The 72,089-nt window shown below is 38.6% G+C and overlaps 1 protein-coding gene and 1 pseudogene across 1 annotated transcript; one reads left to right on the plus strand and one right to left on the minus strand.

Annotated features, from left to right (window-relative positions):
- The first annotated feature begins 28,976 nt into the window (after positions 1-28,976).
- On the plus strand, positions 28,977-60,156 carry LOC128094686 (interferon-induced very large GTPase 1-like). The gene is made up of 2 exons (XM_052713174.1): positions 28,977-29,126; positions 52,353-60,156. Exon 2 carries the CDS (start codon positions 52,357-52,359, stop codon positions 59,659-59,661), a length of 7,305 nt encoding a protein of 2,434 aa, XP_052569134.1. The 5' UTR covers positions 28,977-29,126; positions 52,353-52,356; the 3' UTR covers positions 59,662-60,156.
- A 6,206-nt stretch (positions 60,157-66,362) lies between these two features.
- LOC128123867 (interferon-induced very large GTPase 1-like) overlaps positions 66,363-72,089 on the minus strand; it is a 7,299-nt pseudogene continuing 1,572 nt past the window's right edge.

The following is a 72,089-nucleotide window of genomic DNA, read 5'->3' on the forward strand; positions in this document are numbered from 1 at the left end:
TGAAGCTCACTTCTTGCTTTATCAGCTAGATAAATCAATCCCTAGTCATCTATCAATACCTTCATCTACTGCCCCCTTTTTAGGCAAGTTTTCACTGTCTCCATTAAGCTAAGTTATTTTCTATTTATCAGCTTCTGATGGTTTTATACCTGCACTAATACATTTCTATTATATATGGTTAACTTCAAGTCACTGTTTTTTTCATTTTATGTGCCAAAATATGAGTGAAGTATAAAAGACACAACATTTACTGGACAATGGGATGCACCCTAGAATGACCAGCAGGAAAATTGAAAATGAGACATGCTTGTTTGGGTATGGTCACCTATTCTGAGTGGAAAACAAAGAAGCATTTCCCTATAATCAGTGTAGAGAACTGTGTCAAATATATTTATTGTGGCAAGGATGTCAGAACATATTGGATCTGACAGTAACAAAACCTCTCAAATGGACGTTGTCTCCATGACCTTTATGACAAGCCATTTTCTAGACACATGGATATTCAAAAACCAAAAATCCACAGTTGGCTTATGCCTCCTGTATACCAGAGATTGGAAAAGACAGGAATACACTAGTAAAGGTCTGGAGAATATCTAATAGGGTACAGTTGTAACATTATAAAGTCACTGTAAGAGACTATTAACCTAAAATATGATGGCAAATTTTTTGTAGGATATGATCCCTGCAGATGTCTAGAGGAGAACTTCTGCACTGTTGTGTGCAAGGAGGGAAGAGGGGAGAGAAGAGGTGGGGAGAGGAGGGAAGGGAAGAGGAGAGAAAGGGAGAAGAGGAGGAGAGGAGGAAGGAAGGAAAGAAAATGATGCTGGAGGGGAATGGCTAATTCCTCAAAGACTGGCAAAATCTCTTGATGAGGTGAACACATGAGGTCTTAATGAGGTGACAAACCCTGCTCTCACCTGGTGGACTAACTTGAAGAGTGTTCAGAGAGGCTGGGTCACTGGCAAGGAGACTATGGACTCAGTCATTGTGAAGGTCAGAATCTCACTAGGCATTTCTCTATATTTTTATTCCTAGTCACTCAGAGTGTTTCTCCATACTGACCCTTGTCCAACCACCTGTCTCAAAGATACACATCCAAATTCTCCCAGGAACTGAACAGAGGAATTTCCTAAGAGGAATTTATTTAAAATGAGGTCCTAAGGGTTGATGTAAACAACATTTTCCCTTGAGCTTTCTCTTTATTATGGGAACTTTTTGTATTATTCTTATAACACATATTGAAATCTCCAAATCTCTCCTGATTTCAAACTCTATTTAAAAGGTGAAAGCATAAATGAGTACATAGAATATAAACAAACTGTAATTCACCAGGAATATGTCCATTTTTCATATAATGAGACATTACTCTATCACTGTCACTGTTAATCCAATAATCAGAGAAAGATGAATCTTTTCTGTTTGTTAAGGAATTAGTATATGCTGATCAATACAGCAATACAGTATATGCTGATCAATACAAGACTTAACAGAAAAGAATCAAATTTTTTTTACATTTTAATTGAAATAGATTTATGTCACTTCCTCCTCCCTTTCCTCCTTCCAGCCCCTCCCAGTTGCCCTCCCTCAAACCCCTCCCATGTTACCCCATTCTCAAGATGATGGCCTGTTTTTCTTTGATTACATTTATTGCATGTATATGTGTGTATGCACAAATATATATATAAATAGAGCCTGCCAAGTCCATATTTGTTGTTTGTGTATGCAGAGTTTCAAGACTAGCATTCTGCAGCAGATGACCAGTAAGTTATTTTTAAGTCTAAATTAATTCCATCTTTTAATTCAAATTATTTGATATGTTAGGTGTGGTGGTACATGCTTATAACTATGGTGGTTGGGAAGCTAAGCCAGGAGAACTAAAAGCCCAAGGCCAGCCTGGCTACACAGCAAGACCCTGTCTCAATAGAAAATAAATAAAAAAGATGTGGTACACTTTAAGGGAATTATAAGTAAGTTTATAAGACTTATTCCTTGGCCAGATGGCCTTACAAACACTCCTCCTTCTAAAACTAAGAGTAGCTTCCTTATCTACTGTCAGTTGCCACACATTCAGATTCTTTGCCTTCTTCTAGTATTTTACTTCAGGTTTCAGCTTAAATGTGTCATGTTCAACATATATTCACATTGAATCATATAGATTTCACAACAGACCACACAGGAAGATCTATGTGGAATTGAAACAAGCCTTGCCCAACATTACTAAAACATGCTGAAAAAAAAGCTTTTAGATAATTCTGGCTCCCAGACAGACAACAAGAGAAAAGTACTTCTCTGACACTTGAGCAAACTTCAAACACATCAATGATATTCACTTTAATAAGTTGTGAAATTTGGGTATGCCTTGTAATATATCACTAATTCTTAAAACAGATAATTAAAAATTACAAGACACCTTCATACAGTAGAATCAAAAAATTAAATATACTAATAATATCTTATGTAAACCACATCATGGGACAATAGAAAAACACATTAACACTGCGGATGCCAAATTTATAAAAACAACTCTGAAAATCACTTTGGTAGCTTGCTATAAAGTTAAATATATATTTAGTACTCAGCTCAGCAACTCTACTGTTAGGTAGTAAAGAAATGAAAACTTCTGTCCATACAAAGACTTGCAAGACAATTATTCACATCAGCTTCATTTAAAGTAAACAAATTCTTGGAAAAATTATGCATCAACATATAATGTATCAACTGGTAGTGTTTCTTTCAAAGCCATCTAAGGAAATACTAAACAGAAAATAAAACATTGATAAATGTAACAACATTCTTTAATTAAAAAAAATAAATTTATGTATACATGTATATGCCTATTTATGTGACCCACATACATGTAAGTTCCTACAGAGGCCAAAGGGCATCAGGTCTTCCAGAATTGGAGTTATGGGCAGTTGTTAACCAACTGATGTGGGTTCTGGGAATAAAACTCAGGTTTTCCATGGTCTCCCATTCCCTGTTCTCCCTCTCTGTTGTTGATCCAGCTGGTATCTCCCGCTCCCCCAAGCTCTCCCTCCCTCCACCCTCGCCCTTCATTACCCCCACTCATGTCCAGGCTGTTCATGTAGATCTCATTCATTTCTCCGTCATTGGGTGATCCCCGTGTCTTTCTTGGGGTCCTGTTTTCCAGGTAGCCTCCCTGGTGATGTGAGTAGCAGTCCAGTCATCCTTGTTCCACATCTAGTATCCTCCTATGAGTGAGTTCATACCATGTTTGTCTTTCTGAGTTTGGGTTACCTCACTCAGGATGATTTTTTTCTAGATCCATCCATTTGCCTGCAAACCTCATGATGTCATTGTTTTTCTCTGCTGAGTAGTATTCCATTGTGTATATGTACCACATTTTGTTTATCCATTCTTCAGTTGAAGGGCATCTAGGTTGTTTCCATGTTCTGGCTATTACAAACAATGCTGATATGAACATAGATGACAATGGGAAGGGGCAAAGTGTTGGAGAGGCCCACAGAAATCCACAAAGATGCCCCCACAACAGACTGCTGGCAATGGTCCAGAAACAGTCAGAATTGACCTACTCTGGTGAAGGGATGGCCATACATCCTAATTGTCATGCTAGAAACCCCATCCAACTACTGAGGGATCTGGATGCAAAGATCCATGGCTAGGCCCCGGGTAGATCTCTGGGAGTCCAATTGGCGAGAATGAGGAGGGTTTATATGAGTGAGAATTGTTGAGACCAAGGTTGGATAAAGCACAGGGACAAATAGCCAAATGAATGGAAACACATGAACTATGAACCAATGGCTGAGGGGTCCCCAACTGGATCAGGCCCTCTAAATGGGTGAGACAGTTGATTGGCTTGATCTGTTTGGGAGGCATCCAGGCAGTGGGACCAGGTCCTGTGCTCATTGCATGAGTTGGCTGTTTGTAACCTGGGGCCTATGCAGGGTCGCTTGGCTCGGCCTGGGAGGAGGGGACTGGACCTGCCTGGACTGAGTCTACCAGGTTGATCTCAGTCTGCAGGAGAGGCTTTGCCCTGGAGGAGGTGGGAATGGGGGATGGGCTGGGGGGAGAGTGAGAGGGGCTGGAGTGGGGAGAACAGGGGAATCTGTGGCTGATATGTAGAACTGAATTGTATTGCAAAATAAAAAAATAAAAAAATAAAACCTCAGGTTTTCTGCAAGAATAGTAGATACTCTTATCACTGAGCCATCTCCTCAGTCCCAACATGCTTGAAATTTTAAAACATTGTTATAAACTAGACACAAGATTTCATATTGTATGATTTCATGTTCATAAACTTCTGGGGAATTTTATCAGAATATATGTAGAGATCTATATATGGGAATTGACAGCAAGGTCAGAAGAGAACCAAGTTATGTGAGCTCTTATATGTCTTATTTGCAGGGCTAGTCACTAGGCACACATGCATTAATTTTACTGTTTAACTTTCATGGATTTGTTTAATTTTATTTAAATTTTATCATGTAAACTGAACTTTCTAAATTTATATTATTCAAGTTAAAGAAAAGAAGATTCTGAATAAGGGTTTAGAAATAATAATGCATATGTAACTCATTCACTTATAAATTTATTGAAGCAAAGGTGTGAATGTCAGAAGGGCAGAGATGCCTATAATTAATTAAACCTATAATATATTATAGGACTTTTACAAGAATTTATAATGTGATAATAACTAACTTTATTTGAATAACAGAGTCATTGGTTACTTACTTGTGAATTACCAAACAAGTTAAACTTTCACATGTGAGAACTTTTGCTTTAGTAAAGGTACATGCTGAGAGTGTGGCACATGAACTTTCCTAACTAAACAAGCAGCACCAATTTCTCCAAGAAAAGAATGCTTGTTCTGGTCTTCTCATTCAGCTTCTCACACTGGTGTGTTCTGAGCCCTTCTGTTCTCTGGAAAGAGGATTTCTAAGGATGAATATGTCACTAAGTTCCTTGATGGCTAGCTTCCAATTGGCTGTGGACAATGGGAAACTCAAGGAAGGACTAAGAGAATGAGCAGAATCAGATGAAATGGTGTTGCTTTCTTCTTGGCTGACACTCTGGACTCTGTTTTCAGCCAGTGTTTGGCCTGTGTTTCTATAAATCATGCAAGAAAACCCTCTTTGAGACTACATCTGGTAATACAGGAGTATATACCTGCTCTTCCTCTATTTATATTAAGATAGTGATACCTTCATGTATTTAATAGTTTGCAGGTGTTTCAATACCCATTGATACTTTCCTTAACTCTCAGGATAGTAATTTCCTTCCCATTTATCAGTTCTGGTCTTCATAATTTTGCTATTTCCAATTAAAAAGTAGCAGGAATGGATATTTACCAGTTTTTTTTTTCTGCCCCCAACTTCAGGATATGTTATAAAGATTTCTGAATGATCTTTTTGCATGAAGGCTCTTTCCATAGACTTTAGTTGAAATACAATTTCAACCATTTATTCCTTCAGATGACACACATTAGGTAGAAGGAATATGAAAACTCATCAACAGTTTTCTTCTAACATGTCTTCTTCTTACTTCCAATTCAGGTTTTTCTATTTTTGGCTTTGGATTAAAATTTGGATACAGATCCAAACAGAGAATTCTCAATAGAGCAAACCCAAATGGCTGAGAAAAACTTAAGAACATACCACATCCTTAGCTATCAGGGAAATGAAAATCAAAATTACTTTGAGATTTAATCTTACACTTGTCAGAATGGTTATGATAGCAAAAAAAGTGACAGCTCATGCTTGTGAGGATGGGGAGTGAAAGGAACACGCATCCACTTATGGTGGCTGTGCAAACTCATAAGTCACTATGAAAATCAGTCTGGTGGTTTCTCAGGAAGCTGAGAATCAATACACCTCAAGATCCAGCTATACCACTCTTGGGCATATATCCAAAGGATGCTTTGTCCTAGGACAATGACACTTGCTCAGCCATGTTCACTGTTGCTCTATTCATAATATCTAGAAATTGGAAACAAACTAGATATCCCTCAACAGAAGAATGGATAAAGAAAATGTGGTACATTAACACAAAGGAATGTTACAAAGTTGTTTAAAAATGACATTATGAAATTTGCAGGCAAACAAATAGAACTAGAAAAAATCATCCTGAGTGAGGTATTCTAGACCCAGAAAGTCAAATAGGATATATATGGGCTTATAGGTGTATATTAGCTCTTAAGTCAATGATAACCAATCTGCAATCCACAGAACCACAGAAAGTATGGAATGGGAGTATTAAGTGGGGAGGGAGAGGGATGAGGTAATAGTGGGAGGGAATAACAGGAGAGACAGATAAATTTAAGACAAATTGGAGGAGTAGTATAGAAACCTAATATAATTGAAAACTCATAAAATATGTACTTATAGGAAGGTGTTCTAAATGAAATAGCCAAATAACAGGGCAGACAGAATCTCCATTGATCATCTCTTGTCATCAAACAAAGCTTCCAGTGGTTACTTCTAATTGAGTTGTGGGCCAAAGAGTGTACTACCTGCAAGGTATGCTAAGACAATGGTGGCACAAAGCTTGTGGGTGTAAACAACCAATTACTGATCTCACTTAATACCTGCTCCATGAGATTGAACCCACGCTCACATTGCTTGAGTGAGTAAGGACATGAGACTAGATAGTCCACGGAATCAAGGAAAAACTCAAATAATATTGGTCTCACAAACAAAAGAAAAATTTGTAATGACAAAATAACTCCTAATGATACTCAGTTATACTCATAGTTCAGTGCCTTGTTCATCCATCATCTGAGAAACTTCCTTCTGCAGCAGATGGGAACAAATATAGAGACCTATGGCTAGGCATTACACAGAGTGAGACTTTGGAACCCTTAGCCATAAATGGAATGCCTCCATCAAATCCCTCTCATCAGAGCTCAGGGAACTCTGTGGAAGTGGAGTTGGAAAAAAAAATGTAAGATCCACAATGGATGGAAGACACCAAGAACACAAGGCCCTCTAAATCAACTGAGCAAAGTTCACATGAACTCACAGAGACTGAGGCAGAATGCACAGGTCCTACACCAGGTCCTCTATACTTATATTGTGACTTTCATTTTGCTGCTTTAATCCTGAGTGTTCAAATGAGTGAATCTCTGGCTCTTGTGCCTTCTCTTGGGCTCTTTTCCTTCTGTTGGTTTGTCTTGACCTGTTTTGATGTAATAATTTCTGTTCATCTTATTATATTTCATTTTGTTATGTTTTTGAAATGAATGAATGTGAACTTAGCCACTAGGCTAAAGATTAACAACAGAACCATCATTTATACCTGCTGGGAGAGAGAAAAACCTTTTTTCTCAAATGGATTGACACTGGATATATAAACCACTCCAAGACAGGTCTCATGTTCAAGAGCATTTGACCAGCATATAATGTACTGCACAGTTTTTTGTGTGTGCTTTTGTTTGGTTATAGATTGGTCATTTATTTTTGCTGTTTTGTTTCCCTCTTTTTCCCCTGTTTTCCTCTTTTTGGGTACTATTTTGTTTTATTTTCTATGTCTTTTGGGGGGATTTTGGTGTGGGTATATCGGGGGGATTTTTTTTCTGTTTTTTTTTTGTTTGTTTGTTTTTTAAGAAAGAACTTAAAGTTAGGTGATAAGGAGGAGGAAAGGATCTGGAAGGACTTGGGGGAAGAGAAGATATAATAAAATATATCTAAATTTTAAAATTGTTTTAAATAATAAAAAAATAAATGGAACCCACTATTAACTCAATTCCTTCTGAATAGAGATGTTTGAGAAATGCATAGGGCATTACCATGCATTTGTAAACATGGGGTTTTTATATCAATTAAGAGGATACATTAAAAGAAACAGAAAGTATGAAAGAAGGGCAAAGAAGGAGAAACTCTTAATCAGGGAGTGCCTAATGAAATAAAGATATTAGATCAAAGAAACAAACAATTTAGCCAATTAAAATTGTATTTATTCAAAATTGTATTCACTACATGTTTTCTCCTTGTACTCTATGATTCAACTTTTTTTAATTTTTGTCAGTTTGATTTTATAATTTTATAATCTCTTGTGGAGTGGCTAATTCCAGTTCTTAAGAAAAATTTATTTTAATATTTATATTATTCTAATTTCTGATTTGCAGATAATATTTTCAGTGCTATTATACTGGTATTGTACCAGTTCTAGCTTGGGGGAAGTAAATAGATAGTCATATTACAGAAGTATAGTCAATTTTAAACTATATTAATAGCTTTTGTTTATGTAATAGGATAAATTTTATAAGTATATATGAGCACTTGTTCATGAAAATGAGTTCCAGCATCACTATTTAACTTAGTATGTATGCCCTAAGTAGGAATATTTTTTTTATTTAAAAGTTTTTTTTTTTTAATTTTATGTACCAACCATGGTTTCCCCCTCCCTCTCCTCCTTCTGCTTTTCCCCCTCCATCCCCTCACCCTGCCCCCGATCCACCCCCTCTCATGGGAGTCAACAAAGTCTGGTATATCAAGTTCAGACAGGGCCTAGCTCCTTCCCCCTACATCAAGACTGAGCAAGGTATCCCACTATAGGGAATGAGCTCCAAAAAGTCATGCACCTGGAGTAAGTCTTGGTCCCAGCCCCACAAACTGCCCAAGCCACACAACTGTCACCCACATTCAGAGGGCCTAGTTTGATCCCATGCAGGTTCCCTACCTGTCAGTCAAGAGTCAGTGAGCTCCAACTAGCTTAATCAGCTGTCTCTGTGGGTTTCCCCATCATGTTCTTGGCCTCTTTGCTCATGTAATCCCTCCTCCCTTTCTTCCACTGGACTCCAGGAGCTCAGCCCAATGCTTAGCTGTGAATCTCTGCATCTGATTCCATCATTTACTGGTTGAAGGTTCTATGATGACAATTAGGGTAGTCATCAATCTGATTACAGGGGAAGGCCAATTCAGGCACCCTCTCCATTATTACTTAGAGTCTTAGCTGGGGTCATCATTGTGGATTCCTGGGAATTTTCCCAGCACCAGGTTTCTCCCTAACCCCATAGTAGTTCCCTCTTTCAAGATATCTCTCCCCCCTCTCTGTCTCTGTCTGTCTCTGTCTCTGTCTCTTTCTCTGTCCCTTCCCCAAATAGACCATACCATTCCCTCATGTTCTCTTCCTACCTCCCCTTACCTCCTCCCTCTGCTTCCCCATGCTCCCAATTTACTTGGGAGAGCTTATCAGTTTTTCCCTTCTCAGGGTGATCCATGCATGTCTCTCTTAGGGTTCTCCTTATTACCTAGCTTCTCTGGCATTATGGATTGTAGCCTGTTTATCCTTTGCTTTACATCTGATATCTACTTATGAGTGAATACATACCATGTTTGTCTTTTTGAGTCTGGGTTAACTCACTCAGGATGTTTTTTTTTTTTTTTCTAGTTCCATCCATTTGCTTGCAAATTTCATGATGTCATTGTTTTTCTCTGCTGAGTAGTACTCCATTATGTAAATGTACCACTTTTTTTTATCCATTCTTTGGTTGAGGGGCATCTAGGTTGTTTCTAGGCTCTGGATATTATGAATAATGCTGCTATGAACAGAGTTGAGCAAATGTTCTTGTGGTATGAATGTGCATCCTTTGGGTATATGCCCAAGAGTGGTGTTGCTGGATCATGAGGTAGATTGGTTCCCGATTTTCTGAGAAACCACCATACTGATTTCCAAAGTGACTGTACAAGTTTGCATTTCCACCAGCAATGAAGGAGTGTTCCCCTCACTCCACATCCTCTCCAATATAGACTGTCATCAATGTTTTTGATCTTAGCCATTCTGACATATAGAAGATGGTATCTCAGAGTCCTTTTGATTTGCATTTCCCTGATGGCTTAGAATGTTGAGCAATTCTTTAAGAGTCTTTCAGCCATTTGAGATTCTTCTGTTGAGAATTCTCTGTTTAGCAATGTAGCCCATTTTTTAATTGGATTGTTCAGTATTTGGATGTCTAGTTTCTTGAGTTCTTTATTTTGGATATCAGCCTTCTGTCAGATGTAGGGTAAAGATCTTTTCCCATTCTCTAGGCTGCCGTTTTGTCTTAATGTCTTACTGGGCATGTCCTTTGCCTTACAGAAGCATCTCAGTTGCAGGAGCTCCCATTTGTTAATTGTTACTCTCAGTGTTTGTGCTACTGGTATTTATATTTAAGAAGTAGTCTCCTGTGCCAATGTGTTAAAGGCTACTTCCCACTTTCTCTTCTGTCAGGTTTAGTGTAACTGGATCTTTTATAATATTAGAAGGACCAGCTTAATATTATACTTCCCAGGGGCCCAGGAGAGAAAACTATGAACAGCAAGGACTATTTTCGGGAAATAGAATCTCAGCACACTGAGCTCTTTAGTCCATTAGCTTTATTTCCTCTGGGATAACATCCTATATACACAGTTTCAGTTTGGTTCTCATGCCTAGCTCCTTTCTTGCCTGATTTCTCTCTACATTCATCTACTACTCCCTCTAAGTTCTGTCTTAATTCTCTAGTCTTAATTCTGCCCCAACTAGGTCCTTTTCATCTCATTCTTGCCCAGCTAGTACTTCCCCATCTGGCTGTTCCTCATCTTCCATCTTATCCACACGTTCTCTCTGGTCAAAATCCTCCTTATCCCTCTCCATGCCTCTAAGTTCTATCCAAGTCTCCCAGGAATTCAGTTATAAACCCAAGCAGTAGCAATCCCCTGGTTGAGCAAGGTCACCAGGCTTGAATTCTACAGGGTCCATAAAGGCAGGTAAGAATTTTCATCAGGCAATGACCACAAAGCTTTATTTTACAACCCAAAATGGGAGTGGTGAAAGAGGAGGTCAACTGAGTGCTAATGACTGGTTAGTGTATGAAAAAGGGGATCTATGCGCTCAGTCTATGTTCTGAGAAGTGGTTAGGTAAGAAGTTAGGGGTCTATAAAGTTAGTAAGGCTGTAAGAGAGGAGGGTCTGAGCTAAATTGTGTAAAGCTATTACTTAAGGTCCACCTGACCTAGGCGGTGTCTCCATGTGGAAATTAGGAGACTAGCATGTGGTGGTCTGGACTGTTATTTCTGTTGGTTCTTAAAAGTGGCTAAGGTAGATATCTGATTACAGTGCTGAAAGGGTAGAAACGGATGGGCTGAGGGGAAGGAAGCTTTTCCTGAGGCTGTTCTCCAAATACCTTGAATGTATATGTCCAAAGAGTGATCAGTCTACAACGTTAGCAATTCTTAGGGAAAAATCAATTGGGAAAACTATGAAGGCACACATGATTTTAATAACAGAAGATAGCTTATGTATAACAAGCCAAATAATACCAAAAGCCTCTTGGAATTTGGTTTCCTCTGAAGGAATTCCTTGATCCCTTCAGGTAGTGGCTTTGCCATAACCAGTTAAATTCTTATAATATGTTCCTGCGGCCCATAGCAGTTCCCATTTTTTCATTTAGTAAAAAAAGGAGAATATTTAATTCTCTCTAGGGTAGTGAATATGTAGATGACTAGAAAATGATAAGTAATGATTAATTAATATTGATATTTAATCAATATTGTATCAATAATATATATATTTATAATCAATAGTCTATATAGATGGCAGGCTGAGAATTAGTTTAGCCATCTAATAGGTATAGTTGTATATAGTTAGAATATCTCTGTCCTTATAAGGGAGCAAAGGAGTAACATAAAAATCTATCATTAACTAGTATGGCATAATAGAGTCAAATGTATCTTAATACTATGATTCTGACTTATCAAAAAGAAATGGTTAGTTTGGAACTTAACTCTATCTATTAATCTTTGATTAGTGGTATTAATTTGGTTAACCTGTATTTTAAGGAGGCATAGTTAAAAAGTTACCCGAGTTAGTCTTGAGCACCTGTGGGACCAAGGCTGCAGCTGAAGCTTACCTAATTTAAATTTGTAATCAAAGTAATATAAAACCATTAGCTATGAGGGGACAGTAATAACCTGTGTCAGGGTATACATAGCAAGACTTACATATCGAACAATTGTCAGAAGTACATGAGGAGAATATCTGATAATACATACATTTCAAGATCATGGGCAGAACTTATACAATCAATAATAGAGCATTTTTAAGGACAGTCCAGTCCCTGGGCTGGAGAGTTCAGTTCAGAAAAAGGGGTACATGATAAAGGGGGCTGTAGAAATCTCTCATGGTTACTTCCTGCTGATATGGGGGCAAAGCTGGGGGTCTTGAGGCCTGGAATGCAGTGGGAACCCAGGAAGCACAGGCTGTTTCAGGCTCTGTGAGACAAGCAGTGTAGCAGAATTTTCTGTCTCGTGGGCTGGAGGCCATGATGCAGGACTGAGCCGGACAGCACATCGGTGTGGGCTGGAGGGTGGAGTGCAGACCTGCAGCTAGACAGCATGTCCATGGTCCAGAGGATGAAAACCTGTAGCTCTTTAAATGATTAGAATTTCTGCTGGATGTGTTAATGGTGGAACACACAGTTGAGGAGTTTTAAAGAGGAAACTTTTTCTCTTAGGTATACCTATGGAATATTAAATGCATGGTTAGATGAGAGAAGGGGATACTAGGCCAGGAAGAGGGAAGGCTCCCCGCTACCAGAGAAGAAAAAGAAATTTTGTAAGTGGGAGATAAAAACTGTAGTCAGGATGCATTGCTTCCAGTTCTTCCTGGCTTGTGAGTGTTGGCAAATTTTGATCTCCTGAAGCTTATAAGAACCTTCTTAATAGAGAAAGTCTTAGACATGTTAGCAATATAACTGTGATAAATTTTGTTAGAGCAAAATTAAAAATCCTTGGAGTCTCAACAAAACAGCAAGATAGCCAGAGAATAAAATCTAAAATTTGTCATATATATATATATCTCAAGTCTCATTTATCTTTTGACCAAAATTAATAAAATACAATTTAGAACAGAATTATTACTTCTAATCATATTTCTATAAGTTTTACGTCATTGATGAACAGGTCTTCAAAAAGGTCTGGTTGTATTAATTGATTCGTATTCAAAGCTCAATTAGGATGTAGAGGTAAATAACAGCCTGTAATGAGACTGTTAGCTAGGAGTGCCTTTGTCCTGCAGTGGCCTAGTCATATGGATTGATCAGAATATCTGGGATCTACAAGGAAAGTCAGCATCCTGTGAAATTAGGCAAGTACATCCTATGGCCGTGGGAGATGGCAAGCCAGGCTGTGAAGTTCCCCTAGGCTCCAGTAAATTTTACTTAATTCTTTAAGGTCTTGTAACAGCCTATAGCCTGATATTTTCTGAACAACAAATATTGGGGTGATTTATATGGTGGGAGGCTTTATATGCCCAATGTTTAAGTTTTTCCTCCACCAGACAGGTAGCAGTTACAATTCTCTCAGTATTCAAAGGCCATTGTTTGACCGAGATAGGACCATCAGATTTACAAGTAATGCGGTCAGCAGTGGACAGTGGCCCCTAGGATAAATTTTGATACCTTGGGCCATGTCTGTTATTTATAATTTTTTGGAATAATGGCTCAATTTTGTCTTGGGCTTGTTTACTCAAGTTCTTTTAAGTTTAAAACCCATCTATAGATGTTGAACTGATATTAGCTCATAGCAGAGATTAATGATATATCCAATTATTACAGCATGTCTCTTCCCCATAGTGTTTTAAGTATGGAGGATGACATATGGGCAGAATATGCCATAATTTTGAGGATGATATATGGGCAGAATATGCCATAATTTTATCTATCTGATCATCTTAATATTTTTGAGCTTTTGACAATAATATTAGCTTGAACTAGGCCTTAAAAGAGATGAAGGAATAATAGTTGTCTTAAGTACTTGGCCAATCTTTTCCTGAAATGTAAGAAATGTCCATGCTTATGTCTAACAAGTCAATTATTTTCTTTCCCTGTATTTTAAGTGTTTAACTGGTTTGGGATATTTAATTTCTGAACCCAGAAAGCCATATCCGTAGAACACAAACTGGCAGCTCCTTTAGGTGCTTCCCTGTATGAATCTGAATTGTTTTTGTAGGGGTTTGTACAATAATCTTAATTTCTTCAGTAAAGTCAGGATCAACCACTCCTGGGACAATTTTTATACCTGTACAGCTGAGGAACTATGGCCTGTTATTAGCCCCAGTGTCCCTTCTGGGGGAGGTCCATAGACTCTTGTATTAAGGCATACCGTTGGGGAGTCAGGAGTTAATATTATAAAGGTGGTGGAGTACAAGTCCAGACCTGCACTCCCAGGGGTGGCTCTTTGTAATTGTTCGATTGATTTCCATTCGAGAAGGGATTGTTTATCACTCCCGTTATTTTCTGGGGCTGGAGCTACCCCATCACCCCATTTTCTTGATGAGGGGGGCTCCTGCTGTAATTTGGGAGGTAATAGCATCTATTAGTGGTGTCCCATTCTTATGGAATTGGGATCTACAGTGCTTTTTCCAATGATAGCCTTTTTGGCAGTGAGGGCATATTTCCGTAGACATATTTTGGTTTGCAGCCCAGGTTATAACTGGGGCATTAGAGCTCACATTATTGCCTCTGGGATAGAAGTTTGCATTGATCCCTCCTTGATAGGGACAACGTTTACTGATATGTCCCATTCGTCCACATGAGAAACATTTAAGCCCCATATCTCTTTGGTTAGGCTGTCTTTGTTGTTGATCTTTTAGCTTGGGAGGGAAAGCTGGGAGATGGGAGGAGGGAGGAGGTGGGATCTGTGATCTGTGGGTGGTATATAGAATGAGTAGAAAATTTCTTAATAAAGAAAATAAAAAAAAAGATGTACAGCTAGAGTTTTTCTCTTTGGATCCTGCCAAGCCCCAGCAGTCCTATAGCCCACTTACAAAATAAACATACAGACACTTACATTATTTAAACTGATCGGGCATTAGCTCAGGCCTACCATTGTCTAGCTCTTACTCTTATACTCAGCCCATTTCTGTTAATCTATATGTCACCATGTGTTCTGTGGCTATACCTGCTGCCTCTATATGATGCTTCCTGGAGGGCAGGCTGGCATCTCCTCCTCGCTGCCTTCCTGTTCTCTCAATTCTCCTCTCTGGTAGTCTCACCTATACTTCCTGCCTGGCTACTGGCCAATCAGTCTTTTATTTATCCATCAATCATCCACATCAAAGATGTGTGTGCCACCACTGTCTGGCCTCTATGATTAACTAGCGGCTGGTTCTGCCCTCTGATCTTCAGGCAAGCTTTATTTGTTAGAGTGTAAATAAAATATCACCACAAAGTAATAAATCTAGTTTTATTATTTAGTTATTTGTACATTCTGTTAATTCTTTTCATCTAGGGAACCATAGGGTAATTGGAATTTTAAGAGCATAAATTAAGGAGTATGATTTCATTAATTTACATACTCTTTAATCTATCAGAATTTTACAGTCAATTTTCTTGATACCACTTATCAAAGTTAAATCAAGATCTGATACAGAATTTAAATAGACCTGTAACACCTAAGGAAATAGAAGCAGTCATTAAAAGACTTCCAACTAAAAAAGGCACAGTGCCAGGTGGTTTTAGCATGAAATTCACCCAAATTTTCAAAGAAGAGCTCATGCCATACTCTTCAAATTATCTCATAAAACAAAAACAGAAGGAACACTGCCAAATTCATTTAATGAGGCCACAAACACCCTAATATTCAAACCACACAAAGATTCAATAAAGAAAGATAATTATAGACCAACTACCGCCATGAACATTAATGTAAAAATACTCAATAAAATATTTGCAAACTGAATCCAAGAACACATCAAAAAGATTATCCTTTGTGATCAATTTGGCTTATCCCAGAGATACAGAGATGGTTCAACATATAAGAATCTGTTGATGTAATCTATCATATAAACAAAAAGAAAAAAAAAAACATGATCATCTTTAGACAAATTGCTAACCAGTCTTATTAATAAAAAACCCAGAGTCAAGTATTGGGGTGAAAGCTGAAAGATCAGAGGAAAAAGCCAGTCACTATAGTAAAAATAGTAGTCAGGCAATGGTAGCACATGCCTTTAATCCTAGCATTCAGGAGGCAGAGATCCATCCAGATCTATATGAGTTCAAGGCCACACTGGGAACAGAGCCAGTTGTGGTGGCACATGCCTTAAATTCCAACATTACTTAACCATAAAGGTCTGGAGGTCTGTATAGACATACAGGAAGTGATAGCTGGGCAGAAAGAGGAAGTGATGTACCTGGGCAGAGAGAGGAACTGAGATTGCTGGGACAGAAAGGCATATAGGCATGGGTATACAGGAGGTAGGTCTCTTTGGAGACTGAGGTGATGGTGAGGTGAGGTTGGCTGTGGCTTGTCCTAGTCCTCTGATCTCTCAGCTATCACTCCAATATCTGGCTCTGGGTTTTTTATTAATAAGACTGTTTAGCAATTCTTCTACATCTGGCAGCCCAACACTTATGGCAAGAATTCACAAAAAAGGTGCTTGTGGCCTTAAAGTCAGTCTCTACCCTAGGTGGGCAAGAATCTCTTTGGCTTTTTCTCTCCTGGAGAATGGTGGGCTCTTTCTGGAATCCCATCTCAGACTGCTACCACACTAGGGAGCAGCTTTTAAACTCCCTTGGACTTCTACTGTTCTACTCAGTTGGCAGACTTAGTAAGTCAATTAAGATATCTTAAAGATGGGTCAAATGTATAGGGCCAGAAGGACAGGGAGAAAAATTAAAGCCATATGTGGCTAATATAGCTAGGAATTTATGAGGCCATGGTCAATTATAAGAATGGAATACCCAGATTAACATCCCTCCAACCTCAGAAACAACCCATAAACTAATACATGTTTCTGAGAGAAATATTGAAAGATATTATAAAGAACAGTCACAAGCCATCCAGATTGTCAAGAACAGGACACAACAGCTACTGATCTTTCAAAGATATGAACAGCTCTATCTTTAAAATGGTTAACCCTGTATGGGTTCAGCAATGGTCTTTTACAACAGAGAAACTGCAGACCCTGGAAGAGCTGGTACAAGAGCAGTTAAATGTTCAGCAATTGAATAATCAACCAGCCCTTGGAATTCTCCTGCATTTGTTATTAAAGACATCTGGTAAGTGGAGAATGGTAACAGATCTAAGAGCAATTAACATGGTAATTCAGCCAATGGGCTCTCTACAATCTGGAATTCCTTTGCTTACTCTGTTACCTAAAGGATAGCCTCTTACAGTTATTGGTTTAAATGACTGTTTCTTCTCAATACCCTTACAAGAAAAGGACAGAGTAAGATTTGCCTTTACGATGCTGACTTAAAATAATTCTCAACCAGTTAAGAGATATCCATGGAGGGTTCTCCCACAGGGAATGTTTAAAAAGCCCAACCTTGTGCCAATATTTTGTACAACAGCTGTTGGAAGTAATATGTAAACAGTTTCCTAGATCTATAATTTATCATTACATGGATGACATTTTACTAGCTAATTCAAATGCAGATACCTTAAAAAGAACATTTGCAAGAATGGTAGTCTCACTGTGGGGGTCCAGTGGAGGCAGCAAGGGGAGCGCACATGCTCATGGTCTTACTGGATGGGGGAGGAGGTGGGAGGCAGCAGCAGTCACAGCAGGTCCTCAGTGCCTCGTGGTGTATTGGAGTCTGAATGGCACCAATGTTGGTTAAACGGCACTGCTTGTGGCTGGCCCCCGGCAGCGGCAGCTATGCCAGTGGAGGAGAGTGCTGGTCAGAAGAATCATAAGCCATAGTTACCTTTTTAGAGCTTTATTGGGAGAGGTGGGGGAGAGAGAGAGGGAGAGAGAGAAGACAGATGGAAGGAGAGAGCGGAAAGAGAAGGGGGGGCGCACAGAGGGCCCACTTGCTTTTTAGGCTTGGACCTGCCTCAACTGAATGTACCAGGCTTTGCTGATTTCCCATGGCAGGGAGGGGGATGAGTTGTACAGGGAGATTGGAGAGGGAGCAGGAGGAGAGATGAGAGGGGGACCTCTGGTTGGTATGCAAAATAAATTTTAAAAAAATTCTTTATAAAGAAAAAAAAAGGGATATCTCCTTCAAATTCCTCTCCTCAGGGCTCTAGGAGTAGCATGGAAGAGGAGGCAGAAAGAGTGTAAGAGCCAGAGGGGATGGAGGATACCAAAAAACCAAGACCCGCTAAATCAGCATGATCAAACCTCAATGAACTCACAGAGACTAAGGCAACATGGGCAGGGCCTGCACAGGTGTGCACCCCGTCTTCTGAGTATATATTAGTAACGGAATTTTCCCAAGTACCTCTCTGAGAAAATTCCTTCCAGAGTCCTAGGGAAGACGCTACATCCAGCATGAGGTATTTGAGGGAAAGGAATCTATATGTGCACCACGCTCTTTTGTCTGTTTACTTTATTCCTTTATGACAAAACTCTATCTATACAGCTTCAGTTCCGTCCTGAGTCTCAGTGCCTCTTTGTTCCTTTTTTGTCCCCTCGTAGCCCTGGTAATAAATAAGCCCTTGTACTTTTGGTCTCATCTTCGTCCTCTGTTCTTTTGTCCTCCATCTATCCTTCCTGGCTCCTTACTCCTGGCCCTGATAAACTCTACAAGAGATCTGCCTTACCCTCTACAGAATCTCTTTCTTCCTCTCTTCTCTCTGGCCATGCGGTTCTGTGTCTGCCTCTGGAATTCTGCTCCAGTCCTTACTGCTCCTGGTTATGCAAAAAGCCTTATTGTCCTCAGTTAATCTCTCTGCTATTCCCTTAGGCCTGAAGGAAGGGGATGGTTTGAGCTTCATTTGCACAAGAAGCAAAGCTTTGCATCTAGGAGCCAGGTTGCCTCTAAAAGGATGTTTTACTTTAGTTCAGGGGCTTCAGGCTCCTAGCAGGTGGTCTAGTGGCTATTCTGTTCCTCACTTGTACTTCAATGTTTTGTTTGGAGCTGGCCCTATCTTTGGATGTAGCTAAAGTGGGATATTCACAAAAGGCAGATACTCAATTCCAATGCTAAAAAGGGAGCAGTGAGCTCAGAGGCAGAAGGCCCTGCCTACATGCGCTTATCCAAGTAGTGGCCTGAGCAGGATGCTCACACATACACATTCTATGGGAATGAGCACAAGAAATTCATAGGAGCAGCTGAATATTAAAGCTGTATAACACTAAATATTCTGTGGTAAATGGCTTCCCATTTGACAGATCCTTGGTCGGTCACAGTATAGCTTATTATATAGAGCTGGACTCCCTATTTCATGTTCTTGTGACTCGCCACATATTAGGGCTTCCAGTTTAGTGTTTTTATGGGATTTCTGAGTATGCGAACTAGTAGGTCTCTGATTTTTGAGCCATCTCCTGGGCTCTTTTTATTCTATTTTTCTGTCTTGTCCAAATTTGATATGATAGTTTCTGTTTTGTCCTATTATAGCTTATTTTGTGAAACTTTATTATTATCATTATCTCTTAGAATTTTATTTTTTTCTAGTAAGAAACAAAAAGGAATGGACCAGAATGGGAAGGGAGGTGGGGAGGAACTGTGATGAGTGTATTTGGGGGGAAAAAGGAGGGTCCCATAATCAGGGCATATTAGGTGAGAAAAGAATCTATTTTCAATAAAAAGAAAAATTACATGAATAAAATTTAATTTTGAAGCTTAGAAATTTCATTGATACTGAAACCAATGTATATAAACTTAAATTTATGCTTCAAAAACTGAGTTTTGTAATTCATGAACAAGTAGTATCTCTCTGTTAATTTAGATGCTTTTTCATTTCTCTTTGCAGTGTTTTACAGTAGAATGAAGTCCAAAAACATCCTTATTCATATCTTCAATCTATGACAAAACTGTCCATAAATATTGGTAGGAAATGACAGTGTTTTCATTTAATGGTGCCTAAAACAATAGGTAGTTGTAATGTGTGATAAGGGGATCCTCATTTATCATGCCGTATAAAAGCAAATATTAAAGAAAAATAGATCATAGACTTTTTCTAAGATGAACTATTAAATTCTTAGAAAATTATGCCAAAAAATCTCCATGACAGTGGTTAGGCAAGTGATATTTAATTACTAATTCATTAAGTAGCTCATTAACAAACAATGAAATAATTATTAAATAGGTTTCATTAAAACATGAAAATTGATAGGGTGAGAAAACAGCTAGAAAAGGAAATGTCAAGCTACAGGTTAAGAGAAAGTTTTCAGAATGGTGTCTAGCCAAAGACTTAAAATACTTAAAGAAATGTGGAAAATCATAAGAGGAAATACAGCCAAAAAGAAAACAGGCATAATATTTTAAAACAAATCCCATAACAGAAGATATGTTAAATGTTAATAGGAACATGAACATGCATTCAACATAATCCCACATAATGCAAATTCAAGCACAATGTAAGTTCATATCAAGTTCATTCAAAGAACTAGCAGTATACGCGATGACCAGTAGGTGGCATAAGACCAATTCACTTACATTGTGAGGATGACAAATGGTTCAGTCACTTCAGAAAACACCATGTCTGTATTTGAAGGTAAACTTCCATTTACCATGTCATTCTGCCGCTATACTTTTAGGTGTTTATTGATGAGAGATGAAAATAGATGTGTACTAATCATTCATATACAAATATTTATGGCAACATTATTTATAGGAACCATAGACTGAAACAATTCCAATATCCAGGAACTAATTGGTCAACAGATAAAGAAGCTGCTACATCACAGTATGTTTAGTTTTATAAAACAGTACTATGTAGGTCTGGTGAGGCAGCACAGTGGGTAAAGACACCTGCTGCCAAGTCTGCGGGTCTGAGTTAAATCACTCGGACCCACATAATAGACGGAGAGATGTGAGTCCTACAAGTTGTCCTCTGACTTCCACACACATGCAATGATATGTGTATCCCCCAGACACACAAAATATAAATAAATAAATACATATGTAATTAAACTATTAAAAGGACTAACTCAGTAGAATAGAATCTGTTTTCCAGTTCATCTTCCTGAATATAACCTGGATATGTTTATGCAGGATATCTACATATTTAAGAACATGATCACAAACTTTTTGTATACAAGAGCAATCCTCCTTACTTAGAAGATGAATTAGTTTATCCAAGATTTTCCTAAGAACTGGTGATCAGCTATGTTCATTGCTTCTCTATTTATGGTAGTTAAGAAATAGAAACAACCTAAATGTCCTTCAATCCATGAATGGATGATGAAAATGTAGTGCATCAACACTATGGAATGATATTCAACTCTAAAGAAAAATGAAACCATGAAATTTGAAGGTAAATGAATGGAACTAGAAAAGATCATATTGAATAAAGTGTTCCTAACCCAAAAAGACAAATGTCACATGTTCTCTCTCATGAGAGATACAAATCTTCAGATGTGGGAAATATCCTGGAATAACTGCAGAAACCAGAAAAGTGAAACAGGACTATTGCCAGGAAAAGGGTCTATGGAACAATGGAGAGGGGAATAACAAGGTACATATGACCTGCTAAGATAAATGAGAAAGGGCCTTTAAGGGAGAGGAGAGGAGGTAAATACAAAAGAAGGAGGGGGGATGGCAAAGGGGAATAGCAGGGTACAAATGATTTGATGGGAGAAATGGGGGAATTTAGGGTTCTCTGGAAAGGGGAAAGGAAGTAAACACAGAAGCAAGAGGGAGATGGGTTAAATAACAGTAAGAATGTCTGAAAAAGCCATAAGGAATCATACTACTCATTACCTAAGGGAGAAAACTATAGTACACATAATTCATTTTATAAACATTCATATATAGCTTGAATGAACTTCTATCACCTGAGTTGACAATGTTCCCTCCAAAAGCCATGACCACCTAATAAAATCCCCAGAACCAAAAATGAAAAGTTCTCTTTTGACTTGTCGGACCAGGTTATTCCAAACAAGGGCCTATTACTATTTCCCTTGGTTGCCCCTGTGGTGGTCCCTGCAGGTGTCATAAAGAGAAGCAAACTGCACAGAGAAAAGAGTGAAAACCTGGTGCAATTGACTTTGTCATCTGGATCAGAGTTGGGGGAGTCTAAAACCAGGTGGTTTATTATCAGCATATTTAAAACAGCAATTTTGGAAAAGGTTTCCAGGCCACAATCAGCCCAATCAGTCCAATTCCAGGTGTAAAATTATGATTAAGGTGTGTTTATACAGAGACTAATTTACAAAGTATATGTGACCATTAGGGTGGGTTCTATAGCTAACAGACCTAGAATCTAGTGTGGTCTCTAACTGATAGCATAGAAGTCAGCAGTCCATAAAGTACATGAGACATCTCCCCTAAGGATGGATAATTGTCTAGGGAAGGAAGAGTCTGGAATAATCATTCTGGAGGATTAATGTGAAGTCTGTCCCTTCTGAGAGTGAAAATGTCCCCAGGTTATTAACATAATCCATTCTCAGGTTTCTGGATGGAATGCAGATATTTGATTTGTATCTCCAGACACCCTTTATGATTAACAACCCTGAATCTTAGTGCTTTTCTAGGAGTACAAGGACCTCTGTTCCCGCAAGAGCTCCCAGAGATGGACTTACCCAAAGATAAGTTCTTATTGCTGAACATAGCATGCACTTCAGAAACAGGGCCCAGATGAACCATATCTGGAACTATCCTGAATACACCCTCCTTGAGTACTAGCTTTCATGTTACCAAAAGTCATTATGTAAGCTTCCAAAGGAAGGAGGCAATCAACAGTTCTAGCCAGTTGTAATGTCTACAACCACAACAACCAGCATGATACAATAACCTTAAGAGTGCAGTAGCTTCATGCATTACTGGGCAGTAACCAAAAGCTCTCTAATTAGACTTAAGATATGCTCAACAAGAGGGAAACTATGACTGGTACCAGAAATCTAGCTAAATATTCAGCGCTAGTGAAGTCATGATTATTTGAGGAGAAGCTACAACCAATAATTTACTAAACCAGCATATTTCCTAACAACAATTCAAACATTTGTTTTCATACCAACAGATAAGTGTTTTCCTCACTTCAAGAAAATTTCTCTCTGCAACAGAAAAAAATCAATACAGAAAAAGCACAATCAATCAAACTGTAAAGTTATAGAGTCCAGTCTCAATGGTTATATCTACAATACAATCTAAAGCCTGAGGCTCAAGGAACATTGTAGAAGAGGAGTTAGAATGATTATAAGAGCCAGAGGTTCAGAGAGTTTGCTATGAGATGTGTCTGCCAGTAATGTTAAAATCTACACCCATAAATTCACATCAGTATACTACCTAAGCATGAGCTGACTAAGAACAAAACCAATAGACATGCCAAAGTAAAGAAGGAAAAGTCCATTAGGGATCAATCCTTCACAAAGAACTACAGGCAAACAAGAAATGCTGAGAGAGAGAGAAATAGTTTTCCCCATGGCAGAATACACCCATTGGTTATCTAAAACCAAGTAGTCATCCCCAAAAACATACATATAAGTGACATTATACAGACTGAGAAGGTTGTATTTAGAAACACACACACACACACACACACACACACACACACACACATATACACACACACACACACACACACACACCAAGATGCTAATAATCCAATGGTTAGTGACAGTACAATATGGTAAGAAACATACATGTCAAAAATTCAAGAAGTTGTTCAAAGGGTGAGAATAGGGAGCGTGAGTGACTAATCATTAAAGAATTGTTTACAGGGAGGCTCTATCTGAACTGGCCTTAGAAAGATGAACTTAGTAGAGTAAGAAATATTTTCTCAATGTATTAAATGAGACATTCTTCACCTCCTATAATAAGACTCTTTTGGGGGCTAGATAATTTGTTCAGCAGTAAAGAACATTTGTTGCTCTTGCAGAGGGCCCAGATTTGATTCTCAGAACCCACATGGTTGTTCACAACCATCTGTGACTTTAGTCTTAGGATATTTGATGCCCTCTTCTGACTTCTGTGAGGACCAAGCAACCATGTGGTACACATATACACATGCAGCTAAAATATTCATGCACATAAAATTATAAAATACATCTTGAAAGGTATTTTAATCCCATTATTTACTTGCATAGATGTGTGTTGTGTTTGAATGGCCATTGATTCATTGTATATTACCGGCATTTCAATACATGGCATAATTTCCACACTTAAATGTTCAGTGTCCTGAACTGGCAAGTATAAGGATCCTAAAAGGTGAGGTATTGAGTGGGAGGATCAATGATGACAAATAGAGAGACCAAGAAATAAAGAAGACACAGGCAATAGCTGAAACAATGAGATCTTGCATAAGCTGATCATGTATGTCAAGCAAGTTTATTAAGAAGTAGAGCATCATATAACCTTTGTAGGGGGAAATTCCCAAGAATGGTGAAGAACTAAGTCATTCACTGGTGGCAAAGAAGATGAGGGATACCTGAGACACAGCTGCCTATAACACAGCTTCCAATAGATTGGAAACTACAGTCCAAGGGGAAGAGTCAGGCTCCCAGAATCTGCAACCTTGCCTCCTCTGAGGAGGCACTGGCTCCAGCCCTAGACCAGCCTTGCCAAGTCCACTCCTGTACAAGGAAACTGAACTAAAGTTCCCTTTCTCTTTTCATCAGAGCCTCTGAGAAAGTCTTGGGTAGGTTTGCACCCCCTCAGTTCAGTAAATATCTCTTGAGGTTTTAAAAAAATTATTATAGCTTCTTTTGCATCGAGATGCAGGTGTGCTTTGAAAAAACAACACACAATAAAAGTAAAAACAAAAGAGATTGCTGGAGCAAGGATGAGCAGAATGTTCCTGTTACTTATGCATTGTAGTTCTGAAAACATCAGGGCTATACTTCTCCTTCCTGCCCAGATGAGTAGTGTGGACAACTGTGAGAAAGATGGATGGGAGATAAGAAAGAGAGGTCCCAAGTAGTTTCAGTCTAGTCACTGAACACTGAGACTTGGATGTTCTCATATAGGAACTTAACCCAAACTCTCATACAATTCCATGATTTTTACACAAAAAATATCCAAGGGTTTATCTGCTAGTGGGAATCCTTGTCGGTCTCTCCCATGGATATATCCTAACTAAACATAGATTGAATCTAAAGGGAAATGCCAAGCTCCAATGCCAAGGCCGTAGAATGCAAATGCAAGTTAGGTGATGCTGCACAGTTTATAGTGTCCCTGGCAGGTATATATGCTGAGGGTCTGAACTCTCCTCAAACCCCCACAGCCCTGTTGTGTGGCTACCTATCTGATCTAATAGATCTCTTTCTTAAACAACAGCCTGTCTCAGAGTCCCTCTTTTCATAAAGTTGCTCAGCCTTGGAAGATTGTTCCTTGGAGCTCTCTACACTTGCACTGCTTCCTTCCTGCCAAGTACTAGCTACATAGTCCAGTGGTGAGAGAAGGTAGTTCACCAGGAGCTCTGTCTTCTACCCTGAGATTCTTCAGTGAGGTGCAAGATAAGACATTTTAAGGCTGTGTACAAGACCCAAGAGTGTGGGATAGCAAATGAAGAAGTCTACAGATGGATGAGAAGTTCAGGGCTGAGGACAGAATGACATCTTCCAAAACGAAAACCATCAGAACTGGAGTTTGGAAGAAGGATTTGGGGGAAGCTGAAGACATTTTCTCCAAGGTAGTGAAAACAGAAATAACCATTTATCTGAATGATTAGAGCTGGGAATGGACTATGAATTTATAAGTAACTTAAATGTTCTCCAGTTTAGAATATGATTAGATTGGAAGGAAATTCTAAGAAGTTACAACAAATAGGAGGTTGGAATACTCCATGAAACCTCAAGTAATTCATTAGGAAAATAATATTTTTAAAATACATTCCTGTGAGATTTGTGGCTAAACAACTTCGATTTGAATGTGAAAACATTTTTATCTCCATGCCTACATTATGAGATAAATTTAGATATTTGTCTATAGGACAAATAACCACATTTCTAGAGAAAGTGTATAGATTAAGAGAGAGTAAGGAGAGTACTTGACTCTATCCATAGGAGGCTCCTAGCTTCCTAGCTTACCAGTATTCGGTCTGGCTACTTACACAGCTGTTGTCTAAAGTGTCCTTTGGGACTCAGCCCATCCTGGGATAGATGCCCTGAAGCACTTTTCCTTTCATGCTGGCTCTACTCTAAATAACATGCCAGTCTCCATAAACAATAACATTGAGGCCTGGGGAAGCTTTCACAATGCAATGAACATAACAGAAAAAGGGCTGTGCCACCAAGTCTTCTTACTTCAAATTCGTGACAGTAAAAGAAAAAAATGAAAGAAACAGGAAAGTGTAGGAGAAATTAGCTTACAAACAAACAAAACAAACAAAAACATTAATCAACAGACATTCAGCTGACCGACAACACTCCTTTTATCTGTGGTTATAAATAAGCATTTCCTAGAAATGAGTTTTGACTGAGAAATGAAACTGAATGTGTCTGTTCAGTAGCAGGTCAGGAGTGGCTTAAATAACAGGAAATGTTAACTGAAGTTTCCAGGAGGGGAGGGGAGGGAAGGCTAAATCTACATTAAGCTTCCTCCAAAGCTGACTGATTAGAATTCTAATTATTTTGAGGAATTAAAATGCTGAATGTCACTCAAATTATTTTGGGCTATCTTAGCCTCTAAATAGTCCTTTGTGTCCACTTCTGTATTAGACCTAACAACTTTGTAACTGGGAGATAAGTATTTCAGAAAATACAAGCAAACCCTTATATTCTACCAATTCAAAGGTTAAAAATATCATCAGATAGGATCTGAGCCCTAATAGAGATTTCCTCCCTTTGATGTAGCCTGCCTCACTCATGTTTCCACCAACAGGTTGAAAAGTGAATTGATTCATGATTTTCATTTCTCTGTGTTTATGAAAACTTTATTGAAATACTACCATGTTGGAATACAATATTTGCAGCAAGTTGAATCATCACTCATATTTAGCTACAGAGTAAATCATATTATTCCCATTGAGGTAAGAACATCTTGTTGTTGTCAATTTAGTTGGTTTTTGTTTATTTGTTTGTACTGTGGAGAGAAGTCTTTGTCTACTTCATAAAGCACAATACTGTGCTCCCTCCATTTATAGTCAGTGTTGTCTCATTCTCTGAAATCTCAGGTATAGAAGACAGATCCTAACTCTTCTCAGATCATAGCTTTTAACTACCAAAGCACAGAAACACTAATGCAAGACTTAACAGAATGTAAAAATATAAATCATTGAAAAGATAGAGAAAGATTATGGAAATTTTCTTTGTTGTTTATTCAAGATTCACTGGTTCACTGTAATTATCTGGGAAGAGTAAATAGAAAAAAATCATTTTTATATATATTAATATACAAATGAAAGAACTACAGCATGGGTTTTTCATGCTGTGCCTTGTCCTGAAAGAGTCCATTTTACAAGCTACTCTGGACTCTGGTTTGATAATGGAAGATATTTGCACTCCTACAAGTACAGGACAGATCAACAACACCTTGTGAGTAGTAGTAATGTAAGGTCTCAATCTCTGGACAAATGGCTGAGATGTCTATTTAACATATCCAGGCAGATACTAGCTTCCAGGTTCTCCCACCATCCCCCAGGATCACAGTTACCTGTTGCAGAGTCCTGGATCTTCTCAGCACTTCTCAATCTATCCCCTAAAGTGAGTCTCTCCAGCCCTTGACCTGGGCTTCTGCTTTTCTTTCTCCAGCTTTTCTTCCCTGGATAACCTCAGCCATTTTGGACACAAAGTCTTTTTGCTTCTTGTTCTTTAGAATCACAGCTCTTCTTCATCTTCTCTTCCTTTTTCCACCCTCCCCAATAGCCCTGTTTAGTCTGGCCACTTCCAGATGCCTCTGACTATTTTCTGCCTCATATCTACAATAAAATTTCTCATCTACCATACCTAGTCGTGTCCTGTCCTCATTTTATTTTTTCATTCAGTGAGCACCACCCACACAGCACAGACTTGGAAGTGACTGTTTCTGGGAATGGATAAGTATCACCCTATAGATTTACCAGGGTGAAGTGAAACTATAGCCATTAACATTGAAGTTGTGGTGCCCTATTAGAGCTCCTTGTCTCATTAATAAAATAATTTAAGAATAGACTCAAAAAGAAACTCAAGGGAAATTTTATTTGTATTTGAAAGAACAATCTCAGGGCAGACAGGTTGTAAATCTAAGAGCAGAGAGAGAAAAGGTCATGTCTTAGAGTTATGCTGCATGGAGGTCAGTCGCATGGTGGATAAGCAGCCATCTAGCAGGAAGGACAGCTTTAGAAAAAGAGTAAAATCTAAAGTGTCAGGGAAATGATGCTCACAAAAGGGACAGAAAAGATCAAAGGGAGAGTTACATTCTTCTGAGTAATTCAGTAAAGGTGGCAGTGACAGCAGTGGAACAGACAAACTTCCAGCAAGAATGAAACAGGCAGTGGAAAGCCAAACTTTCCTTCTCCCATATCCTTTTATGTTGGCAGCCATCGGAAGGTTGTTGGCCATACCTAGGGTAGGTCTTAACAGTTCAAACTGTCTGATTAAGAGAGTTCCTCAGGACAGTGCCCAGTGGCTTGCCTTGCAGGTGACCTTACAGGAGAAACTGGAGCTGAGACAATGATACTCACTGGGCCCCACCTTGGACAGATTGCTTACTTATACATCTCTTTCTTCTATTGAAAACTCCTTTAAGGATCACAAAGATAAACATGGGAGGAGGCGAGATGTCTCTGAATCTCTTTATGCTTTTTCCATATGTGCTCATATTGAATGAAACCTTTTCCTGCTTTTTGCTATTTATTTGGCTTACCAAGGATGGATGGCAGAACCTGGCTTGTTGGGGCACAGGATGTAACTACAATCCTGTTAACACCATTGCTGAGGCTGCTTGCTTTTTTATTTAAAGCTCTGATTCAGAAAGTATGACATTCTTCCTCTTACCCAACCCCCTCCTCTTGGCAGCTAATAAGATTTGCAGGTGACCTCCCTTGTTTATTTCTCTAAAATTCCAATAAATCTGTCTTGGAGATTATTCCTCAAACAATTTTTTAGTTTTTCTAGCTACAGGAACTTACACAAGGGACCCTGATTCTAGTGAGACAAGAAAAAAAAATATAAGCATGAAAGAAACAAAACCTCAATGAGCAGGAAGGAAAAGGGAGGTGCCTGGTCCTTAGGGGGAATTCAATCCCTGCCCTCATAGAGCCCTATCTGAGTCTCAGCTGATGGTCAGCAGCCTGGCAGCCTTGAGCAAGGGGCATGATCTCCTCTCACTTCTTTCTGAACCAACAACCTGAAGACAGGTACTGGGCTTTCAGGAGACAAGTAAGTGAAAAGGGGGCATTGGGTAGACAGATAAGTACAACAGACACAGGAACTAGAGTAGAATGAGCAATGATGAAAATTAGAGACACACAGCGATTGTGACATGCTAAAGCCACAGACAGGAATTTAACATTGCCATGTTACCAAAACCTAAGGCTCGTAGCAAAATCAGACTTTGGTCCATAGCACCTCCAAGAATTAACAACAAAACAGAAATTGAATCTTCAAACAGTGCTGTACTCAGAAAGCTGGGAGCTAAAATCTACTTCCCCTCAGCCTTCTTTTTTTGGCTCTTTTAATTTCTCTTTAGAAGTTATGTCATTTGTTGGGATGGGGCAGGGTACATTAACCATGGCTTTCCTTGGAAGCATTGAAAAAATTTCCTTCTGTGATGATCCTCATCATGTGGAGTGTGCACTGCTTACAGTACAATCCTGGAGATCTCTCTCCTTGTCCTCTATGATCAGGAAGACAGCTGATTTACTGGAGCTATAAGACACTCTTAAAGGTGCCTCCTTCTCTGCTCCCTTGGTAATCTGTTGACCTAGAAGCAATGGCCAACATACTTATTTTCCTTTTAGCATTTTTATCCTCATTGATTGGGCTCTAATTATGGTTATTGAAAACTGAGACTGTTGGTTATAACAGTATTGAAGAATGAATAAAGTTAGTTGTATAGCATTAAGATAAAGCTTGACAAATACTTTTAAACAAATTTTTATTCTTTTAGGACAGAGTTTCCTATTTAAAAACCATAAGCAGTTATTTTGACAAAACATAAAATCCTTGCTACATAAACAGGTTTTTATATATCGATATTACTTTCATATTTTCTTAAATTGTGTGTGTGTGTGTGTGTGTTGGGAATATGTGTGCCACAGCATATATGTGGAAGTTCAGAGGATACCTTGTAGAAGTCAGTTTCTCCTTCTAGCATGTGAATTCTGAGGATCAAACTCAGATCCTTGGGTGTCTTTACCCACTGAGCCATCTCACTGACTCAATATACTATTGCCACGTTTTAACTTTTGGAAATCATTTTATGATACACATTAGCTTTCAGTTTTTTTCAATCTCTTTTTATTTTTATTTTGGAAAAATCTATTACCTTAAAATAAAATCGACATATCAAATCCCCTCTCATATAAAAGTATACTTTTAAAATCCATATAAAATCTTCTTACCAAATATTTTGCATTCATAAATTTTAATATCTTACATTTTACTTGATTTGTTTACAGTGTTTCATATATAAATATATATATTTGAGTGGGCAGAATTTAAAAAACCCTTACTTTCTAACAAGATATCTATATTTCAAATAAATAGGAAGCTGTATTTGAAACTCAAGCAAAACATGTTAGAAATCCTAGAGATTATTTTTTTTCTTTTTAGCCTCCTGTCTTTATGGTCTTAAATTGGAAAAAATAAGAAACTTGGGGAGAAAGTTGTTTTGTTTTTTTTTTCTTTTAAGAGGGAGAGCACAGGCATAGAGTAAATAGTTTTTACATATTAATGACACAACTCTTAGTTAAAATTTATCATTAAGATGTATTATATTGTCTTAGCTATAAATAAACTTTTGAAACTAAATGAATAAACTTTTAAAAGACATGGATGAAGTAAGCTTACTTATATTAAGAATGTTACAATTTGTGGGGTTGTATCTTCTGCAATTTCATTTATGAAAAGAAAAGTAACATTAACATATTTGACAAATATTTATGTAGGCATATTTATCATTTTGTGTGTATCACAACCTTAATGAAAATCTTAAATTAATCATTTGTATATAGGGATTATTTTTTTAAAACACAACCATGTCAATTAATTTAATCAGAAGATTTATATGTATACCAAAATATTTAATTAACATAAAACATTTCTTGTTTTTTAATTTTGTTATCTTTGACTGTTTTAAATGATAAAATTTAATTTATTACTTCTTATGAACATGTTTAGGAGTATTAACATTAATGTAGTCAGTGTTTAATTTGATAGCTTAATGAAAATTATATTATGAATTAAGGAGTGTTGGTCAAAATGAACCATGCCTAAAGTATTTCAGATATATAATCTCTTTAAAATATTTGCTTCAGGGGATCAAATATCATCTAAGTTGTATTCAAACCATTTTAGTAATTTATGAAATAGACTTTAAAATACCACTTTCCTGGGTTTATAGACATTAAGAGTACCTAAGCAGTGTAGATGTATTACATTCAGCAGTAGATGCATAGATTTCATCTGTGTTTTTCCTCTCCCATATTTTTCTTTGAGTTCATTTTTCAAAGGATTAGATATACATTAAGATTTTTAAAATATATATGGACGTGAATATGAATATTTCTAGAAACACATACTGAAAAAAATCTATCTTTTCCTCTATGACAATGTCTTTGCTCCTTAATTCTATTTACATGATATACATTTGGATCCCATTTTTTCCATTGATTTTTAAAATTCTCCATCAATACCATATTTTATTGATTGATGTATCTTTTTATTAAGCCTTGAGCTGTCAGTGTTCTGTTTTTCTCCTTTAATGCTGCATAATGATTGTTCTGTACCTTTTCTTCTTTCTTATAAACTATTTGGTTTGTTATTCAAAGAACAACTTGGTGGGGATTTTGTTAGATTATAGTGAATCTATAATGACCAAGCTGTAAAGAGCTAGTGTGATAGTTGAACTGAAGTGACAACTTAACTAAGTAGAAAATGCCTAGAACTTACACAATGCGTCTGTATGGCTCTGAACACTTTTTCAGATAGGGTTGACATGTCAGACAGTCAATAGTGAGGAAGCACTTGCCCTGAATACGGGTTAGATTATCTACAGGGAAAATTGCTCCAATGAAGAAGGGTGAGATTATCAATGGGGTAAACTGTTCTAATGAAGAAGTGGGATGAATGCAACACACAGGGTGTCAAGTCTTACTTTTCCCAGTGACTGCTTCTATTGCTTTTGCCACTTTTAGAGTCCAGCTCTTCAGACATTCAGCATGAACTCAATTCCAGCAAATTTCCAAGGCTTTCAGGATTAGATTGGAACTGCAAAGGCTTCCTTCCTGGATTGGGAAATAGTTCTCAGCCTTTGCAGCACATAGTTGAGCATTGTCCAAATGCTTTATACTACATGAGTCAATGTAATGAACTTATTTTCATAATATAGTTGCATGTACATTCTGTTGATTCTTTTCATCCAGGGATCCATAGGGAAATTGGAATTTTAACAGCATAAATTAAAGAGTATGGCTTCATTAATTTACATACTCTTTAATCTGTCCATCAGAATTTTACAGTCTTTTTCATATAAGTCTTGTACATATTTGTTATGTTTACATTTAACTGGGTTTTTTTGGTATTCATGTAATAGTAATGTGTTTTAATTTGAAATACCACTCATTTATTCTTTGTTGATATACAAAGAGTACTTTTTATTTTAACTTTATAATGGGAATTTTTTAAAAATTCATGCTAGTTCACAGCAGCTTTTGTTGTTCACTCTTCAGGATTTTAAGTCATAATATCTACGAGTAAAGGTAGTTGTCTTTTTGGTTATTACTTTGTGCACACACATTTTATTTTCATTTTTATCTTGTTTATTAGCTAAGACTTCAAGATAAGTATTGAATAAGAATGATGAAAAGTGGGATTCTTGCTCTGTTTCTGTTTCTCAATATTAAATAAAATGTTGCCTGTATATTGTTTGCATATGCTTTTTTACAAAATTGAAGGATGTTCCCACTTTTTCCTGTATGCTGAGATCAGGATTGAATTTTTGGATTTGGTCAAAATGCATTAGTGTCTGAGGGATATAATCATGTGATTTTCTTTTTAATGTACTGATATAATGTATGTTCACTGGTTTTCACCTTTTAAGCCGGTTTGCCATATCTAGATAAAGTTCAGTTGACAATGGTCAAAAATTCTATTATATATTGTTGGATTTCATATGATAATAGTTTTTTTCTGAGAGATAAGAGGTATTTGGAGATTTCATTTTTTTAATGTCTCAATAAAGATTTGGAAGTAAGGTAAGATGGCCTCAGAGAATCAATTACGAAGTATGATATGTTTTTATTTTTAGAAAGAAATTACTTTAAATCAGGTATCGTTTTCTTATATACTTTCTTCCATACATCTGAAAATATTCTTATATACTTCATATGATTCACTGATATAAACTAGGCCAAGTGTTTCTGGTTATGAATTTTATTCATCACTGATTAACATAAAACATTATATAGGTGAAGTCAGATTATAATTTCATATTTTTATTCATTTTGCTTCTTCTGAGGATTAATCCTGGACCCCCTTGCATGCTAAGCAGGTGCTCCAATACTGAGCTCATTGCTGACTCTAATCCTTCTTGTCTGATCTTTGTTCTGTTCTTCTGTACCAACAATTTAGTGAAGTTATTTGCCTCTTCATAAGAAGGGCCTTATATCTGGCTTCCAACACCTTGTTCCTCATTTCTACCTAAGATTTCACTGGACTGCAAACAGTACATATATGTCTATAGATATGTGAAGCATGACAACTCAATTCATCTCCCAAAAGTTACAGATGCTCTCACAGTTCTTCTCTTAGTCATGGTTTAGCCAAAAATGCCCATAGCACTGTATTTGTGGTAATGTGAGCTTGATCCCCATGTCCTTCCAACTTCCTTTCAATACTTGTTTGCCATGCTGTTTCCACATTATCAGGTGTTTCTCATAACACTTCAGCTCCCTGCACCATTTTATATCTTCTTCATTCTGATCTGTAATAGACTAACTGAGACTAAAAATTTACAATGAACAGAATTTGGGGCTTACAGTTCTGGGTACTGTGAAATCTAAGATCAATACACAGGCACCCAAAGTGAGCCTTATTGCTTCTTCACCACACAGAGTCAAAAGGGCAAACAGGCAAGGGGCTGTTGAACTCATCATTACCTGAAGATATTAATCTCATGTTTTGAGATAGGATTAACTGGTGAGAAGAGAGGAGTATGAGGGAAAAAACGTAAATAAAAGCAAGACAGATTATGGGAAAACAGGAAATTATAACTTCAAACATATAATCTCTAGGTGTGGGGTTTAGAAACCACAAAACTGGGTTTTATGTTACAAGGAAACTAAACCAAAGACATGTCTAACATTTTAATCTACATTTTGACATGACAAACAAATGAAATGGTTTAGTTAAGTCTTCCTAATCAAAAATAACCTACAATCAAATATGTAACCTCACTCAGTATCTTCTGGAATTGATAAAAAGCACACAATTTTAAAGCCTGTACAATTTAACTCTTACTTAAGAAGCTCCCAGTCACTCTCTACTATGTAACTTTGAGAACAAATCCTCCTTTGCTTGGTACTCAGTGTTTGTTCCATGTCTGAGTTATTTCTGGGAAACACTGGTAGAACACGCTCTATCTGGTCTTTCTCTCCTTAATATTTCCACAGGCCTCACCACTGGCAGTACATATAGGTGAAATATAGGGGTAAAGCAGTTTTTGAAAGTATGACATATACACCCTAATAATGCTGAATGCCATTTGATTTCAAAATGAATCTTGAAGAGCAGAAGAGGAACTAACATCAGACGTGATGCCTGTTACAGCCGTTACAGTAAGTGCACGTGAAGGCAAAACGTAAGGAAATCCTGACAAGGCTGAAAAACAAACAAGACTGAAGAGAGGTTAGAGAAGGCATCTGAAACCCATGGGTCCTAAGTTTATATAAAGTGGAAAAGAGATTCATATGATAATCATTGGACAATCCGGTTGTGTCTCTGAACAAGACAGAAATTACAGGAGAATTGAAAGCATAATTAATGAATGCAGCTGAAGCCTGTACACTCTCATTTGCCTTATAGATAAATGGCTTGAGGGTGTGTGTGTGTGTGTGTGTGTGTGTGTGTGTGTGTGTGTGTGTGTGCTAGAGGTGTGAGAATAACAGTAAGGAAATGAGTGGGATAGAGTAGTGGATTAGAATATACATGAAATACATGAAGAGACTCTAGCAAACTCCAGCATGTGGCTCTGCCAGCTTTTCCCTTCTCCCCCATTCTGTCTGCCTTGCCAAAAAACTGTTAGATTACATTCCTGAAGCTATTCCCAAGGTCTATTCCCTTATTTGGCCAATCCCTCCTCCTGAGGATGACTACCAGTGTACAGCTATCAAAGGATGGAAATTTAGCAATAAAAAGCCCCCTTTGGCTCACCTAATTAACATGCCAAATAAAATTAAACACCTCATTCTAACATGGGTTTTCCCTTTGTTCCTTTTTAAACCACCATTGCCCTATGTGCCACATCTGTCTCTTCTCTCTCCAGAGGCAATTCTTTGTCCTTCTCCAGGACAAATACCCCTGACCCCTCCAGGTTGTCCCTTTCTCCCCTGTTCTTTATTCCTTTCCCCTTCTCCCTCTTCCTCTGTTTCCTGTCTTTGTCCCTTATCCCTGTCCTCTGTCCTTCTGGGGCAAATAAATCTCCTTTGTGCTGAGAACTTGGCCTGAGAATTTGGTCTTTGGTGTCCTGGGCCAATACTTTTCCTTTCATTGGTGCCAAAATCCAGGATTCAGTCTACAAAACCCCCACCCCATAACCCAGTTCTCTAACATTCAGGCCTCCTGATGCCTGATCTCATCAAACAGTGGGTGGGTGGTAAGTTCCCCCTCCCTTGCTGTCCTAACCATTCCTCTGGTTATCAGGTGACAGCTGTTGCATGTCAGGTGTCCCCCTGCTCTATCCTGTGGTACTAGGGCGAATGCACACCACCGTGACCTTCACTGGTTATGGTGGTCCCCCTGGGGTGGCCTCTGGGCACATTCCCTTCAGTTCTTCTTGGTTGGAAGTTTTCCTTTTGCTTTTGGTGGCCACACTGCTTGAATCCAGTGACTGTTCCTAATCCTCCAAAAATCCTATCTGACAGTTCCTGGATTTCTCCTCAGATTATCCCTCTTGGTGACTCCTCCCTCCTAGAGCTCTCCTTTGGGCTAATCAAGACCAGGGGATGTCCTAAGCCCTTGACCCTGGCCCCAGGACACAATTAACAAGGGCAATCTGTTCTTTCCATCCCTACTGAAAACTCCAACACACACTCAAAATTACTGATACATTCCCACACTCAAAAACAGCCCTTATGCTCTCTAAAGATCAAACAAAATAACCATTTTCACAATTATATGGGCATAAGAACAAAAAATAGGAGATATAAGCCCCCTTCTTTCCCTCTCTGAGACATCCCAGCTCTCCCTTTTCCGAGAGGTCCTATGCCTCTGCCTGTCCCTGCCTGCTTTTCTGCCAGCTTCTGATCACAGCTTCAAACTTTTCCCTTGTTTTTTTTCTGGCCGTTCAAACTCCTGCCACAGCTCTGCAGGAACACTGACTGATAGACTGCTGTGCACTCTGTACCTGTACACCTCTGTAGGCTGCTCACAGTCACAACCGCAAAATCCCACCAACAGAGCCATGCCAAGAGAGAACAGAAGTTAGGATGTGAGTGACTATGAGTACACAGAAGCAAAGAAAAGCTTAGAAGTCTGCCTCTTATAGCTGAAGTTTTCTTGGTCCTGCCTGGCCCATGGTCAGAACAAATCTCTCTCACCTGCCAGTCCCACAGCCAAGTAAACAGACAGAGACTTATATTACTTATAAACTGTATGGCCATGGCAGGCTTTTTGATATCTAGTTCTTGTATCTTAAATTAACCCATTTTTATTAATCTATACCTTGCCACGTGGCTCGTGGCTTACCTGTACTTTACATCCTGCTCCTCATCTCGGCGGCTGGCAGTGTCTCCTGACTCAGCCTTCTTCCACACAGCATTCTCCTCTCTCCTTTTTCACCTACACTATCCTTCCTGCTTGGCTACTGGCCAATCAGCGTTTTATTTATCAATCAATCATAACAACAAATATTCACAACATACAGGACATCCCACAACAGCCTCTATCCAGGGCAGCTTGTTTATTGGGGTAACAGGCTAGTTTATATATAGCTTAAAGACAAAGAAATAGGCGGAATACATATAATTTGCATACACGGGTCAGATTGAGGGCAAGCAGGCATTATCAAACACCAAAGGATCCCTGAGGCAGAGGGAGTTTAGGGAGGGAGCGGACATCACAGCAGCAGAGGGGGTACATCACTTAGTTTTTCAGCTTACAGGCTGTCAGCAAAATAACATGTTGGCACCAGCTTTCTGGTGTGTGTGTGGGGGGGGCAGGACAGGAAAAGACTTGCTGGCTTTTAAAATGACACGACCTTTTGTCCCCATGATGTGGATCTAGGTTTTACAACCTAAATTGTGTAACCTCTGTGAGATTTTGGGGTGCAGGCATACTCCACAGACTTGTTTGATTCTGGAATTCCCCACAGGATCTTGTACAATTGGAGTTACAGATGATTGTATGCTACCATGTGGGTGCTGTGAACTGAACCCAGGTCCTCTGCAAGAACAGCAAATGCTCTTAGTCTCTGAGCCCCTTCACATGGTTTTATTTCTACTTTTACATCATACAAATTATATAATTATATATAAATTATTTCAATTATAAATGTAAAATCTGGACCCCAAAAAAGAAATAAAATAGGGTTTTATATTTGATGAGTTTATTTTATTGAATATGATGATTTTATCCTTTATTCATTTTCCAGAAAACAACATAATTTTATTTTTTATGACTGAATAAAACCATATTGTATGTATACGTCATATTTTTATTATCCATTCATTTTTGTGAATAAGATTTTTTTCTTGGTTTCACTCTCTTCAGGTTCATTATTAGTATTTAGAAAGTTACTGGTATTTTTCATGTTCATATGACACCCTAATACTCTGCTGAAAGTGTTTGTCAATTAGAAAAGTTTTATAGTGAAGATTTTAGAGTATCTGATATATAGGATCCTATCATCTGCAGATAATAAAACATGGATTTCTTCCTTTCTTTTTTGTACACCTTATTAATTTCTCTTGCCTTATTACTCTGGCTAAGACTTCAAGGACAGGCTAGGCTAATATGTGTTGTTCAGTTGATTAGGTGTAAGTCTTAGAAAGGGTTTAGGTTCCTATGGTAAAGCATCATGACCAAAAGCAATGTGGGAAGGAAAGAGTTTAATTCATCTTACAACTCTGAGGTCACACCCCATCACTGAGGAAAGCCAGGACAGGAACTCAAGGCAGGAACCTGGAGGAAGGAACTGAAGCAGAGGCCACAGCATAATCCTGCTTACTGGCTTGCTCAGTTTGCTTTCTTATACAACCCAGGACCATCAGCCCAGTTGTGGCACTGCCTATGTGAGATGGGCCCTCCCATATCAATTATCAATCAAGAAAATGCCCCACAGGTCAGTCTGGTGGGGGTATTTTCTCTGTTGAGGTTTCCTCTTTCCAAAAGACCTTAGCTTGTGTAGAGTTGACAAAAGCTACTCAGCACAGTAAATTAAATGTATGCTTTAAAATTTATGATGGGTTTATCAGGACAAATTCCCCATTGTAAGTAAAGGGTATGGTATCATCATATTTCTGTTGATGAGTTCAATTGATACTTTCAGTATCCTGTATTGATAAATAGGTAGAAAAAATGGACACTCTTGTCTCAGTCCTGATTTTAAAGCAAATACTATTACTTTGTCCTCATTTACTATACTGTTGGTTATATGTTTTTTTCAGATGTGACCATTCATATGTTCATGTATGTTCCAAATTTTCCACCTTCTATCTTGTCTACAAGCCTTGAGCTACTATTTTGTCATTCATCAACTCTTCTTGTTTTTCATTAAATTATTTAATGAGTTATTGGTCTTTCATCATCAATATTTTAATTTTTATTCTTCCTATTTACTCACTAAAATCCCATTTCATATCCTATATTGATATACTTTTTTCAATTATCTGATTCTATTTCTTTATAATTCAATCAATTCATGTCCTTTTTGATTTCATTGCATGTTCTTATATTCACTCTTTGGAACTCTCTTACTAAGTTTTCATCCAATCAACTCTCATTGTTATCTATTGCTGTTGAATTCATCATTTTTATGCATGTCTAGAGTTGGTTATTATTTGTGCTGTCTTGAATTTTCATGTTGCTTGTGTTTCTGCATTGGACTCAAATTTCTAGAGTTATTTCTTTGCATTTTAAAAATTATCTATATGCTTTTAGTTGAAGTATTTACAATATGCAAGAATGACTAGAATGTAGTGTTGCAGTATTATTTCTCTCCACTGAAATGGAGTGGTATGATGTACAGCACTACTCTGAGAGTAATGTGCTAATGGCATAAACAACCACAATTGATATGTAGAACCAGTAAGAAAATAGCACCTTTTAAAAAATTAATTCCTTCATTTCCAATAACTTCCAAAGAATAAAGAAACAAGATATGATTGTACCTTGAATGCTTAATGAACAAATGTGCATAAATATGGTTGTTAAAAAAGGAAACATTTACCACTCTGCTCCATAATAGTAATTCCAGATGAAGAAATAAAGAGAGAGGTGTCCAGAGAAATAAGGCAGTGAGACTTGGAAACAAAGGAATAGCTGGCACGAAGTTCCACATTGAAATACCATAAGAGTAGCCCCTAGTCTGAGACTCACTTCTTGGCATAGGTTGAATAATGGTTATTTACACCACCCTGAACCAAAATAAAATGCATCTGGGGAGTTTAAAATTAAGAGATATTGCATGTTTATGTTTGTGATATTATTTAACATTTTTGTGCAACTGGAATGAGGACTATCTCAATGTGTGTGCATACTATTTCATTAATAAAAAAATTTTATTGCAAAATAATGCTAGGTAGCAGACTAAAAGATCACTTTTACCCATCACTCTACTGAAGTTAAAATCTCTTTTTGAATATTTAAAAAGAAGAAATCAGACAGTATTGTATATACTAAAATATTAAGATATTAGTTGTGAAGGATAAGGGCAGAAAAGAGTAGCAGTTAGTATTGGAGCAACACTGGAGGAAAACACTGGGGCAGGAAAATTAATAGAAATAAACCGAAAGAGTAGAAATAACACAAGTTCCAGCTAAATTCAGAATAGAAAGATAAAGTGGTAAGGAAATGCAACTGACAATCCAAAAATTAAAGCACGATAATTTCAAACACAGAACAACACTTGTGCTATGGAAAAGCCTATTACCAAAAAAGCAGGATTGGGGAGTGATGGACAGGAGATAGAAAAGGGCAAGACAAAGCTAATCCAAAGAAATATTAAAACTAGCTACTAAATAAGGGAAATATAGAAGTCAAAGACATTGAGTAAGTGTGCAGAGGTTAACTATGTGGTCACACATCTGGACACAAATGCACAGATTATCTTTAGGAGGTCACTTGCCTAATCAGGAAGTATAGAATCTGACTCCTTGCCATAACTCATCTGGGCACAAGTATGGAGTCTGTCTGTAATCTGTCTTGCTTTCTCTTTGGCTATACGTTTTGATTTCTGGCTTAGTTAATTTGTATTGCAATAACAGAACACAATGACCAGGGAAACACAATGAATCTAGTGTTGAATCTCTGTCTCTCTCTGTCGTCTCTCTCTGTGTGTCTCTTTCTGTCTCTGTCTCTGTCTCTTTGTCTGCATCTGTCTTTCTGTCTCTGTCTCTCTCTGTCTTTCTGTCTGTCTCTGTCTCTGTCTCTCTCTCCCTTCTTCCCCCCTCCTCTTCTCTTTATCTGACACTGAAATCAGATTGAAGATTTTGAAGGGATTCTGTCTTTTTTTATTATTATTATAAATGTTAAAATTACCATACAAAGTAATGGGCCTCATTATATTTTCTATATAGTGTCAGTATACTGTGTTCTGATTCTCTGCCATCTCTGTCTCCACCCTTTTTTTCCAATCTGTACACATACACTACTCTGTACTTGGAGTGGAAAATTCTCTGCTTGAGGCTGAAACTTCTGGAGTAGACACTGGGCCCTATCCTTTAAACTGAACTGTACAGTGTTTTCATTCTATCTTTGCTACTGAAATCAATGCTTCCTCTCCTCACTCATATCACAGGATAACTGCTCTCCAACCATCTCTAGTTTGCTCCTATAGATTCTGGCATTACATGACTGGGTGTTATTTGCCACCAGACCAAAAGTATGTTCTATTTTAAGTTAAAGTTTTAAAAACAGGGGCCTGGAGAGATGGCTCAGAGGTTAAGAGCACTCACTGACTGTTCTTCCAGAGGTTCTGAGTTCAATTCCCAACAACCACATGGTGGCTCACAACCATCTATAATGAGATCTGACACCCTTTTCTGTATACTAAATAAATAAATCTTAAAAAAAAAAACCACTTCAGTTATAAAAAAAAAGTTTTGAAAACAGGTTCTATGTTAAAATTTTTTAATGTATGTAGCTTTAGATGTATGTTTGTTTATATTACCATGTGCTGAAAAAAGATTTTCTATCATTTCTCAATTATATTGCCTTTGATCTTTTGTCAATAATTCAATGATTCTATTTCTGTAATAATCTTCTGGACCCTATTGTTTGCCATTCATCCTTCAAAATTCTTTCATCAATATTAAATATCAATGATTGCTGTATCTTTGTAATAAGTCTTACATCATTGGTCCTCTGCTTTTCCTTAAGTGTTGTATCAGTACTTCTGTGTGTTTTCTTCTTTCAAGTGAACATCAGAGCCAGTTTGTAGATATTTAAAAAATAACTTGAGGGGGAATTGTTGAAAATTCATTGATTTTATATGGATCAAGTTGGAGATACTTGGTGTGATAGTTATTTTAATATGTTAATTCAACTGATTAAAAGATGCCTAGCCTGGTGGTATGCATATATACAGTCTTGTGAAAACTGTTTCAGACAGGACTGGCATGCTGAACAGTGACTGCAGAGACCACCCTGAATAGGGTTGGGCTTCCCGGTATGGTAAGCTTGACAGGTGAGGAGATGTAATGGAATGAAGATAGCGGGTAAGTTGGCAAGTCCATATCCTTTGTGAGAGACCAATTCTTTGTCTATCAGTAGACATTAGATTGCAGTATATTCAGACTTTCAGAATATATTCAATGCAAGAAACAGTCCAGGGGACTTGCAGGCTTTCAGCATTAATTTGGCTGCTAAAGCATCCATCTTCCTAGATCAGGAACCAGGGTTTCTGGCTCTCTAGTATGCAGATGACCATGGTTGAACTACCCAGTTACTGTCACATAAGCCAATCTAACAAGTTCTTTTTTATAATATGTGTATACATACACTGTATGGATTCCTTCTCTCTAGAGACAGAACCCTGTCTAGTGCAAATTCAATTTTAACAATAGGAAACAGAAAGTATTGCTCCATTACTTTACATATCTTTAACCTGCTCCATCAAAATTTTGCAGTTTTATTCAAGAAAATTTCATATGTATTTTGCTGTATTTACATTATAAACTCATATAGATATTAATGTGCTTTTAATTTCATATCCCAATTATTCTTTGCTAATATAAAAGAAAAGTTTTCACATTTTTAAAATTTATTCTTCTCTAATACATTAGATCCCAAAGGGCATTTACTTTACCACCAATCCTCATAGCCCTGTCTCCTCTCCTCTCCACTCCTCCTCTGTTTCCCTTCATAAAAACGCAGGCCTCAAGGGTATATCAAGTGAACAAAGCATACCAAGTTACAATAGTCATAAGCACAATCGCTCATATCAAGGCTGTTGGAGGCAGCCCAGTAGGAGGAAATGAGTCCCAAGGACAGGCAAGAGAATCATAAACAACCCCCACCACTCCTACTGTTAGGAATCCGACAAGAACACCAAGCTGAACAACCATAACATATATTCAGAGGACCTAGCTCAGACACATACAGGCTACATAATTGTCACTTCAGTTTCTGTGAGCCAGTATGAGCCCTATTTAGTTAATTTTGTGGGCCATGTTCTCATGGTGTCCTCCACCTTCTGACTCCTACAATCCTTCTTCCCCTTCTCCTGGTTTCCCAGATCCCCACCTAATACTTGGCTGTGTATCTCTGAATATGCTCCCATCAGTGGCTGGATAGAGCCTCTCCAATGATGACTTGCCTAGGCCCCAATCTATGAGTATAATAGAATATCATTAGGAATAATTTCATTGACTTTTTTTGGTAGTTGTGTTTGGTTATATTCTAGGTCTCTGGGCTATTCAACCTCTGGTTCCTGATGATCCAGATAGTGTTAGGCATGCTCTCCGCCTTGTGGTGTGGGTCTCAAGTTGGACTAATCATTGGTTGTCCACCCTCACAAGTTCTGTGCCACTGTTACCCCAACACTTCATGTAGGGAGGACAAATTGTAGGTTGAAGGTCATATGGCTGGGTTGATGTCCCAGTCCCACTGCGGGAATCCTTGCCTGGTGATAGAAGATGGCTGATTAAGGGTCCATATTCCCCATTACTAGGAGTCTTTGCTAGGGTCACCCTTATAGATTACAGGGAGTTTCCACTGCACTAGGCTACTTCATCTGTCCTAGTATTTTCTCCCTCCATACCTTCACCCATAACCTCCTTCCTGATCCCACATGTCCCCATCTCCACTTGCCCCCAGTCTACACACAAAATCTATTCTATTTCTCCTTCCCAGGGAAATCTATTCATCCTCCCTTGAGCTTTCCTTAATACTTATAGCCTCTGTGTGTGTGTGTGGATTATAGAATAATTATTTACTTTACAGGTAATATCCATTTATACAGGAGTACATACCATGTTTGTCTTCCTGGGTCTAGGTTACCTCACTCAGGATGATATTTTCTAGATCCTCTTGCCTGAAAATTTAATGATATCATTTTTTTAACAGCTAAGTAATACTCTTGTGTAAATGTGCCATATTTTCTCTATCCATTCTTCAATTCAGGGACATCAAGGTTGTTTCCAGTTTCTGGGTACTATGAATAAAGCTGCTATGAACATAGTTGAGCAAGTGTCCTTGAGGTAGGATGAAGCATCTTTTGGTACCAAAGAGTGGATTAACTGGGTTTTGAAGTAGATTGACTCCCAGTTTTCTGAGGAATCGCCATGTTAATTTCATAGTGGCTGTACAAGTTTTCACCCCCACCAGCAATTGAAGGAGTGTTCCCCTCATTCCACATCCTCACCAGTATATACTACTTGTGTTTTTCATCTTAGCCATTCTGAAAGGCCAAGCTCTGATGACTCCCCATGAGAGGCCTTACCTTATTGGAGTGGGGAATAGGGGGTAGGTTGGTGGGGGAAGTCTGGAGGGGCAGGAAGAGGTAAGAGAGGGGGATTTGTGGTTAGTATGTAAAATGAATAAAAAATTACTTAATAAAAAGAAAAAATAAAAATATGTACTCTATTAAACTGAAAAAATATAAAATCTCAAAGTACTTTTGATTTGCATTTCCCTGGTGGCTAAGGATGTTTAACATTTCTTTAATGTTAAAGAATTTCTTTCATGTTTCTCATTTGAAATTTGAGAAGTTTGAAATTCCTCTGCTCAGAATTCTATGGTTAGAGCTGTACTCAATCTTTAATTTCATTTTTTGATATCAAGTTTCTTGAGTTCTTCACATACTTTGGATACTAGCCCTCTGTAGGATGTGAAACTGGTGAAAATCTTTCCCCTTCTGTTGGCTGCTCTTTTGTCCTATTGACAGTGTCCTTTGCCTTACAGAAGCCTTTCGGTTTCATTAGGTCCCATTTATTGATTGTTTATCTTAGTGCCTGTGCTGTCACTGTTCTGTTCTCCAAGTTGAATCCTGTGCCAATGAATTCAAGAGTATTTCCCACTTTCTCTTCTACCATGTTCAGTATATCTGGTTTTATTATGTTAAGGTCTTTGATCCACTTGGATTTGAGTTTTGTGCAGGGTGATAGAATTGGAACTATTTGCATTCTTCTACATGTAGACATCCAGTTAGACCAGCACCATTTGTGGAATATGCTTTCTTTTTCCATTGTGTATCTCAGTGTTCATTATCAAAAATCAGATTCCATAGGTGTGCAGATTTATGGCTGCATCTTCAATTCAATACTATTAGTGAATGTGTCTGTTTTACGCCAATACCATAAAAAGTTTTTATTACTATTGCTCTGTAGTAGAGCTTGAAATCAGATATGGTGACACTTTCAAAAGTTCTTTTATTGTACAGGATTATTTTAGCTACCCTGGGTTTGTTTTTCCATGAGGTTGACTATTGTGGTTTCAAGATGTGTAATTAATTGTATTAGAATTTTGATGAGAAGTGATTGAATCAGTAGATTGCTTTTGGTAAGATGGCTATTTTTGCTATGTTAATCCTACCAATCCATGAGCATGTGAGATCTTTCCATCTTCTTATATCTTCTTCAGTTTCTTTCTTCAAGAACTTGAAGTTTTATCATATAAGTTTTTCACTTAGTTGGTTAGAGTTACCCCAAGATATTTTGTATAATTTGTGACTATTGGAAAGGATGCTGTTTTCCTGATTTCATTCTCAGTCAGTTCTTCATTTGTGTATAGGAGGGCTACTGTTTTTTTTTTTTTTTTAAGTTAATCTTGTATCCATCTACTTTTCTGAAGGTGTTTATCAGCTATAAGAGTTCCCTGGTAGAATTTTTTAGTTTCTTTTGTATACTGTCATATTATCTACGATTAGCCATACTTTGACTTCTTCCTTTCCAATTCATATTCCCTTGATCTCCTTCAGTATTCTTATTGCTCTAGTTTAAAGTATTATATTGAATAGTTACAGGGAGAGTGGCCAGCTTTGTTTTATTCCTGATTTTGGTAGAATTTCTTTGAGTTTCTCTCCATTTAATTTGACACTGGCTATCAGCTTGCTGTAATTTGCCTTTATTATGTTTAATTATGTCTTTTGTATCCCTGATCTCTCCAAGACTTTTATCATGAAGGGATGTTGGATTTTGTCAAAGGCTTTTTCAGTACCTAATGAGATGGTCATACATTTTTTTTCTTTCAGCTTGTTTAGATGGTGGATTACATTGACTGATTTTCATATGTTGAACCATCCCTGCATCTCTGGAATGAAACTATTTGATATGTGTGATCTTTGATGTAGTCTTGGAATGATTAGTTTTGTGAGTATTTTATTTGGGTATTATTTGCACCTATCTTCACAAGGTAAATTGTTCTGTAATTTTCTTTCTCTGTTGAAACTTTGTGTGGTTTGTGTGACTTGAGTATCAGGATGAATGTGACCCCATAAAATAAATTTGGCCATGTTCCTTCTGTTTCTATTTTATGAAATAATTTGAGAAGTGTTTGTATTGGCTCTTCTTTGATGGTCTAGTAGAATTATGTACTAAAACCATCTGTCTCTGAGTTTTTTGGGGTTGGGAGGCTTTTAGTGACTACTTCTACTTCCTTAGGGATTATATATCTATTTAAATTGTTAACCAGATCTTAATTTAACTTTGGTAAGTTAATTATCAATCAAGAAATGTATCCATTTCTTTTAGAGTTTCTGATTTTGTAGAGTTCAGGTTTTTAAAGTACAACTTAGTGATCCTTTGGATTTCCTCAGTGTCTGCTGTTATGTCCCCCTTTTCATTTCTGATTTTGTTAATTTGGATACTTTCTCTCTTTCTTTTAGTTAGTTTGGATAAGGGTTTGTCTATCTTGTTGATTTTCTGAAAGAACCAACTCTCTGTTTTATTGATTTTTTTGGGGGGGGGGTTGGATATTGTTCTCTTTATTTCTATTTTATTGATTTTAGCCCTTAGTTTGATTATTTCCTACCATCTATTCCTCTTGGGTGTGCTTGCTTCTTTTGTTTTAACCTAAGCTTTCAGTTGTCTGTATCAGATCTCTCCAATTTCTTTATGAAGTCACTTAGTGCTATGAATTTCTTCTTAACACTGCTTTCATTGTGGCCCATAAGTTTGGTGCATTCATTTTCATTGAATTCTAGGAAGTCTTTAATTTCTTTATTTCTGCCTTGACCCAGTAGTCATGAAGTAGAAAGTTGTTGAGTTCCCATAAGTTTGTAGGCTTTCTGTTGTTTCTGTAGTTGTTGAAATCCAGTTTTAATTCACAATAGTCTAATAGGATGAAGAAGCGTATTACAATTTTATTGTATCTGTTAAGACTTGCTTTGTGACTATGACTCAATTTTGAAGAATGTTCTATGAGATGCTGAGAATTTCTTTGTGTGTTCTTTTGTGTTTAGGTGAAATTTTCTGTAGATATCTGATGAGTCCATTTGGTTCACCACTTCTGTTAGAACCAGTGGTTTTCTGGCTCATTTTTGTCTGCATGATTTGTCCATTGGTGAGAATGGGGTATTGAAGTCTCTTACCATCTATCTATCTATCTATCTATCTATCTATCTATCTATCTATCTACATACACAGACACACACACACATGCACACACACACACACACACACACACACACACACACACACACACACACACACATATAATCTCAGGAACAAAATAGTGGAAGTTAAATCCAACAGCATACAAAAAAATTATATAATATGGTCAAATGAGATTTATTCCATGTATGACAAAATGGCTTAACTCAATAAGTTTCAGAGTGAAATAATATTAGTAATTTGGCTTTAAATTTTTTTTAAATTCTTATGAGAGCCAGGTGGATCTCTGTGAGTTCGAGGCCAGCCTGAAATCCAGAGCAAGATCCAGGACAGGCACCAAAACTACACAGAGAAAGCTTGTCTGGAAAAAAATTCTTGTGAGATTTTGGAATAAAATGTACCTGTGTTCTGCTCTGATTCTATGAGTCTACCTGAGGCAAAAAATGGAAAAGTATTGTTGTAATTTTCTTGACAGAGGCAAGTTCAAGTTGACTTAATGTTGTATGGTTACTAGTAATCACTTTATTAAAGTCTACAATTAAAAAGAGCAAGGAGGTGAAAAAGCAATACAAAATGTGCAGCTCAAAGTGAAAAAGAGCATCAATGAATTTCATGTTGGAGCCTAGGCTTGTGCTGACAGAGATGAGAAATTTAAAGAACACATGATCTGAAATAGAATAAGGAGACAGGTGACCTAAGGGCAAGATAACATTTGCCTAAGCTTCAATTTGTGGAAAGAAAGGGCTAAGGAAATATTCTGCTCATAAAAAACAGCAACAATTCAAAGCTTCTACAAATGTGACTCAAGGGTGCCAGGTTTCATTTCAAATTTATAGTCAAACTTGGCAATATTGTCCACATAGTTGGACAATATTGAGAATTTCTTTGTGTGTTCTTTTGTGTTTAGGTGAAATGTTCTGTAGATATCTATATCTGATGGGTCCATTTGGTTCTTTATAGTCACGAGGATATAAGAGTAAAAGGATTGTGAATATTTCTCCATGGTTCATGAGAACCACTAAAGCCAAGGACTGAAGAAAGGGAGTTCCTGAAAGGCCATTTCTCAAATCTCTGAAAGAGAATCTTAGATACTTTTTTTCATTTTTCTTTATTAAGAAATTTTCTACTCACTCTACATACCACCACAGATCCCATCTCCTCCCTCCTCCCACACCTCAGTCCTCCCTCCCAATCCACCCCACATTCCCACATCACCCAAATCAAGGTCTTCCATGGGGAGTCAGCAGAGCCTGGCACACTGAGCCTAGGTAGGTCCAAGCCCCTTCCCACTGCACCAAGGCTGCGCAAGGCGTCACACCACTGGCACTGAGCTCCTAAGAGCCTGCCCATGCACCAGGGATGGATCCCGATCCCCCTGTCTGGGTGCCCCCAAAACAATTTGAGCCAACCAACTGTCTTTGGTATCCAGAGGGCCTAGTCCAGTCCCATGGGGGCTCCACAGCCACTAGTCTACAGTTTGTGGGCTTCCACTAGTGTGGCGGTCATCTCTGCACGTTTTCCCATCATGATCTCGATGTCCCCTGCCTGCAGAATCCCTCCTCTCTCTTCCTCAAGACCCAACTATACCACTCTTGGGCATATACCCAAGGAATGCTCAATCTTGCCACAAGGACACATGCTCAACTATGTTCAAATCAGCATTATTTGTAATAGCAAGTATTGGTGAAATTATTAAGGCCACTCCATGCCCACTACAAGCAAGAACCTGGAAACATCCAAGGTGCCCCTCAACTGAAGAATGGATAAAGAAAATGTGGCACATATACACAATGGAGTACTGCTTAGCAGTAAAAAACAATAATTTCATGAAATTTGCACGCAAATGGATAGAACTAGAAAATATCATCCTGAGTGAGGTAACCCAAACTCAGAAGGACAAACACAGTATGTACTCACTCATAAGTGGATACTAGATGTGAGGGAAGGGATGGCCAGACTGCAACCCACAGCTCCAGAGAGGCTAGCTAACAGGGCCTAGGAGGGACACATGAATGGCCCAGTGAAGGAGAAGTGGATGAGATCTACATGAGCAGACTGGGAGTGGGGGAGGAGCAGAAGGCAAGGAATGGGGGATGAGAACATGGAGAAATGGGAGGGTCTAGCTGGAACAGGGACAGAGTGGGAGGGCAGGGAGGGAGATACCATGATAGATGAGGACATCATGGGAATAGGAAGAGGCAGGGTGCCAGGGAGGCTTTCAGGAATCCACAAGGATGACCCTATCTGGGAGTGCTGGCAGTGGTCTAGAGGATGCCTGGACTTGTCTACTCTGGTGACTGGTCTAGTGAATACCCTAACCATCATCATAGAGCCTTTGTCCAGTGACTGATGGAGGCAGATGGAGAGATACACGGCCAGGCGCCAGGCTGAGCTTCGAGAATCCAATCAGTGAATCTTAGATTCTTCAGGAGAACTCAAGGTACTGGAAATTGAAGATCTATAAGATATCTGCCCAAAAAATGGCATATAGGTAGTAACCAACCAAAGAGAGAGGTGTGTTGTAGTTAACAAAGTTGGAAGGTTGGAGTAATCTAAGTCATTTGAAATAAAAAAGAGAGCCATTATGGGACTTAGAATTTGTGCTGCTATATTCTGGTCTTGCTCCCATTTATGCCCTCTGGAATGATAATTTAAATTCTATGCCACTGTATGTTGGAAATACGTAATTTGATTTTTGATTTTATGGGAAGTTACAATTCAGAAATTATCTTTGGTCTCAAAAGAGACTTTGAATTTTAAACAGTGTTAAAACTGGGTTCCGCCGGGTGGTGGTGGCGCACGCCTTTAATCCCAGCACTCAGGAGGCAGAGGCAGGCGGATCTCTGTGAGTTCGAGGCCAGCCTGGGCTACAGCGCGAGATCCAGGAAAGGCGCAAAGCTACACAGAGAAACCCTGTCTCGAAAAACAAAAAACAACAACAACAAAAAAAAAAACCAAAAACTGGGTTCCGATCATGCCATATTGGTCTTCATGTTGTTGACTGTATTTTTGCACTGGTGTTTACCCATCTCTTCCTCCACTCCGTGCAAGTGCTGTCTGTGTCTGAGGGAGCCTCTTTTGGTCCGGTTGATACTCTTTGTCTAATGGGAGCTCTTGGTCCAATCTGTGCTGTTCCCAATTGGTGCAGGGTGTGCTTATGTCTCCGCTTTTCACTGGTGTCACAGGGGGCTGTTTTCTTGCCAGGGGGCAGGGTAAGAGGCAGCTGGCCAGGCTCTGGAGCTCCATTGGCTTGGGGGAGGGGCACATGGTGTGCCCCCGGGGCCTAGGGGCTAGGGATCTAGTCTACCCAGTCCAGAGATGGGGTCTTACCTATTCCCAATTGCTGCAGGGTGTGCTTATGTCTCTGCTTTTCGCTGGTGTAGCAGGGGGCTGTTTTCTTGGTGAGGGGGTGGGGGAAGAGGCAGCTGGCGGGTCCCTGGGGCTTCATTGGCTTGGAGGGGGGTACAGGATGTGCCCCCAGGGCCTAGGGGCTAGGGATCTGGTCTGCCTAGTCTGGAGATGGGGCATTACCTGTTCCCAATTGGTGTAGGGTGGACTTATGAATCCAGTACAGGGAGGAGGGGCTTGGACCTGCCTCCACTGAATGTACCAGGCTCTGCTGACTCCCCATGGGAGACCTTGCCTTGGAGGAGGTGGGAATGCACAGTTAGTTGGGGGGAATGCTTGGGGACTGGAGGAGGGAGGACAGGAGAATCTGTGGTTGGTATGAAAAACGAATAGAAAATCCCTTAATTAAAAATATTTAAAAAAAAACAGTGTTAAGACTGAAAGAACATGATGACTTTTGAAATTGGACTAAATGCAGTTTGCACTATGATATAGCCATGGATTTGGGGGGTGGCTGGGAGTAGTATGTGGTAGTCTGAATAAGAATAGCTATAGGCTCATATTTGAATGCTTGGTTCCCAGTTAGTGGAATTATTTGTGAAGTATTAGGAGGTGTGTTCATGTTGAAGGAGGTATGTGACTAGAGGTGGGCTTTGAGGTTTCAAAAAAATTCAAGATACTCTCAATCTCTCTCTCTCACACACACACTTTCTCTATTTCTGTCCAGTCTCTCTCTCCATTTCCCTTCTTCCTTTCTCTCCCTGTCTCTCTTTTTCTCGGTGTCTCACTGTATGTGTTTCACTCTAACTTACTGTCCCTGTCTTCCTCTCTCTGTCTTTCTCTCTCTCTCTCTCTCTCTCTCTCTCTCTCTCTCTCTCTCTCTCTCACACACACACACACACACACACACACACATACACACACACAAACTCTCTCACTTTCTCTCTATACTGTTCTTATGTCTCAATGTGAGCTCTCAGTTACTGCTCCAATACCATGCCTCCATGACTGCTGACATGCCCCCTGATATGATGGTCATAGACTCTAACCATCTGACATCATAAACCTCAAATTAAACAAATTCTTTTATAAGTTGAATTAATAATCATGTTTTATCACAATAGAAAGGACAAAATAAAAAGTTATATGTGAGTGACAGGCATAAATGAAGTAGAAATTGATTTATGATGGTAGATAGAATCAACAATGCAGATTTCATTGGAAATAGTCAACATAGGTTTCATAGAAACAAATACAGAAAAGTTAATCAGCATATGGTTATTTTATTTTAAGATAAAAAACTGGTTGTTACCTAATTATGTATTGAAATTTAACCACTAACTTAAAGATTTTGATGTTGAGTTAATGTAGGAGGAAATGCCTAAAATCAGTCTATTATACTGAAGCTCTTAATGACAGCTAGACACGTAAATTATATTCAGTAAACAGAATGATATGACAAAGATTTTAAGTAAGTGTAAATTAGACAATAAGATGAAGGCATGAAAAACTTTGGAGACTAGCCTCCTAAGAACATTCATACATTGGATCATGTGGATGAGAATTGTTACAGTTGGGACCAGACTAAATATGTGTCTATTCTTCACAGAGAGATGGAAACAACAAAGTGCATCCCAGATGAGCCTAAATCCAAAAGCAAAAGAAGGCAAGATCTCCAGGAGATGCTGACAGAAGTGGGGTTGTCTATTGACCACTGGCTGCCTAAGCTTCAGGAAGACCTGGGTGTGACCTGTACCCAGGCCTTACAGCACTTAGAAGAAAGAGACCTCCAGAAGCTGAAGTCCCAGACACAACACACATGGGAGAAAAAGGCTCTGGAGAAGCTGCTTGACCTCTCACAGCCAAAGAGTGTTGCAGAGTTCCAGGAGACTCCAGGGGAGATGATAAGGAACAGGCAGAGGCAGGCAGGACAGGCACTGCAGGAACTGAGGGCCTTGCAGTCAGAAGGGAAGAACAGACAGGAAGAGGCAGTGAGGAGGAAAGAAGCAGAGCTGAGACAAGCAATGGAGATCCCTGAAGAGTGCTGGCCAGGGCCTGAGGTGCCCCTGAAAGATGTCACTGAAACAATGGAGAGACAACTAAAGGATGTGGAGCAGAAACTGATCAACAGGGGAAACCTCCGTGATAGAGACCTGGTAAGATGGGCATCTGGAGGGCTGGCCCTGCAGGGAATTTATAAGACCCGCCACCAAAAGGATCTGGCAGCAAGAAGAGAAGAACTACTGAGGATCCCCAAGGAATTCTTCCTCTTTGGACCTGAGCAAGGAAAAAGGATGGAAGCAAAAGAATTCACATCATCTAAAGAAGAATCCATGTTCACCAAAACTGTGGAGAAGCTGGGATTTGGAGCAATGATATTAGCCAAGGACGGACACTTGGGATTTAGTCTAGAAGGTGGTAGAGATCAAAGCAAACACTCAGAATCTAAGGATACCCAACAAACAAATTCAGAGAACTCTTATTTCTGTTCAGCCAAGTTCAGCTATGTGCCTCTAGCCTCCTTCCACTTTCGAGCTGATCAGCTTCAGCTCTCCACTGCTGCTCTCAAAGAACTGAAAATCATTGAAGAACAACTGGAGCATGCTGATGGACCAGACAGATTCCTCGTAGTGAGGCACAGGACTGAAAACTTCTTCAACAGATTTGGCTCTCATGCTAATCAAGGCCCTCTGCACCTTGGGGGAATCTACTGCTGGAAGGCCATTTCGGAGGGTTTCAAAAGTGACCAGCTGGATCATGTGAAGCAGCAGACAGCAGCAGCTTTGGATAGTTACATAAGAGGGAGCTCCAGTGGCTTTGGGATTGAAGTTGTTGGAAGGACAACAGCATCACACTCACATTATGTAAGATCCTGCAAGAATGCAACTAATCAACAGCTCCAAATCAAAGTCCAGTTGTCTGTGGCCCAGATAGGTGGACCAGCAGAAGCAAATGGAATTGTCCAGTGGACAACTGGCCTTCTTGCCAGCAACAAAACCTGGTCTGTCATTGACCAGGGACTTCAGTTGGTTCCTATTTGGGACATCATCCTCAGCAACCACAGTAGTGATTTTAAGGAGGTCCTTCAAGTGGCTAAATGCCTGAAAGACAGCTACACTGCACTGTCTGGCCTTGATGCTCAGATCCAGGATGAAGAATATTTCTACAATATTGGGCAAGAAATTGGACTTTTTCAAACAAATATGAATTTCCAAGAGGTTTCTGATTATGAGGGGAAACTTAAGAGACTAATAGATTTCATGACAGCATTGAGTCAAAAAATTAAAAGTTATGACATTTGGACTTATATATTTTCCACAGATTGGCAACTCCAGAATTTTCTACTTAGCACAATCAACTTTCTCAAAGAAGCAGCCACTTATGTAACTCAGTTTGTCAATGCTCAGCTGTGTAGACTTGTAGAACCTCGTGTCTATAAAGTGACAAACTTTCCATGGGCATCATCTACCATGGAGTCTATCTACCATTCAGAGTCAGAGGAAGAAAAAGGCAAAATCACCTCATTTTCTGAATTCCTTAAGGCCTTAAAGGAAATTAAAAAAACATTAGTAGGGGTAAATATGAAAAATAAATCCTGGCAAACAGTGGAAGCGGCTCAAAGAAAGGCTACATGTGACATCACCACAGCTCTGAGCTCCTTCTTGAATTTCCTCAGAGAAGCAGAGCAGGCAGACATGCAGCTGCTACTACTCTCCATTGTAGCTGGTGCAGGCTATCAGCTGGAAAGCAATGTTTTTCAGCCTCTCCTGGGTTGCACTGAGATAAGCTTCCTCCTGAATGAAATACAAACTGTCCAACATAAATACCAAGAGCTTAAAAATATTTGTGGTTACAGAGCCCAGGCATTCCTGGTCCTCCTAGCTCTGAGAGCCACTATTGGAACCACAGATATTTCTACCGGCGAGAAAAGACAACGATTGGCATTAGTAAGACAACATATAGGACAATTGCTGTCTGAAGAAGTTGCAAACATCCTCATGAAACATGGAACACATCATGATTGGGAAAATCTCGAGAATGATTTGAGATTACTCATTTATGGGGACTACAAAGCCACCACTGCTTCTTTGCAGATGGACACAGTGAAAAAAAAATTGCAAAGCCTCCGTAATGAAATTAAAGGGTCTTATAAACAACTAAGTATTGAAAACAATAAAAAGGGAGTGATGGACAACGTATCTTTCATACACTTACTCCAACGTCTAGGCCTAGATCATTACTATCCAAAAAAGATGAGCAGAGCTAGCTTCCACCAGATCTACAAGAACTCAGTACACAAGTTCCAGCCAAGATCTGAGCAGGAACTTCCTTTCTACTTCCTGCAAAAGCTACTGATGCTGGATTGCAGGTTGAGACAACTGATATTCAAAGATGATAGAAAAACAGAATACCAGGTCTCTAGAAGTTCTTGTAATATGGATAATGATGTTTTTGATCCATATGAAGAGTTATTTGAAGAGAGTGAAGATGTTGTGAAGTCATCTGCCAAAATGTCCCAGCCCCACCTTCACCCAATGGACATCCAGATGGCCATTTTTCACTGTGCAGATGATCTTGCCAGGCAGTATATTTTGTCCAAACTTTCTATTTGTCAATTTGCACTCCCCCTTGTGGTGCCAAATCCCAACACTTCTCAGATTGAATTCTCTCTCTGGTCTCTCAGACACATTAGGAGAAGTTGGCAAGAGTCAAGTAAATCACCACAGGACAAGAGCTACAGTCACAAGAATCAGCAGATGTGCTGTGTTTCTACCCCCATTGTGTCCTTCATTAGAGTTGGAAATGGCCTCTCTGCTTCCAAATCTCAGATAATGAACTCTCTCCTCAGTAAACGGAAACATGATGTATTTTTTCACAGACACTGCAGAGGAAGCCACAAACACTGTCTCCTGATGGAGGGAGTGGTAGAGATCTGCTGGTTCTATCCTGGGGGCCAAGGGGAGGACAGATTTGACAAGTGTGTAGCCTTCACCAATCTTCATGGAGATGCCAAAGAACATAGGCAACAACTCAGCTTCCTGCAGGATGTCTCTTCTCTCATTGTGATCCTCATGTCAGCTTCTGATGACAATAAAGAAAACCAGAATCTTGTCAGACACCTGTGTCAGTCATCAATACCTCTGATCTGCTTGTTGGAGGATAAAAAAAATGTTTTGGGCAATAATTCTGGTAGAAGAGTGAGAATTGGCATCAGGAATAGAAATGAGGCAGAATTAACTGAGGAACTCACAAATGCCATCAAACATTTGCTAGAACTCTCTGACACTTCACTCAGCTTAGAAGGCTGTTCACAGATGGCTCGAAGACAAGGATTCCTGGTTGATGAAGACCAGAAAGACTGCAAGGAAGCTAAAGAAAAGGCTGAGATTATAATGGCCCTACTAGCAAAACAGACATTATCAAAGATAAAGGGAAAATTACTACCTCTTCAGGGACAACTCTGGCATACTTGGTGTAAGAAAGATAAAGAACTCTATCATCTGAGAGAAAAGGGAAATCGGAGCATTGAACAACATAAAAGTGACCTAGATGCTCAGAAACAAAAAATACGATATCAACAATTAGAAAAAGCGCTTCCTCTCAATGGTGTAATGAGTTCTTTCCTTAAAATCCTTCAAGAACACAAAGAAGCTCCATCTAAACATTATGTCTTGCACTGGTTGAGTTTTTTTTTACACAACTTAACCAAAGGACATTTGGAAAAATTACAGCAGAAACAGAGGTCTTTGTGGTCAATGATGCAAACAGAAAAACATAAGAAATATAAAAGCAACTCCCTGACAGTCTTGCAGAATCAGATAGAAGCCATCTCCACAGAGATTCATGACTGTACTTTTGGAATTGAGCACCTTCTCCGAGAAGTTGGCCAGATCTATGAAGCTCTGGAAGAAACTTCTTCCACTATAGATAAAAGTTTTCTCTCTTTCCCTGAGATTGCTGCAGACCTGATGGTAGCTGGTGTTCCCATTGAACTGATGGATGGGGATGCTTCCTATGTACCCCTAAAATGGGTGGCAGCAATTTTTGACAAGATCTCAGAGAAACTTGGAGACAAAAGGCTGTTTGTTCTCTCTATCCTCGGACTACAGAGCTCAGGGAAGTCCACCCTGCTGAATGCCCTGTTTGGGCTACAGTTCTCAGTCAGTGTGGGTCGGTGTACGAGGGGGGCCTATATGCAGCTTCTGAAGGTAGATGAGAAATTCACAAAAGAACTTGGCTTTGATTATATGCTAGCAGTAGACACAGAAGGCCTTCGAGCTCCAGAGATCAACAACAAATCCCAGAATCGGGACAATGAGTTGGCAACATTTGTCATTGGCCTTGGAAACTTGACTCTGATCAATATTTTTGGGGAAAATCCATCAGAGATGCAGGACATCCTACAAATTGTTGTCCAGGCCTTTCTGAGAATGAAACAAGTGAAAATCTCTCCCAGTTGCTTCTTTGTTCATCAGAATGTGGGAGAAGTTACAGCAAAAGACCAAACTACGGAAGGACGAAGGAGACTGGAGCAGAGACTGGATGAAATGACAGCATTAGCTGCGGAACAGGAAGAGTGCTCCAACATAACCCGCTTCAGTGATGTAATTAAATTTGATGCCAGTAGTCATGTCTACTACTTTGCCCACCTCTGGGATGGCAATCCCCCAATGGCTCCCCCTAATCCTCAATATAGCCACAATGTCCAGGAGTTGAAGACTGGGATTCTTAGGACTGCCCAGGAGGAATCCAGGGGAAAGATCATGAAGATCTCAGATGTAAAATTCCGAGTTCAAGATTTGTGGAAAGCCCTGGTCAGTGAAAACTTCATTTTCAGTTTCAGAAACACCAAAGAGGTCATAGCCATGAGTAGACTGGAAACCATGTATAACCACTGGACCTGGGAGCTGAGGAGTCATGTGCTGGAATTACAGAATCAGCTGAGCAATCTGATTCAGAATGGGAAAATCCTGACACTCACAACCAATGTACTGGAAGCTCCAGTTAACAAGAAATATGAAGCCATCAAGCCAGACTTTGACAAGTATTTTGAAGAAGATCCAGATAGGGAAACATTGGTTCAATGGAAAGCAAATTTTGAACATAAGCTACTAATGCTTAAAGATGCACTTATTTCAGACATCAGAAGGAAAGGCAATGAACTTATCAGTCTTAAACAAAGCCAAGAAAGACTAGATAACCAAAAGTCACAATATGAAAAGGAATTATTAGAGAGGAGCCGAAAGTTGGCTTTAAGTGTGAAGGGTAAAGAATTAAGTGATAAAGAGTTGCATGAGAAATTTGATCAACTTTGGACAAATTGGATTGACAATGTGTCTGTGACTGCACCTCCTGTCAAAGAGCCTAATATTGATTTGGATTCTGAAAATATTCTTCTGGAGTATTTCAAGAAAGAGAAAAACATTGTTGAAAGAATAAAAGTAAAGTCTGGAGAGATGTTTGAAATCAATTATTCCAAACATGTCCAAATGAAAAAAAAATGTATTATATTTTCAAAGAGTTTAGAAACCTGCCATAAAGAGTCCATTAAGAAGACTACTGTTAACATTGATTTAAGATTCAATGAAACATTAAAGAACATTTGGATTCAAAAGCGTGATTACAGTCAGAATGATTTTCATGAGATCCTGTGGATAATAGAAAATGAACTGAAATCTGTACCCCTTGAGGAAGACTATATATTTACCAGAGACTACATCATTGACTTTTCCTTATGCTTATTCCAAAGGGCATCTAAGAGTTTCAAGGAAATGCATAAGGCATTCAAGACAGCAAATGATCCTGTGAACTACCTTGAGAGGAAGAAAGATGATTTCTTCATGAGTTTTAAGATCTCCTGCCAAGGTGCCACTTCCATCACATCCTTTGTTGACTTCCTGTGGCTAAAGCTCACTCCTGCTATCTCTGACACCATATGGGATAAAATGGGTCCTAAAATAGCTGGGGATATGAGAGCTACCTGCCCTGCATTCAATGGAAACAGGGCTAACCTGGAGAAGCATATTCTCTACTCTCTAGCTGAAGAAGAAAATTTTGATAAGTATTGGCAGTACATTCATCATCCAGAATCCTATTTCAGGAATTACATTAGTGACCACATTAGAAGATATTGTTTTGAAAAAGGAAGTGAAAAAATAATGACCTTTTTAAAAATAAGTTTAGGTGACATCAAGAATGCCATCCTCACTGCTATTCATGAGTCCACAGCTGTTGCTAAAGATAAAGGCAGTACTGCTTCTGCCTGGTTGGATTTGTTCTGTGATCACCTAGGGAGCAACCTGATCTTTCCAAGAAGAGACCTGATAAGCATTGAGCACCAGGAGATAAAGGATACTGAGTTTCTCAAAGAAGCCATGAGTACAGCTTTGGATACTGCAATAAGGAAAGTAAAAGAGAACTGTTCACATAAGAACATAGTTGAAATGGTTCACGACATTGAGAAACTTCTCTCTGAACATCTCTGTGGCTGCTGGAAACAGTGTCCTTTTTGTAAAGCAATTTGTACCAATACCATTTCTCAACATGAAGGAGACCACAGTGTGCCATTCCACCGTCCTCAGGCTGTCAATGGATGGCATAGATATAAAACAGACCACTTTGTTATTGACTGCTGTACTAGTTCAGTAGCAAGTGATCGTTCATTTATTTTAAATGACCTCCAGAAATTCCCATACAAGAAATATCGAGAAGCAGGAGGTAACTTTGCCACGTGGAGCATCACCCCAGACTCATCTACCCAGCCATATTGGAAATGGTTTATCTGTCACTTCAGATCAGAGCTAGAAGAGAAATATGGAAAAGAATTTACAAATACAGGAACAATTCCAGATTCATGGACCAAAATCACAAAGCAAGAAGTACTTGATGACTTGAAAAATAGTATTTGCCACAAATAGAACACTGGCACTGACATAATAATTTCACACTATCTAAGGGAGTCTAATATCAATTTCTAACACATCTTCATGCTTCTACCTTATAAATTACTAAAAAATAAATCAGTTATTATTTCAAGATTTGAAGATTTTCAACTGAAATGACTTCATTTCTCTGAGACTTGGTATCTTCTACTTTATACATAATGTACTAAATATGTTAATTTTTTGCTTGTTTACTTTGATTTTTATTCTTGGAGTTGGGAGTGTTGTGGTTCTCATGTATTTCTTATTTTTATTGTTTATGTGTGGGCTTATTTGAAAGAGATGGAAAAATAAAAATTGTGTGGTTAGACAGATGGGGATAACATGCAAAGAGTTGGGGAAGGTGGAGAAACAATATCAAAATATAGTATATAAACAAGATTTTCAATAAAATAAAGACTATAAAATATTAAAAACCTGGTGTTGCGTATAGGTCTGAGAAGGAATCATTCATGGAATTACATTATGGTGATCAGGTAATCAAGGCTAATGTTCAACAATGATTGTCAGTTTGACATTATCTAGAATCACCTAAAAGACAAGACTCCAGATTACCAGTGAAAAGTAATTTTAGATTACATTAGTCTATGCCTGGGAGAGATGATAAAGATTAGATTAATGGAGGTGGGAAAACCTTCCCTAACTGGGAAGTACCTTTTCCTGAGCTGTGCAAAAAGGAGAAAGTTACCTGAGCACTGACCATACATTGCTCTCTATTCGTTGACCAACAATGTGGTGAGACCATCTGGTTCAAGTTCCAGCCTCTGTAATTTCCCCCACTCTGAACTTAATCCATGAGCTGGAACTCTGCTTAAGTTGATTTTGTCCCAGTAATATGTGATACTACCATATTATATGAGGTTATTTTCTGCTCTTGGGATAAAAATACTTTGGGACAAAAGCTATTTGCATAAGAAAAAGATTGTTTTGGCAAAGGTTCCAGAAGTCTAAGGGTTCATCTCTAGAAGCACAGCAACTAGAAGCAGGAGTGAGGAGCTGAGAGATCACATCTCAGTTGTACACAGGAAACAGAGAGTGTGAATTTTAAGAAGATGGAGCTAAAAACTATCAAGCCTGGCTCTAATGTTATACTTCTTAGAGCAGAGCTACATAGGCTAAGGAATGAGGTATGTCTTAGAATTTTTATACCTCCCCCAAACAGTGGCACCAATTACCAACCAAATGTTCAAATACGTAAGCCTATGGACCATTTCTAATTCAACACAGTTTTCTAACTCAGACCACCGGAGGCTCATGGCTATATCATAACGTAAAACCCATTTAGTCCAACACGAAAAATTTCAATAGTATCTAAAGGTCTCAACATTGATTAAAACTCTAAAGTATAAGTAAATTCTGAGACTTTAGACAAACTCTTAATTTTGACCCAGTGAATAATAATAAAAAATAAAAATTTCTCTAAGGATCTGGATGCAGAGATCCATGACTAGGCCCTGGGTGGATCTCTGGGAGTCCAATTAGCGAGAATGAGGAGGGTTTATATGAGCGAGAATTGTTGAGACCAAGGTTGGATAAAGCACAGGGACAAATAGCCAAATGAATGGAAACACATGAACTATGAACCAATGGCTGAGGGGTCCCCACTGGATCAGGCCCTCTGAATGGGTGAGACAGTTGATTGGCTTGATCTGTTTGGGAGGCATCCAGGCAGTGGGACCGGGTCCTGTGCTCATTGCATGAGTTGGCTATTTGAAACCTGGGGCCTATGCAGGATTGCTTGGCTCAGCCTGGGAGGAGGGGACTGGACCTACCTGGACTGAGTCTACCATTTTGAACTCAGTCTGTGGGGAAGGCTTTGCCCTGGAGGAGATGGGAATGGGGGGGGGCTGGGGGGAAGGTGAGGGGGACGGGAGGTGGAGAACAAGGGAATCCGTGGCTGATATGTAGAACTGAATTGTATTGCAAAATAAAAAAAAATAATAAAATAAAAAAAAATAAAAATTTATAAAAGGACTACATATCTCCGACAGTGACACAGAATGTAAGTTCCCATTTCAAAATGGGAGGTAGGGAAGTATAGTGAGGAAAGAGTAGAGCAAAACAAGACAGAAATCCATCAGGGAAAATACCAAATGCTGTAGCTCTGTCTCTGGTGTATGAGGCTTCAGACACAAAGGAGTTTCTTGACTCCAGACTTTGCTGCCTGTAACATTCAGTTCTCACTTACGGTTCCTTCCATTCTGTGTATACAGCTCCCTTGGCAGATGCCTAGTACCTCAGACATCTCCAATATCTTGAGGAAATGTGGTATATTTGTTTCTATCATTTTGAGGAAGATTCACGCTGATTCCTATAGTCTGCAGCTATAGAGTGCAACAGTTAGCACTCCCCCTCTCAATGGAAAAGTGTTCTTTCCCAAATTCCTCACCAGCATGTGTTGTGATTTGTATTTTTGACATTGGCCATTCAGGCCATTTTACAGTGAAGTCCAAAGTAGTTTTACTTTGCATTTTCCTGGTGATTAAGGATATTGAACATTTTAAAGAATACATTTCTTGGTCATTTGTATTTCTTTTTCTGAGAACTCTCTATTTAGTTCCATGCCCCATTTTTATTTGGATTGTTTTCTTTGTGTTTAGTTTTTGTGCTTTATATATTCTAGACAGTAACTCTCTGTCAGATTTAAATCTGGTAAAGACTTTTTTTCCCATTCTTTCTCTTCACTGTGATGATGGTATTCTTTGCTATACAAAAGCTTTTTAGTCTCATGTAGTCCCATTTGTCAATTTTCATCTTAATGTCTGTGATACCAGAGTTCTTGTTCACAAAGTCCTCTCTTATGGCGATAAATTGAAGTGTATTTCCTACTTTCTCCTGTATTAGATTCGGAGTATCAGGTTGTGCTGGTTAAATATTGTCCACTAGACACAAACTAGGGTCTTATGGTAGGAAGGAATCTCAATTTGAGGATTACCTCTATCAAATTGGCCTGTGGGTGATGGGGCCGTTTCTTGAATAATGATTCATATAGACGTGCCAATGCTATGGTTATCATTGTCACTCCTGAACTGGTGACCCTAGGATGCATAAGAACACAAGCTTAGCAAGTGTTGAAGAACAAGCCAATATGCAGCCAGGCCAGGTTCCATGGTTCTGCTTCAGTTCCTGCCTCTAGGCCCCTGCTCAATTTGCCCAGTGATAGATTGTGAACAGAAATCAGAAGACAAATAATTTAGTTCCTCTCCAAGTTGGTTTCATTTAGTGTTTTATCACAGCAATAGAAGCAAAGTAGGACATAGAATTGATGCTGAGGTCCTTGATCCATGTAGGATTGAATTTTGTGTAGGGGTGAGATAATGATCTAACTTCCTTCTTCTGCCTGGAACCATTTATTTAAGATGTAATCTTGTCTCCAGTGTTTATTTTTGGCCTCTTTGTCAAGAATCAGGAGGCTATAGGAGAGTGGACTTATATCTGCACTCTCAGTTTATTGCACTGTTTATGGTGGTGCCATGCTGTTTTTATTTCTACAGCTCTGTAGCATAACTAATGACCCACGTTCCATGTCCTATGTGGATGCTAGCTTTGAATCTTGAAATCAGTATGATTACATTGAAGTACCCATAGAAGATACAACACTAGTAAGGGACTAAGAGGGTGAGCTTTGAAGGGAGGTGAGAAAGAACACAGGTAGTATGAAGAAGGGGTAAATGGTATAGAGGAATAAAAAAGCAAGGTAAGGAAGGGAATATGAGAAGGAATAAAATTACTAACACCCTTTTAAAATGCCTTATAGAAACTACCTATTGTAGAAGCATCCTAAAATGCATAGAATACACATATAAATCAGTTTAAATGGTGTTACACTATAAGAGAGACAGTGCTTCCCCAAACACCATAAGTTATCAATTATAAAACCCAGTGCCAGGTATGAGCTATTTTTTTCAAGCTGTTTGTCAGTGAGGCCATATGAAACCTCCTAAACATTAAAAGTTATTGCCATTACTCCTGATTACCCTCAAGAACTTCATGATAAGACCCTATTGGTGAAGACACCAGATACTCAAGTCATAATTACATCAGAAATCAAGCTGGTACTGGCCTATCAGCAGCATCCCTAGTGGCTAGCTTTCACAGTACTAGAAGGTGCTGTGCCTGATATAGAGGGAGAAATATAAAACAGTCTTACCCCGCTGTGAACTCTGTCAGCTATAATAAAAACTAGCTTGGCCATATATACTCACTGTTCAGTGGCAACACTAATGTTTTGACACTAACCAACCACTTTCTGATTGGATTTAACACCCACTCCACAATATGGAACCTATACCCTGGTATTGGTAATTGGGCAAAAAAATCCTTAGTTCACTTAGTGATGCACTGTGGTCAGCAATTGTAAGCCAAATAAATTGTTTCTTCCCTAAGTTAGATTTGGTCAGTGCTTGGTCTACAGAATTGACACAGTAGTAAGCTGATCCCTGACCTCTTATCTTCATACTAATATTAATGCATCTCTCAACCATCAGCAGAGAAGGTTCTAGTTGATGCAGATTTAGAGATCCAGAACCAGTCAACATGCAGTGAATGAAAGAATAAGGAGTGCTGACCTCTAAATGGTGCATCTATATTTCATCTCCTGCCCACAAGGGTCAGGAACATTGTGGAAGAGGGGACAGAGATATTGTAAGAGTCAGAGAAGGAGCTGTCTGCAGCGACACAGTATTTATTGGCTACAACAGTGAAGTTGCACACATGAAGTCAAAGTGGCTGGGGCTACATGTGCCAGCCCTGGACAAAATTAAGCCATCAAAACTCTCAGTGTGGTTGAGGAGCGGCTCAGGAAGTCCTGTCTCCTTGTGGGAAGCTATTAGCAGTTGGTGGCTGCTGGGGAAGAGTTGCTTTTTTGAATTGGGTATGTGGGCTCTGAGAGGGTACCCAAGCTCCCATATCATTGCATTTAGAGGCAGAAAAAATGGACTCAGTTTGTGTTTAAAAGAAAAAAATAAGGCAATACATGAAGGTGATAGGAAAAGGTAATAGGGGGTTAAAGAATTGGAGAGGAGAAAATGGTGGAGTAGATTTGATCAAAACACATTAGATACATATATGAATATCAAAAAATATGATTTTAAGTTTAACTGACAATTTTATTTGAGGTCTATATCTTAGGTTCATTATTTCATATAATACTTGAAAATTTGGAGTCTGAGGCATTTAATTTTGTAATTTTAAATACATTTTCAATATGAATCAACTATCTGAAGTATTTCTGACAAGGATTTTTCTCCCATTCGTGGGTTGTCTTTTATTCTGGTGTTTATTTTCTTGCAAGGTAAAAGCATTTTAATTTTATGTTATCTCATACATCAGTTTTTCAGGTTATTTCCTGGGTTAATCTAAGTGCTTTTCAAAAAATTCTGTCTTTTGACTTTACCTACACTTATACCTGTTTACTTATATACACATATACATTATAGGCTACTATATGCATGTGAGGGAGAGCTTTCTGATAAATACTTCACATTTCTGTTTCTCCAAGCAAGACCGGGCTCTAGTGAAACCTGGGTCATCACCCTAAAATCTTGCCATCACCACTGCCATTTTTGAGCCTCTATTTTGGAGACCTAACACCTTTATACCCTCATCTAAACCTGGATGGGAGCTAAATTAAAGAGACTTGGGAGAACTTATTTAATTTCAATGTATCAAGGCAAGGTCAGACCTTTTAAGCTTGGAAAATGAAAGTAAAGTGAAATTTAATAGAAACAAGAATACCAGAGAAGGGAAATGGACTGATTTCAACTTTTACATTTCTTTTATTTTCTTGAAAAAAATTATATAGTATATTTTTATCATGATTTCCTCTTCCACAGTTTCTTTCAAGAACTTCCCATCTCCCTAATCACACAACTTAGTTATTTTTTCCTCTCTTTCTTTCAAACACACACACACACACACACACACACACACACACACACACACACACACACACACAAGCAACTTACTGGAAAATGAGAAACACAGGACAACATGCCCCCCAACAAAATCTCACAAAAAATGAGAATCAAAATAAACAAGCAAAAAACAAATAAAACAATAAAATAGCCAAACAAATCAAAATGAGACAAAAATTCTAGAAAAATATAATTGAAATTGTTTTGTGTTAGCCAAATACTCCTAGGCATTGGGCCTGTTTTGCATTGTGGATAATATACCCAGTGGAACTCTTGGTATTCCAGGAAATTGGTATTTCCTTTGTCAGTATATGTTACTTGCAGATAGTGTCTTAGTTATGGGTGGGACCTTGTGTAGAGTTTCCCCTTTCATTGCTGGGACCTTATCAGGCTGGAACCTCTATACATCTTGTGTGTGCTGCCACATTCTCTGTAAGTTCATATGTACATCCATCCTGTTATGTTTGTTATATACTGTTTCCTTGTTGTCATACATCACCTCAGGCTCTTACAACTCATACAATCTTTTCAGCCATTATGGAGTTTATGATCCCTGGCATAAAAAAAAATAAAAATGAAAATAATAAAAGACCTTAGATTCAATCCAATTTTAATTAAAAGGTTTATTGATTAGCTACTAGCATGATGACCATCTCTGATCCAAACTTGATATTGCTGTGAGAGAAGGGATGAGGGAAAATTTTTTAAAGGCAAAAACCTTAAGAAGACCTCAGCATCTACTCAAGCAAGAAATTTAAGTGGTCAAGGCAACCCAAAACAATTCTTGGGTGTCTGCATGAGGAAGTTACAGAAGCAAAAAAAAAAGCAGTTAGTAGATGAGTATGGGGTGATGCTCCACAGGGCATAATTACCTCCTGCTTCTAGATTTTTCTAGTATGGGAATTCCTTGTCATTACTTAAAACAAATAAATTATCACTTCATGTTGAACTGCTAGAGCGGCCAATGTCAAAGTAGTCTTTTTATACTTTTTACCTTCAAGTACAGCCTGACAATGGTGGAATGGCACACTCTGGTCTCCTTCATGTTGGGGAATGATGTTTGTACAAGTTGCTTTACAAAATGGACACTGTTTCCAGCAGCCACAGAGATGAATTTTCTCAATGTGAGAAACCATTTCATCAATGGGCTTCTTTGAGCAGTCCTCTTCTACTTTCCTCATTGCAGGACCCAAAGCTGCACTCATGGCTTCTTTGAGAAATTCTGTATTCTTTATCTCTTGGTGCACAAAACTCATCATGGAAAGGTCTCTTCTTGGAAAGATCAAGTTGTTCCATAGGTTATCACGGAAGTAATTCAACCAGCCAGCTACAATGTTGCTTTCATCATTAGCTTCTATGGACTTATGAATGGCAGCAAGAATGTCTATCTTGATATCAACTAAATTTACTTTTTAAAATGTGATTTTGTTTTTTCACCTTCATATTCTGAACAGTATCTTCTAATGTGGTCTCTACTGTAAACCCTGAAGAAGGATTCTGGCTGATAAATGTAATGCTAGTAAAAGTTTTCTTCTGCCAGAGAAATGAGAACATGTTTCTCCAGGTTAGCCCTTTTCCTTTGAATGCAAGGCAGGTGGATCTCATGACCCCAGCTACTTTAGGACCCATTTACCCCCACATGGTAGTAGAGATAGCAGGAGTGAGCTTTAGCCACAGGAAGTCAACAAAGGATGTGATGGAAGTGGCGCCTTGGCAACAAATTTTAAAACTCATGAAGAAATCATCTTTCTTCCTTTCCAGGTAGTTCATAGGATCATTTGAATTCTTGAATGCCTCATGCATTTCCTTGAAACCCTTAGACACTCTTTGGAATAAGCTTAGTGGTAAGACAGTGTTGTAGTCTCTAGTAAATATGTAATCTTCCTCAGGGGGTACAGATTTCAGTTCTTTTTCTATTATCCTCAGTATTTCATGAAAACCATTCTGACTATAATCATGTTTTCACTTCCAAATGCTTTTAACTGTTTCATTAAATCTTAAATCAATGTTATTAGTAGTATTATTAATGGACTCTTTATGACAGGTTTCTAAACTCTTTAGAATTATACCATATTGTTTTTTTCATTTGAACATGTTTGGCATAACTGATTTCAAACTTCTCTCCAGAGTTCCTTTTTAGTCTTTCCACACTTTTTTTTTCTTGAAATACTCCAGAAGGATATTTTCAGTTCCAAATCAATGTTAGGGTCGGTGACATTAGGGACAGTTGAAAACACATTGTAGGTCTAATTTGTCCAAAGTTGATCAAATTTCTCATGCAACTATTCATCACTTAATTATTTACCCTTCCTACATACAGCCAACTCTTGGCACCTCTCTAACAGCTCATTTTCATATTGTGACTTTTGGTTATTAGTCCTTCTTGACTTTTTTTGAGGTTGATAACTGAATTGCCTTTCCTTCTTGTATCTGAAATAAGAGCATCTTTAAGCATTAGTAGCTTATGTTCAAAATTTGCTTTCCATTGAACCAATGTTTCATTATCTGGGTTTTCTTCATTTATATGTCAATTTATTGCTTGATAATTTCATATTTCTTGTTATGTGGACCCTCTAGTACATTGGTTGTGAGTGTCAGAATTTTCCTATTTTAAAACTAATTGTGCAGTTAGTTCTATAATTCCAGAACATGATTTCTTAGCTCACAGGGTCAGTGGTTATACGTGAGTTCCAAGTTGCTCAGGGCTATGACTTCCTTAGTGTTCCTGAAATTGAAAATGAAATTCTCATTGACTAGGGCATTCCATGAGTCCTGAACTTGAAATTTTACATTTGGAGATCTTCATGATCCTTCCCCTGGATTCCTTCTGGGAAGTCCTCAGGATCCCATTCTTCAGTTCTTGGACATTGTGTCTATAATGCTAATTGGGAGAGGCCATTGAGGGAATGCCATCCCAGAGGTGAGGAAAGTAGTAGAGATAATGACTGACACCAAATTTAATTACATCACTGAAGTGGGTTATGTTTGCTCACTCTTCCAACTCAAAAACTATTGTTTTCAGTGGGGCGGTGGTGGCGCACGCCTTTAATCCCAGCACTCGGGAGGCAGAGCCAGGCGGATCTCTGTGAGTTCGAGGCCAGCCTGGACTACCAAGTGAGTTCCAGGAAAGGCGCAAAGCTACACAGAGAAACCCTGTCTCGAAAAACCAAAAAAACAAAAAACCTATTGTTTTCATTTTATTCAGTCTTGGTTGCGGTCACTTTCATCCTTGTATACCTTGATCTTTTGTTGTAATTTCTCCTGCATTCTAATGGACAGATAACTGGGGGAAAACTTCACTTGTTTAATTCTCAGAAAGGCCTGGACAACAAATTATAGGATGTCCTTTATCTTTGCTAAATTTTCCCCCAAAATATTGATCTGAGTCATGTTTCCAAGGCCAATGATGAATGTTGCCAACTTATTGTCCCAATTCTGGAATTTGTTGTGGAGTTCTATAGCTCAAAGTCCTTCTGTACCTACGACCCACAGGGAGTAAAAGCCAAGTTCTTCTATGAATGTCTTATCTACTTCTAGTAGCTGCATGTAGACCCTCTTGGCACACCTGGCAATACTGACTATGAACTACAGCCCAGTTAGCACATTCAGCAGGGTGAACTTTCCTGGGCTCTGCATGGCAAAGATAGAGAGAACAGTCTTTTATCCAAGTTTCTTTGAGATCTTGTCAAAAATAGCTGCCACACACTTTAGAGGCACACATGAAGAATCCCCACCCATCAGCTCAGTGGGAACAGCAGTCATCATCATATCTGCAGTAATTTGAGGGAGGCAGAGCCAAAGGCTGTCTTTAGTAGAGGAAGCACCTTCCAGGATTTCAAAGATATGGCCAATTCCAAAAGGGCAGTCAAGAGTCTCTATGAACATGACTTCTATCTGCTTCTGCCAAAGCATCAGGGAGTTTATCTTTTGTGGCTAATGCTTTTCCATCTGTACCACTGATCACAAATATTGTTGCTTTTCATCTGAATTCTCCAAATGCCTTATAGCTAGATTTTCTAAAACCATACTCAACCAGTGTAAGAAATAGAGGTTATGGAATTTCTAGGTCTTCTTTGAGAATTTGTAGGTCATATCACATTAAATAATTGAGAGCCAAAGCCTTTTTAAACTACTGCCATTGTATTTTTTGTTTTTCTGTCTCAGTCTCACTCTTGTGTTGTTCAATGCTCCAGTGCCCTTTTACTTGCAGATGGCAGAGTTCTTTGCTTTCTTACACCAAGGGTACCATAGTTGTCCATGAATGGGCAGCAAATTTTCTTTTATTTCAGACAGCTTCTATTGTTTTAGGAGCTCTGTTATACTCTACCCCTTTTCTTTGTCTTCCTTCAATTCTGTCTGGTCTTCATCAATCAGAAACCCTTGTTTTCAAGCCATCTGTGAAGAGTCTTCTAAACTGAGAACAGTGACATAGAGTTCTAGTAAGTGTTTGGTGTTAGTCATGAGTTCTTCTGTTAATTCCACCTGATTTCTTTTTCTGATGACAACTCCTATCCTTCTTACCAGTATTATTAGCTGTGGTTTTTTTTCTTTGTCATCAAATAAGCAGGTCAAAGGTCTTTATGATTGTTATAAGTCACAGACACATTTTTTGTTTTCTTTATTGTCATCAGAAGCTGACATGAAGATCACAATGAGAGAAGAGACATCCTGTAGGAAACTGAGTTGTTCTATATGTCCCTTGGCATTCCCATGAAGATTGGTAAAGGCCACTCACTTGTCAGCTATGACCTCACCTTGGCTCCCAGGACAGAACCAGCAGATGTCCAAAACTCCCTCCATCAGGAGACAGTTGCTGCTTCCCCTGTAGTCCCAATGAAAAAACACAGCATGTTTATGTCTACTGAGGAAGGAGCTCGTGATCTGAGATTTAGAATCAGAGAGGCAATTTCTGACTCTAATGAAGGACACATGGTGATAGAAAAACAGCACATCTGCTGCTTCTTGTGACTATACTCTTGAGCTGTGTTGAGTCACTTGCCTCTTGACAACTTTTCCTAATTTGTCTGAGATACCAGAGAGAAAATCCAATCTGAGAAGTGTTGGGATTTAGTTCCCCACAGGGGAGTTCAAATTGCCAATGGAAAGTTTGGATAAAATATGTTGCATGGCAAGATCATCTGCACAGTGAAAGATGCCCATCAGAATGTCAATTGGGTGAGTGTGGGGCCAGACTCAGTGGCTGAAGAATCAGTAGGTTCATCTTTGTAGTCAACCAATTCTTCATATAGGTCAAAAGTACCATTTTCTTGGTTGGAGGGACCTACAGAATCTTGGGTTTCTGCATTTTCAGTGTTACTGAATCCTAGATAGTTCAACCCACAATCTAGCATCAGTAGCTTTTGTAGGAAATAGAATGGAAGTTCCTGCTCAGATTTTGGCTGTGTATTCTATACAGAAGTCTTATAGATCAGATGGAAGTCAACTCTGTTCATCTTTTTTGGGTAGTGATGTTCTAGACCTAGGTACTGGAGTAAGTCTAGGAGAGGTCCTTTTTCTATCATTTCCTTTTTGTTGTTTTCATTATTTTGCTGGATAAAAGTTTCTTTCTTTTCAGGGCAGAGACTTTGCAATTGTTTTTCACCTCATCCATCTGCAAAGAAAAGATGGTGTCTTCATAGTTCCCGTCAATGAATAATCTCAACTTATGCTCTAGAGTCTCCCATTCATGAACTATGCCAAATTTTGTGAGGACATGTGCAAGTTTTATAGACAATGATTGTTCCATATGCTGACTTGTTAATGCCAAGCATTGTGTTTTCTCTCCAGGAAAAGTCATGATTCAAATCATGGTTTTCAGAGCTTTGAGCACTAAGAATGCCTGTGTCCTCTCAATGCAAATAGTTTTGAGTTCCTGGTATCTGTGTTGTAGAGTTTATATTTCATCCAGGAGGAAATTTAATCAGTAAATCCCAGGAGAAGATGAAAAACATTGCTTTCTGGCTGATATCTTGCACTAGCTGGAATGGAGAAGAGTAGCAGCTGCATTTCTGGCTCCTCTGCTTCTCTGAGGTAACACAAGAAAAATCTGAGAGCTGTGCTGATGTCACATGTGGATGTTGTTTGAGCTTCTTCCATTGTTTCTGGGGACTTTGGGATTTGGGGACTATGAGAGATTTCTTTTAATTTCTTTTAAATTTTTAAGGAATTTAGAAAATTCAGTGATTCTAGCTTGCTGTTTCTCTGACTCTGTCTGATAGATCCACTGCATGATGGACCTTACCTGAAGAAAGTTTTTGACTTTATAGACATGGGGTTCTAGAAGGCTTCAAAACTGAGTTTTAATAAAAAGTTTTTAAATTGGTGGGTTTTGCAAGAGTTAACAGTATTTATGAGAAAAATTGTCCAGCTCCCAATCTGTGAGGCACTTATTAGTCCAACTGAAAAAAAGCCATAACTTTTTGTTTTCTGAGCCAATGTTTGCATCAATCCCATTAGCTTCTGAAGCTTCTCTTCAGAGTCAGAGATCTC

This window comes from Peromyscus californicus, unplaced genomic scaffold (genome assembly GCF_007827085.1).
Source record: "Peromyscus californicus insignis strain IS unplaced genomic scaffold, ASM782708v3 Scaffold_4__1_contigs__length_199733344, whole genome shotgun sequence".
Classification (NCBI taxonomy): domain Eukaryota; kingdom Metazoa; phylum Chordata; class Mammalia; order Rodentia; family Cricetidae; genus Peromyscus; species Peromyscus californicus.

Excerpts from the sequence above, each read along its gene's own strand:
- LOC128094686 (XM_052713174.1), top strand. The coding sequence starts at position 52,357 with ATGGAAACAACAAAGTGCATCCCAGATGAGCCTAAATCCAAAAGCAAA.